Source organism: Dromiciops gliroides, chromosome 6 (assembly GCF_019393635.1).
Source record: "Dromiciops gliroides isolate mDroGli1 chromosome 6, mDroGli1.pri, whole genome shotgun sequence".
NCBI classification, from domain to species: Eukaryota; Metazoa; Chordata; class Mammalia; order Microbiotheria; family Microbiotheriidae; genus Dromiciops; species Dromiciops gliroides.
This window is the reverse complement of record NC_057866.1, coordinates 18,121,216-18,193,304: the sequence shown is the minus strand read 5'-3', so window position 1 is coordinate 18,193,304 and position 72,089 is coordinate 18,121,216. Positions and strand designations below refer to the sequence as shown.

The 72,089-nt window shown below is 37.8% G+C and overlaps 2 protein-coding genes across 2 annotated transcripts; one reads left to right on the top strand and one right to left on the bottom strand.

Annotated features, from left to right (window-relative positions):
* The first annotated feature begins 22,321 nt into the window (after positions 1–22,321).
* On the top strand, positions 22,322–23,257 carry LOC122731850 (putative olfactory receptor 2W6). Its single transcript, XM_043972112.1, has one exon. The coding sequence runs from the start codon at positions 22,322–22,324 to the stop codon at positions 23,255–23,257; it is 936 nt and encodes a 311-aa protein (XP_043828047.1).
* A 23,002-nt stretch (positions 23,258–46,259) lies between these two features.
* Positions 46,260–47,201, bottom strand: LOC122731849 (olfactory receptor 998-like). Its single transcript, XM_043972111.1, has one exon. It carries the CDS (start codon positions 47,199–47,201, stop codon positions 46,260–46,262), a length of 942 nt encoding a protein of 313 aa, XP_043828046.1.
* Positions 47,202–72,089: the final 24,888 nt, after the last annotated feature.

Here is a 72,089-nt window from a genome sequence, read left to right as displayed (position 1 = left end):
AGTTGGAATCTTTTCATCTTGAAATATTTATTTTTATTTTCTTTATTTTTAATCAGAAAGAATGTCACAAAAATTTGTGTGTTGATTTTTTAATCATCATTGGCTGACTACCTTGGAGCAATGGTGCCATCCTGTGACAAAACTGATTATCAGAATTATTTTACCCATCCAGTGTAGCAAAACATGTACAATATGTGATGTTGCATAAATCTAATAATTAATTAATTAATTAATTAAGCCTTTATTAAGCATCTACAAGGTGCCTGGCTAAACACTGGAGATTCAAACAGATAAGTAACATGGCCCTTTTCTCAAGGATTTTCCATTCTAATGTAAGAGACAACACATATGGAAGGTTTCAGCTACAAGTCAGATGGAAAGGTCCCAGGATCCACAGGGTATAGCACCAAAGCAGAAGGTACATTCTCTTCTTTAGTGTCATCTCTACTGCTACCTTACCTTATAATTTTTTTAATAAAATCATTTCTTCTTTCTATCATTTGTTCTTTGACATAGACATCCTTTAAGATTATTTAGTTTCCAGTTAAGTTGGAATCCTTGATTTTAAATCCTTTATTGGTAATTATTTTTAAATGTGATATCATTTATATTTTATTATATTCTTAATTATTTTGTTAAGTATTTCTCAATTTTATTGGGTGGGGCAATGAGGGCTAAGTGACTTGCTCACAGTCAGTCACACAGCTAGTAAGTGTCAATTGTCTGAGTCTGGATTTGAACCCAGGGCCTCCTGAATCCAAGGTCAGTGTTTTATCTACTGTACCACCTAGCTGTCATTATTTTTGTAAGAATGCTTAATATTTCTGCTTTGGACATTTATTTGTGAATTTTTGTGGCCAACCATATGCCATTTTATAATAAATGTGCAATATTAAGCTCATTTAAATGTATATTCTTTCTGACTCCCATTTATCAAATATCAGAGATATATTATATTTAAGTTCCATTTCAGTTTCTTAATTACTTTATCTCTTAGGGAGATTGGTCAACATCTGAAATTGGTATACTGAGCCCCCAACTATGGTAATAATTTTCTCTATTTCCCCATCTCTCTGCATTAGTTTTCACTCAATAATAATAACTTGTATATAGCAACATTCTATGCCAGGCACTGTGCTATTTTACAATTATCATCTCATTCGATCTTCACAGCAACCTAGGAAATAGGTGCTACCATTATATCCATTTTATATTTGAGGAAACAAAGTCAAACAGACATTAAGCGAGTTGCCCAGGATCACACAGCTGATAAGAATCTGAGGTCGAATTTGAGCTCAGTTCCAGGCCCAGTGCTTTATCCACTGTGTGCCACTAAGTGAACAGTTTCCCTGTTTGTCCCTTTTCCTCGGTTATTTTTACTGTTGTGTTCTCTGAGACTAGATGTCATCACTGTTTTGTTTTGTTTTTGCCGTTGCTGCTGTTGTATTTTTGCTCTCCTGACATGTGCTCCAGCCCTTCACTCTAACTACATGAATCATTATTTTTCAAGTGTTTTTCTGGTAAACAATGTAATGTTGGATTTTGATATTTTCAGGTACTTTCTGCAAATTGAGTAATAAGCTTATTCCATTCACATTCGTGGTAGTTATTGTTATGTTTATTTTTTTTTACATAATATGCTATGTATATTTTTCCTCTCTTCCTCTCCCAGCCCTTTACAATGATGGTGGTGGGGAAAGAAAGGGAATTGGCTCAGTACTAGTGATTTATAATTGGAAGGGTCTAATCTTTCTCTTCTGCCCTTCCCTACTTCACCCTGTTCAGAACCAGATCTCTGGTTCCTACTTCCTATTTCCTTTTTCTCTTGTTAATCCTTCCTTTATGATCCATCTGTATCCAAGTTTTGTTTGGTTTTTTGTTTGTAACTAATCTCCCCACCTCTATTGTCCCTCTTAAATCCCATGTCCCTTCTCCCTATTCCCAACTATTTTTCTGTTGAATTTAATGTTTCTAAACCAAACTTTCTCCTTGTGTGTTCTTTGCCTGGCTCATCAGACATCCTGTTGGGCACAGTGGTACAAACCTATAATGTGTGTTCCTGGGGAGGCTGACACTGATGGAACACTGCTCTCAGTAGGGCTAAATACTATCACTAAGTGACTGAGCATCCGTTCAGTGTCAAGACCAAGTGAGGTACCAATATAGTTTGTTTCAGGGTTGGGGAGGGAGGGGTATAGTGGCTTAAGGAGAGGAAAACGAGTTCAAATTAAACGCAGAACAGGTGTGAGTTTCCAATTGTTCAAATACACTTTTTTTAGTGAGGCAATTGGGGTTAAGTGACTTGCCCAGCGTCACACAGCTGGTGGCTGAGGTCGGAGTTGAACTCAGGTACTCCTGACTCCAGGGCCAGTGCTCTATCCACTGCGCCACTGAGCTGCCCCAGTTCAAATACATTTTAATCCTGTTTCCAGTATTTAGGAGCTGGAGCTGGAATTAGGAAACTTTGTATCCATCAAGCTCTGTGACCTTGGTTAAATCACTTAACAGTTTCCTCATCTCTAATATAGGGATATACTAGCACTCGTGTCATAGGAGTATTTTGAAGAACAAATGAGATGAAATGTTTCCAATGCATTTCAAAACTTGCAAAGGTATAGTCATGTATCTAGCTTTTATTGTCACCATCATTCTTCATTCTGCATTTTATCCTTTTTTATATCATTATTCTTAGAGCCTGTGTGCTAAGCTCAGTTGTTTCTGCTCTCCTGAAGGGGTCTAAGTAATGCCAGTTCCATCAAAATTTTATTGTTCTTGAACAAAGTCCTGTTCATCCTTTCATGGTTACAGATCTAACCAATAAGATCATCAGAGTCTTTATTAAAGTCACAATACAAAAGTGTTAAAATGAATGAGAAAGAGAAAAAGTGATCTCGGAGATGAGTAATGCTGATATGATATGACTATAGATTAGCACACAAACAGCAAAAGAGAGGGATATGGACCAAGAGTGGCACATATGGACAAAGAAAATGAAGAAAGCAAGAGGAAATAGATTCAATGAACAAACACTATCAAAGGAGAGGAAGAATACTGAATATGAATCATTTTGTTATTGGAAAGGAATGGTTAGAACAAACCAACCCCTACATGCTAACTAGAAAACTGATATAAAGTGTGCACATATCTAGTTATTTTTTTAAAATTCTGAGTAGTTAATGATCAATTAGAATCAGCAATTGTTTCAGTTGATAGATAAAAACAAGTTTGATTGTTAGAGTACAATTAAGATGAACAGGAATCTTGAAAGAAACTATTTAAAATGTTTATATACAAACAGTAAAAATATACAAGGTAAGAATTATATATGGACTTTTAAAGTCTGTCCTTCCTGAATCAAAATAACTAATATTTTTGAATAATCTTAAATAATGAAGATTTGCTTTACCACTAGATTATTAAAAAGCCTTCTAGTCTGTATTCCTGAAAATGCTGGGTTTTTATAGATAATAATTACAATAGTATAAGAAGATTCCCTTTCCCATTATTTTCAGTTGTTTTAGCACAAATGGATTTATATTTTGTCAAAAGATTTTCTACATCGATTGAAATAATTACATCTGTAAAATTAATTTAATCCATGATAAGTTTCCCTAATATTGAATTAAACATCCATTTCTCATGTGTAAATCTAACCAGGTCTTGTTAACATTTTCTTGTAGCATATTCATTAATATCTTATTTAATCTATTTGCATCAGTATCCAATATCAATATCTATAATTGTTATACCATTAAATATATTGAACTACATTTATGATTCTATTATCTGCTTTAAGTGTTTCCTATTGTAGGGCTATATTTTCCTCCTAAAAGTAGTTGGGCAGAATGTGCTGTTTCTGAATTTTTTTATGTACTTTTTTTGTTGTTTTTGAGGGGCAACAGGGGTTAAGTGACTTGCCCAGGGTCACACAGCTAGTAAGTGTCAAGCGTCTGAGGCTGGATTCGAACTCAGGTACTCCTGAATCCAGATCCAGTGCTTTATCCACTGCGCCGCCTAGCTGCCCCTTTAAATGTACTTTGAATATCTGATAGAAGTCACTTTTAAATTCAATAACACTGACACCTATGTCATAGGAGTGCTCTGAGGTTATTTTCTATGAGCTTTGCTTATTTAAGTGGTCTATTTATTATTCCATAGTATAAATATTTTATTTGTGAAAATATTCATGTATTGCATATTAATTTCCAGTTGGGGGGGGGCCTATAATTAGGCAAAATTAGGCAAAAAATAGTTTGTAAATATTTCTTGACTATCCTTTTCACATTATAAATTCTTTTTTATTTTGTTAGTTTTATTTGTTAGTTTTATTTTGTTAGTTTTCTTCCTTTTATAAAATTTGTTGTTGTTTTTTTAATTTGTTTTTGCAAGTTTTTAGACACCTCCTGGTTTTACTAATCAATTCATTTGAAAGGATGTTTCAATTTGTTTGTCTCATTTTTTTATTATCTAAATGTATATTTTTCAATTTAGTTGGGAATTTTCATTTTTTAAGTTGATTGACCAATATATTTATTTTTGCTTCCTCTATTCTCCTACTGAAAATACTGAAATATAAAATTTAAGAATTTTGCTGGCTATGTCTGAAAATAGTTGGTAGGCTTTCCATGATTTTCTTTGATGACATTATTTCTTATTTGTATAAATTGTCCTTTGACTCATATATTGCTTAAGATTATATTATTTAATCTCCATTCAAGTTTGAGTCCTTTGTTCAATACCCCTTTTTTAATTGTAAGGAAGTGTTTAATATTTTTATATTCTGATTATATATTATGTGCTTATATTATAGTTATCCCTTCCATATCATAGGGGCTAGGGGAGCAGTGCCCCCGCAATCTGGAAAATTTATGTAGAATGCTTAGGCCCTCCCTTCACACCAGAGAAAAGGTCTGAATTATTATGGTATTGAAAGATAAAATATGTTGATATTATGCAATACTCTCTGTATATTTTGTTAATTTCTGAGTTCCTAAAATTTCTATATCATCTACTGACCTTTACATATCATCTTTCACTTGAACAAACCTCCCCAAAAGTGCCCATTTAATTTCTTATGCCAACCCACAATATATTGAAACTGTAATAGGGAAAGTTGCAATGTGGAAGGGATAACTGTATAGTATATCTTATATTCTTTGGCTTATCATAGTCTTATCAGGTTATTAATTATTTAGTTTATGTTTTGGGGAGATTTGTCGAGGTCTGAAATGGGTATGCTGAGATTCCAAGTACTGAATTATTGTTGGCTAATCTCTATTTACTTGTATGAGCTTTCACATTAAATGACATTAATCACATTTACGTTAAGAAATTATAATATTTCATTATGGATGGTGCTTTTAAGCATACTATAATTTCCCTACTTATCTTTTAACCATGTCTTTTTTATTGTTGTGCTATCTGAGACTTTGAATATTCTTCCTAAAATGTACTGTCCAGAACTAAACACAGGTGCTAGGATTTCCATTTTCTAGGTAATGAAACTGAATGTCCATAAGGTAGAGTTATCTTAGCCAAGTTTAGCCTGTTAGTGTCCAAGCAGAGATAAACTGGGATCTCCAACACCCAATTCAGGGCTCTGTCTGCTATTTCACACACGCATGTATATACATACATGCAAGTACACACAGTGTTTCTTCTAGTTTCACAGGCTTAGCATATTTAATCAAAGCAATGCATTTCCCATGGTAAAATTCCGGAAAGAAGTCCCTCATGGATGGAGGGGACTTGGAAGAAACTTTTTTCTTTGTATGTCAGAGATTTGGTTCTTTTGTTTGTTTTAGACTAGATCTATGATTTCAAAGACATGGAGAAATGCTGCTGAGGGAAACGTTTTACTATTGGTGATGAGGACAGTTTTTTGTTTTGTTTTTTTCAGGGCAATGAGGGTTAAGCGACTTGCCCAGAGTCACATAGCTAGTAAGTGTCAAGTGTCTGAGGCCGGCTTTGAACTCAGGTCCTCCTGAATCCAGGGCAAGTGCTTTATCCACTGTGCCACCTAGCTGCCCCAATGAGGACAGTTTTAGAGCATTTCCTGGGCCTCTAAGGAGTGAATTGCCTTGTCCAGGGTCATAGAGAAGACAGGTATCAGAAGTCCGGCTTGCAATCTGGCTTTCCTGCATCAATGACCAGGGCTCTCTCTAGACAATGTTGTTTTTCTCTTAAGAGTCCAAGTATCAGGGGCAGCTAGGTGGTGCAGTGGATAAAGCACCTGCCCTGGATACAGGAGGACCTGAGTTCAAATCTGGCATCAGACACTTGACACTTACTAGCTGTGTGACCCTGGGCAAGTCACTTAACCCCATCGCCCTGCAAAAACAAAAACAAACAAAAAAAGAGTCCTAGTATCTTAATTGTTTTGGGCATTTCACAGCATGTTTTGTAAATATTCAAACCTCCCTGAAAACAACAACAACAATTCAAACTATTGATATATTTAAATAATAAAATACTAGTCCTCTTATAGTTTCACAGCCACAAATTTTGAGAAAAGCTTACTTAACTCATTAGTTAAAGAAAACAGCCCACTTGGGGCAGCTAGGTGGCGCAATGGATAGAGCACTGGCCCTGGATTCAGGAGGTCTTGCGTTCAAATCCGACCCTTGACACTAGCCATGTGACCCTGGGCAAGTCACTTAACCCCAATTGCCTCAGCAAAAACAAAAAACAAAGTAAACAGCCCACTTGAAATAGAGGCAGGGGCAGAGGGAGACTTTAAGTGACCTGAAAGTGAAACACAGGGGTCACAGAACCACAAAATCTGAAAGTTAGAAGGGACCTTGGTGGCCACCTAGTCTCCCCCAACCCATAAATGAATGAGGTCCCTAGAATGTTTTCCATGGAAAAGAAAAGGTGCTGTAGGCCTTGTAAACAAAGACCAAGGTGGGCAAGATAGTAACTGATAAAAGAAAGTAGATTCTTTTTGTCCCTAAATTCAATATTGTACAAGTGACTTTGCTTTAAAATGCCTAATAAAAAGTGTTTCATGTAATAAAATATGTTTTAGTAGTATATATAGTAAAACATGTTCAGTTATTAACCATGTTCAAATGGACATGAACACAAACTACTGCTCTCAGAATCCCTTTAAACAATGGGTACATCTTTAAGGTGATTCTTACATAGTTTGCATACATTTCTATATATGTTATAAATCCAGATTAAATAATATTCACCAAGCACAAGTACCAATTTAGCTATTGCTTAGGCCATGAACTGATAATAAATTCAGATCAAAATGAAAGATATTTCTCAAATATAACTTATTATAGTAATTCAGATGTTTTAGAATTAATCGAGTAATTAATAAATTCAGTATAGCAACTGCAAACTTCCCTTTTGTCTATCCTGATAATAGAAATAAACTATGAGAGTTATAGGCAAGAACATGGTTATAACAACATCTCAGGTGTCATTTCCATTAAGTTGCTGACTGCTGAAGTTTCTCTTAAAGAGCCTATTTAAGGATAATCTAAGTACACAAATAACCAAAGAATGAAACTCAAAAATATTTTTAGAGTCCCAGAAAAGCTTTCCCTTCATATAATAAAGTCTCACTAATCACAGTAGGTATGGACATAATTGTCATCAATATCAAACTGTTGCAACAAATTAGCTTTCAAATAAAATTTAGTAGGCCTTCCAAAAATCACACAGAAGAACTCTTACTTAAACAGACACACAATTTTTTATACAAATGTGTTTTTGTTTTGGTTTGGTTTTTTGTGGGGCAGTGAGGGTTAAGTGACTTGCCCAGGGTCACACAGCTAGTAAGAGTCAAGTGCCTGAGGCCAGATTGGAATTCAGGTCTTCCTGAATCCAGGGCCTGTGCTTTATCTACTGTGCCACCGAGCTGCCCCCTACAAATGTTTTTTTTTTTTTAACATAAATGTTTCTTCCTTAAAGTATTTTTCTTTCTTAAGAACAGCTTAAAATTTATCCTGATGTTAAAAGGAGAAATCACTAAAATTTCATGAAGTGAATTCATTGGAAACCAGAATGGCACATATCTCTTATTCAACCTTAAAGCAAAAGTAAATCTTTAAAACCAGAATTTATCATAATTAAGTTGGTGTGAAACGTTTTTAAGTAACATAAATAAATCCCAAACACACTATCATAAAACAAATTCCTATTCATCACAAAATTCCTAAGTACCATTAGCCACCCTCTCATCAAAAGATTTTTGCAATGGGAAGAAGATTTCATAAATCTTTAAAAAAATTACATTCTGGGATCCCACATAGATATTGAATTAAACCCCTAGAAAACTACACTGACCAGTTGTTGCAAACCCCCATATTAACATACATATAAATATATCCTTTGATGAAGCAAGTTTGAAAATTACACCCCCATTTTGTTCAAGTATTTCCATTTACTCAATAGGAATTCTATAACACAGAAAACTCTTGCACAGGGTTGATAAGAATTTATGACTAGATGGAACTAAGAATCCTTGTAAATTTAAAAAGGGATATTTTACAAGGTCTTTTCTTTTTATAATTACCAATTTTCCTTTTAAAAATATCTATGCAAATATTTTTAAAATAACTCCAAATAATTTAAACAATCTCATAATTTTCACACATAATAGTCAAATAATTTTAGATGAACTTCCTTTAAATATAGACAAAAACTTCCTAAGTCCTTAAATTATAGTACTTTAGGACATTACCAACACATGGTCAGCAAGGCTGATAAAATGACCTACCAGCTTCCAAACCCATTCCCGCCATTTCTCTTTTTTTAACAGTACAACGCTTAATCTAATAACATCTAAATTCTAAGAGAAATTGCATTTCTAACAACATAACTGATACAATTGTTTACCAAATTATATAACCATAAAAAATTTAGAAACATAACAACACCATAAACAATATTACATATTTAAAATTTGAAATAAAACCAATTAATTACCAATCAGGTGACCTTGATTTGGTTGAATGTGCTTCCAATTTGCCTTACAAAAAATTATTCATATCATCAACATTCTCATCTAAAAACTCATATAAAGTCATAAGTATGAAGAAATTGCATCTAATTAAAGAAATAATTTTCAAAAAACAGTTAACATTCTTATGTAATGTTTGGCCTGTGGTAAGCACTTTACAATCATGTGATCCTCACAACAACCTTGGGAAGTAGGTTCTATTATAATCCTCTTACAGGACGGTAAACTGTAGTACATAGAACTTTCCTGGAGTCATATAGCTAATAAGTTTCTTAATGTCAAATAGCAAATGTCTTTTATGTTCCATTCTAATTTACCATAATTATCCTGATAGGAGAACACACTCAGACCACCATCTGATTTCTTTTAGAACAGATCTTGGTTTAAATAAAATCCAATCCAGATTTATAATTGCTAATGATAACATCTTAATATCTGAGGCCCAATAGTCTTGGCACTCTAAAAGAAAAATATTATTATCCATAAAATCACATTTCCCTTTTTTAGACATGTGGTAATAATTCCCAATATAAACTTTTGCTCTGCTTCCTTAAAGAATTGGAATCCCCTGTCTCCTTTACTTTTGAGACTTATCTGATAACAAGCTCCCTTAAGCATTCAGCTTCCAATTCCAATTCCCCCAGAAATTCCAGCTGGCCCACACTAAGAAATGCATATAAAGTTATACAAAACAGTTTGAAATCACACCTGTCAATTAACTGAAAATATACCCCAAGATTCTAAATTGACCTGATGTTGTTGTTTGTGTGTGTGTGTGTGTGTGTGTGTGTGTGTTATCTACCTAGTTGTTATTTATATATTGTCTTTCTCTTTAGAAACTTCTTGAGGACCAGGACTATATTCTTCTTTATCTGCTCCTCCTCTTCCTCCTTCTCCTCCTCCTTCTCCTCTTCAAGTAGTCTACCAGAGAAAATTCATGTAATTTTCAAATGAAGTAAAATTTTTCATCTTGTTCCTTCCTTTCTCTACAATTTAGATTTTTTCCCCTTTCTGTTACTCATGAAAATAAATATAGACCCCTAAAATAACGTGAGAAGCTATGTCCCTTGCATTTGAATAGAAGTCTCCCCTATCTTAACCCCAATCTACTGATTCTAATGGGCTTTGGTGCAATGGGAGCTCATTGTTACTATTACTTTCCTGTAATCTCTAAGTCTCATTAAAGAAGAAAGTCATGGATGCATTAACTTTGGAGAACATAATTCCCTGCTGCAACCCCATCTTCCTGTGGAATCAAACAAAACCAAAGCAACCAGCAGGAAGTTTGGACTGGATTTGGTTTTCTTGCTAAATATAGAACATGCACACATTTTCTCTCTCTGCTATCAATCCAAAAACTGTAACTGTGGAACATGGTTTTGGCCATGGTGACTAACGTTACACTTTGTGATGATGAATAGTCTTCAATGATTTCAGAGATGAATGAGTTTTATCACCAGAATCGTGCATAAAAACATGTTGGCAGATGAGTTCTCATTCTCTTCCTTGGTGACTTTTGAAAAGGAGGTAACAAAACAGCAGTTCTCTCATTTCCCATCATGCCTCTCTTTCTTTTGTGTTTATTTTTTCCAGATTTCAAATGTATGAATATTCTTAGATGAAAGTGCTCAAAATACTGTACATGGGGGACCTATCAGAGAGGTATAACTGGCAACCAGAGTTTATAGTAGTGGCAACCAACACACATTAAAAACTGGTATGGTGCCAAGTAACCTATTAACTCAAACAACTAATGGATTGTCCTCCCCAGCAGATACTACATCCTGAAAGGATCCACTCTATCTGAGAAAGCAATTCATCAATCTCTAATGTTTTGTTTTTTGTTTTGTTTGTTTTTTTCCCTAGAAGTAAACTAGGTAGAAATTGTGCGAAGGGAACACAGGAGTTCTAGGACAAGGAGTTGGTTCTATGGGTTCTCTCCAGGTTTGCCTCCATAAATTTGTGCTAAACATTTGGCCCCATTCTCCCCAGGGACCTTGTGTAAAGTGTGTGTGTACCTCCTCAATTAGAAAAATTGCTTGATTAGAGGCAGGTGTATTGTATAGACACTAGTGAACAATAGTATTAGAAGCCCCATATTCTTAGTGTTATTCCTGGAAACCTGAGAAGATAGGTGCCATTTTCTTCTATGGGAATCTTGCCTCCCAGTATGTAGTGTGAGTTGAGACAGTGAGCTCGGAAGGAGTGCTACATTTACCAAAAAAAGAGGAAGAAGGAAAATCCTACTCCATCTATATGTCTTACATATGACCATCCTTTTCTATTCAGAGATTTTTTTAGAGTTTACCCTTAATAACTCTTTCTCCCTTTTCATTCCTTATTAGTAGTGGAAAATTAATTAATCAATGAATCACTTAACAAGCATTTCATAAGCACTTACTAAACATTTGGGACTGTGCTAACCAGTGGGGGATACCGTGACAAAATCAAATCATTAACTGCTCTCAAGAAGCTTGTATTCTGATAGTAATAAAGATCAGGATTTATATAGCATTTTAATATTTGCAACTATCATGGGAATAGGTGGTATTATTACTATGATCGTACAGATGAAAATAACAGAACTTTACAGAGGTTAAATGGCTTGCCTAAAGTCACATAACTAATAAATGTCTGAGGCCAAGTTTTAATTTTGATCTTCCTGACTTCAGACCCAACAGACCAACCATTATGTTACCTAGTTGCTTTGCCATGCCTTCGAAAAGAGTAATATTAATGGTGAAAGAAAAAGATTGAATTAAAGAAACTAAGAGTTGTATTCTCCCAGACTGTAACAAAGGGGTTTGTGTAGCTCAATGGAACTATCATCTAAGCTATGAAGGTTTGCCCAAGACTAAGAGATCATAATGGAGAGTTCAAAAAAGAAAAGGTGATCCACTGGAAAAATAAATGGCAAACCACTCCAATATCTTTGCCAAAAATAAAAGCCTCATGAACAGTACTAAAATGATAAAAGAGATGACATTGGAAGATAAGCCCATCATATTGAAAGCTGACCAACACTACCAGGAAAGAGTAGAGGACAACTACAAGTCGTGCCAGAAATTATGAAGGAATTGGACCAAAGCTGAAGGGAAGCTCAACAGCAAATGTGTCTGGTGACTAAAGAAAAGTTTGATGCTATAAAGATCAATATTGCATAGGAACCTATAATGTAAGATCTATGCATGAAGGCAAGCTGGATGGGGTCAAGAGGGAGATAAAAAGATCAACATCTTGGGTATCTGTGAACTTTAATGGACAGGAATGGGTGAGTTTAATAAATGATATTATTACATATACTACCTTAGGCAAGAATCCCTTAGAAGAAATGGAGTAGCCCTCATAGTCAGTAAAAAGGGATTGGAATGCTAAAGTAGGAAATTAAAAGATAATGGTGATAACAGGCAAGTTTGACCTTGGACTACAAAATGAAGAAGGGCATAGAATAATAGTTTTTTTCAAGACAACTCACTGGTCATTGCAAATATTCTTTTCCACAACCCAAAAGTTTACTCTACACATGAACTTCAATAGATGGTCAATATTAAAATCAGACTGATTATGTTCTTTGTGGCCAAAGGTGAAGAAACTCTATACAGTCAGTTCAAATAAGGCCTGAGAATGACTATGGCTCAGATCATGAGCTTCTTATTACATAATTCGTTCTTAAATGAAAAAAAAAATAGAAAAAGACATTAGACAATATAGGTATGATCTAAATAACATCCCTTATCAATATGAAGTGGAAGTGAGAAAATATATTAAAGGTATTAAATCTGGTAGATAGAGTATTTAAAGAACTATGGACAGAGATTGGCAATATTGTACAGGAAGCAACAACAACAAAAAAAATCCCAAAGAAAAAAGAGCAAGAAATCAAAATGGCTGTCTAATGAGACTTTACAAACAGCTGAGGAAAGAGGGAAAGGGAAAGAAGAAATGCAAAGATATACCTAACTGAATGCAGAATTCCAAAGAATAGCTAAAGGAGCATAGAAAGTTTTCTCAAAGGAGTGATTCAAAGAAATAGAAGAAAATCATAGAATGGGAAAGACAAAAGATCTCTTAAAGAAAACCAGACATGTCAAGGGAATGGATCATGTTAAAACAGGCATGATAAAATACTGAACAAAAATAAAAAAAGATTAAGAGGTGGCAAGAATATACAGAACTACAGAAGAAAGAGCTTAACATTCCCAATAATCAAGGTGTTGTAGTTATTTATCTAGAGCTATTCATCCTGGAGAATAAAGTTGTGGGCCTTAGAAAGCATTGCTAACAATAAAGCTAGTAGGGGGCAGCTAGGTGGCACAGTGGATAAAGCACTGGCCCTGGATTCAGAAGGACCTGAGTTCAAATCCAGCCTCAGACACTTGACACTTACTAGCTGTGTGACCCTGGGCAAGTCACTTAACCCTCATTTCCCCACAAAACAAAATCCTAAAAAACAACAACAACAACAAAAAACCAAAAACAATAAAGCTAGTGGAGTTGATGGAATTCCAGCTAAGCTATTTAAAATATAATAGTCCAGAAAACTTGGAAAACTCAATAGTGGCTACTGGATTAGAAAAGATGAGGTTACATTCTAGTCCTTAAGAATGGAAATATCAAAGATGTTCAAAGCACTGAACAACTGTGGTCATTTCACATCCCAACAAGGTCATGCTTAAGATGCTCCAAGATACGCTTCAGCAATACGTGAGCTGAGAATTATCAGAAATGCAGGCTAGTTTTCAGAGGCAAAGAAACTATGAACCAAATTACCGATATTCTCTGAAATATGGGGGGAAAAAAACAAGGGAGTTCCAGAAGAAAAAAGAACTACTCCTTCATTGACTTCCAGTCTTAAAGAAAGGTAATGTCAAAGAATGTTCAAGTTACTGTACAATTCTACTCATCTCCCACTCCAGCAAGGCTATGCTTAAGATTCCGCAATCTAGGCTTCAGCAATATGAGAACTAAGAATTACCAGAAGTGTGTGTGTTAGTTTTCAGAGGCAGAGGAACTATAAACCAAATTTCCAGCATTCTCTGAATTAAGGAGAAAACAAGGGGGTTACAGAAAAAACAACAACAATAACTACTACTACTACTACTACTACTTTTACTTCATTCAATACACTAAAGCCTTTGAATGTGTGGGTCACAACAAAATGTGGCAAGTCTTCAAGGTAGTATCAGATCATCTTGCTTATCTGCTGAGAAATCTGCTTGTGGGTCAAGAAGTAACAGTTAGAATAGAACATGGAAGAACTGATTGATTGGTTTACGATCAAAAAAGGAGTATGACAAGGCTGCATTTATTTAACTTATATACAGAGAATGTAACATGAAATGACAGGCTGGATGAATTAAAAAGCCAGAATTAAGGTTGCCAAGAGAAATAGCAACAATTTTAGGCAATATCATTCTAATGGCATAAAGTGAAGATTTAAGAAGCCTCTTGATGAGGGTGAAAAGGAGTGTGTAGAAGTGGCTCGGGGCGGCTAGATGGCATAATGGATAAAGCACTGGTCCTGGAGTCAGGAGGACCTGAGTTCAAACCTGGCTTCAGACACTTGACACGTACTAGCTGTGTGACCCTGGACAAGTCACTTAATCCCCATTGCCCTGCAAAAAAAGGGGGAGGGAAACAAGGTGGTTCAGAGGATAAAGCACTGGCCCTGGATTCAGGAGGACCTGAGTTTAAATCCGGCCTGAGACACTTGACATTTACTAGCTGTGTGATCCTGGGCAAATCACTTAACCCTCATTGCCCCACCCCTCCCAAAAAAAAGAGTAGAGTCAGGAGTGTAGGAATGAGCATAGCTTCCCTAGGCTCTTTCTCCAAATAGATGCTCCAGGGAGTGACCAGTGAAGGGAGGGGGTTATGGAGGCAAATGTATCTTTCAAGTCGAGAAGAGCCCAGGTAAAGTGTAAGAAATTAGGAGAATTAGGAGTGAAACTGGGAGAAGAGTGAAGTGAGAAAAAGAAAAGTATAAACAAATATCTAATGAACATTGACGCCAAAATTTCAAATAAAATGTTAGGGGGCAGCTAGGTGGTGTAGTGGATAAACCACCAGCCCTGGATTCAGGAGTACCTGAGTTGAAATCCGGCCTCAGACATTTGACACTTACTAGCTGTGTGACCCTGGGCAAGTCACTTAACCCCCATTGCCCTGCAAAAAAAAAAAAAAATGTTATGAAAGAGGATATAGATTCCCATCACAAAGATTATACAATATGACCAAGCTGAACTTATGCCAGGAGTGTAAAGTTGGTTTATTAGAAAACTATAAAATAATTGACCACATTAATATAAAGAACAGCAAAAATACATGATTACATAAAGAGACCCATTTATATATTTTTAAAAGCCCACTAGAAAGTAAGAATAAACAAAATGTCCTTAGCATCTTAGATAGTATGTAACTCAAGCAAAGAGTCAACATCATCTATAATGAAAATTAACTACAGTTTTCTCCAATAAGATCAAAGGTGAATCAAGGATGTCCACTCTCAACAGTTCTCTTTGATATAAATGTATAGCTGTTAGCTACAGCAATAAACCAAGAAGAAAAAAATGAAGGGAAAAAAGCATAGGCAAAGGAAAAAACAGAACCATATCTTTTTTCATATTATTTGATTATTTACTTAGATAATTCTAGAGAATCAAATAAAATTAATAAAAATAATTTAGTAAACTTTTAGTATTTAAAAATAATAAGCAAAAATCATCCTCATTCCAACATATTACCAACAAAATCCAGTGAAAATTATAGAGAAATTCCATTAAAAACAATGACCAAATGTATAAAATACTTAGGTGTCTATATGAAAGTAAAAATACAAGAACTATCTGAAGAAAACTACAGTGCTTACAGAAAAAGAGAAAGATAAATAAGTGGAGAATTATTATTTATTCGTAGATATAGTCAGACAATACAATAAAATGGCAATACCACCTAAATTAATTTTCTTATTAAGTGCTACACCAATCATATTATCTTAAAATGACTTTATAGAACTAGAAAAATAATAAATAATACTTATTGGAAACCACAACTAGACTTATGCCTCAAAGAGAATGAAGAAAAAGAAAATGTCCTAAATCTCTTTTTTATCTAGTAGAAAACATCTGGAAAGTAAGGGTGTAACCATCAATTGGGAAATAGCTAAACAAAATATAGCACATGATTATAATGGGATATTGTCTTGCGAGAAATGAAGAGGCGGTTTCTGAGAAACCTGGGAAGACTTATATGAATGAAAGTAGATTCAACAGAAGAAGGAAAACAATTTGTACTGGAATATCAATACTGGAAAATCAACAATTTGGACAGACTACAGAACTGATCAATACAATGACCAACCATGATTTCAGAGGACTAAGGTTAAAGAATTCTGCCCATCTTCTATGAGAGAGTTGATGGACTTATAAGACACACTTTTTGGATATGAACATTGTGGGTATTTGTTTTGTTTGATAATGCTTATTCTTAGCAAGTGTTTAAGAGACTATGTCATTTTGACTGTGATAAATACCCAAAATAACTACAAAGAACATATGATGGAAGATGTATTGAATATATATTGAATGGTTTTACACACACACACACACACACATACACACACACACACACTTATTTGTATCTAATGATAGCTATCTCTGGGGTGGGGGAGAGGGAAGAAAAAAGGGAAAAAAGAAATTTGCGTGATAACTTTATTTTATATTTGAAAGGAATATCAAGTTTTACATAGCAGATTTGCAATTTCATGTGCAATCATCTTTTTTCTACTATGTTATGGAAATTCTTGTTTTATTTCATAAATTGAAAAATAAAATTTAAAAACAAGTTTGATCTTTTAGTGGTGGAAAAAGGTGGAAGGGAGAAAAAATATGTTTGACGATTGAAAAATTATTCCAGCTAGAGTATTCGTACCTGGAAGTAATACAGAATCATTATTTATTGAGAAAGGAAATAACATTGTCAGGCCTATACTTAGGAAAATATTCTTGACAACTGGGTAGGTGAACTGGAGTTGGAGCATGAGGCAGGGAGATAAAATTATCATCTAACTTTTAGTTTCCTTTAAACTACTCTGAGGGGCAGCTAGGTGATGCAGTGGATAGAGCACTAGCCCTGGAGTCAGGAGTACCTGAGTTCAAATCCGGCCTCAGACACTTAACACTTACTAGCTGTGTGACCCTAGGCAAGTCACTTAACCGAAATTGCCTCACTAAAAAAGAAAGAGAGAAGGAAATATATTTTAATGAATCTTTAGAAACAATTGATTTTCTTTGTAATCCTATGTATTTTATCATATTATTCTGAGAAGGGACCCATAGGCTTCATCAAACTGTCAAAGGGAACCACACACAAAAAGTTATGAAGAACTCCAGCCTATCAAGAGGAAAGCAACCAGTTTGGAGAGATGACTGGAAAGCATGCCACATAAGAATTGATGAAAGAACTAGGGACTTTTGATATGGAGAAAACTAAAAGGAAGCCATGCTGAGTTCTGGTTTCAAAAGTTTGGGGGATTAATTTAAGGAAAAGGCATTAAACATCCCATTAGGCCTTAAGAGGTAGTACCAGGAATAATTTGAAGTTAAAAAGAAAGCCTATTTTAAACTAAACTAAGTCTGTACCTACCCTCTCCCTGCCGTTCCTTTTAATATCTGTACTCCATTCTGTATTTGAACTTTTGTATCATAAGGGAATGTTTCTGGCTAACTGGATCTCTATTATCTTCAATTTTGAGCCAGAGAAAACTTAAGATACTATGTAATTTCATCCAGTTATTTTAAGGAAGAGTAAACAAAGAACCAGAGAATGACTTTTCTGAGGTTACACAGCTATTAGTTAAAGAGCTGAATCGTCAGCCCAGGACAAGGAACTATAAATCTCTTACTCTTTCATTAATCTATGTTTAATAATTTGATTGACTGAGCCATTTGATTTGTCCTGGGATATCTTCAATTTCTTCTTCTCTTATATTCTTCTCTCCCAACTATATTAGATTCAATTTAATGCCTTCATTTAGAATAGCAAACATTTGATAATACTCTTAGCATGTACAAGGTACTATACTAGGTTCTGGCAATAGAAAAAAAAAAGATTAAAAAAGCAAGCTACATATCCCATCACCCTATTCCATATATATGTGTCTTAATATTTGCCCTCAGGGAGCTTAGGAAAAAATAGTTCAGCAACAGATAGGATGGGATAAGGACAAAGAAGAGGTCCAGACCCAGTTCTATAAAAAAAAGGAAGAGAGATTACTTTCAGCTAATAGTAATAAGAGAACAACCAGGAAGGGTTTTGAGGAGGAGGTCATAGCTGAAATGACCCTAGGGGTTCAAAAAGAAATATTTCCAAAGTTGGAAATGAAGAAAAAATATGATTTGGCCTTCAAATACAGCTTGTACAAGCACATAGAGGAAGGAGAGAGATTAGAAGAGGTTAAGGATCACTCAGCATTTCTAATTTGGCTGGAATTTATGGTGGATGAAGAGAAGGAATGTGTAACTAGTCTGAAAAGGTAAGTTGCAAGGTGAATGCAGAAGGTCTTGAAGTCTTAGTTGAGTAGTTTTCACTTTATCCTAGAGGTGATAAGGAATCACCAAAGAGTTTTGAGTGGAGTAGTGATATGGCCAGATGTGAAACCTTATGAAGATTATTTTTGCAACTGTAATACAAAGAATGGATTGAATGGACAGGAAAAAATGAAGCAGAAATATGAGTTAGGAACTAGGAAGGAAACATATACATATATAACTTAATTTATATTTTAAGTAGACTATAGTAATAGACTCCATGTTAGGGAGTGGAGGTAAGTTATATATCTGTGGGATGGTAGCAGACAACATAACGTAAAATTCCACCATACCTCTGAGCTTCTGACATTTAAAGAACCATATTACTGAGGCATCTCAATTATTTGGATTAAATGGTTATAAGTTATGGAGAATTAACAATGCTGGTGAATATGAGAGAGTTAAATGAATTTTCACTATTTAACAAAATATACACTATTTGTAGACCTTGGTTTAGAAATTGAACTGTGAAAAATATATGTATGTATATATATATGTGTGTGTGTGTGTGTGTGTGTGTATATATATATATTTATATATGGGAATATAACATAATGGGGATGTATGTAGATGGATTATAAATCTATGAAATAGCTTTCTTCTATCATTCAGGGAACTTTCTGTCATGACATTATAGTAGATAAATATAAGACTCACCTGGAAAGATAAGGCATGGATGTATTATGAGCTGAGTTGGAGTGAAAAGAGTATTTGTACTGAGGAGATGACAGATCCATGGAAGTATCCAAGCACGGATATAGATAGATAGATAGATAGATAGATAGATAGATAGATAGATAGATAGATAGATAGATAGATAGATAGATAGATATAGATATAGATATAGATATAGATATAGATATAGATATAGATATAGATATAGATATAGATATAGATATAGATATAGATATAGATATAGATATGTACACATCAATGGTTATAAAAATTTGTGATCTTGTGAGTTGGGGCATTCCTGCTAATGATTAACATTGAAATCCTTCTTTGCCTTGTCATTTGGGATGATTCTTTTCATACTTTTCCATATAGCTTACATATCAGATAATTCATTAGTATGTGATTTTTTTACAAATGTGTTTTGCTATATTCACATTTCTATCTATATCTATATATCATTGGTATTTCTTTATATATCCACCCATCTCACAGTGTATCTCTATCTGACTATTCCACCTATCCATTTATCTTTTTGTCTCCTTGGTGACAGGAATAAAAATTTTATTCATCTTCATTCCTCTTCCAGCACCTAAAAAAGGTCATTTCACAGAGGAGTACATTTCCCTGAGTCTAAGATGTAGTTGGTGTGGGAGCTTTGTCTATTGATAAGGATCACAGAGCTGTCCTCACCCCCATCTCCAACCTAACCTCCTGTGACTGGGGAGCTGATCTTTAGGGAATTTCCATGGCTGAATAATCTATCACCCTGCATCAAACCTAATTATGAGCCTCTCTGAATTTAGCTAGGGTGATCCAAAGATTGCCAAACAGTCTATGAACAAACCTTTGCAGCTTGCCAGGATCTGCTATCATATCTGTTCTATGGTCACAGCTTTCAACATGCCGGGGTATCCTTCCCATTAAGATGAAATTTCAGAGGATGACTTAAGTGGGGCATAGTTATCATTCATATAACTCACATTTCTACAACAATTAAGATTTAGAAAGCACCTAAAAAAAGAAAAAGCACTGAATATGTGTTAGGAAAGGAGTGAAGTGAAGTGAATGAGGGGAGGAAGGAAGGAAATCGGAAGGATGGAATGGAGGGAGAAAGGGAAGGGAAAAAGGAAGGGAGAGAAAGAGGAAGGAATGAAATTGAATATAATTTAGCTTTTGCTTAGTGACATTGGGGTCATTATGAATATCAGTTATCCATATTGTGGCATCATCTTTGTTGGATATTTACTCCTACATTATATCTTCTCTTTTTAGGTTGCCATTAGACCATCAGCAACCACTTCTCAGTGCTTTTGTTCTCACCCTCCTACTTCTCCATATTATCCTTTATAAATTCCTGCTTCTATTCTGTTGACAGATGGGAAACAAGAGAACCAAGCTTGTAAGGTCCTAAATGTTTCCAGAATTAGTAAATTGCATGTGTTTTAATGTGTAGGCTGATTAATAATAATAACACCTATCATTTGTATAGTGCTTTAATGTATGTCCAATATTTCACATGTGATTTCATTTGTTCCTCACAATAAGCTTATGAGGTAGGTGCTATTTTTAACTTGATTCTTCAGATGAGAAAACTGAGGCTGTGGGAGGTTAAATTATTTGCCTAAGGTCACACAGTTGGTAAATGTCTAAGGCAGAATTTGAGCTAAAGTATTCCTGACTCCAAGTCCAACACCCCGGCAAATGCTTATTTTGGCTTACCTAAAAAGAAAGCCTTTTTCTTTTTTCCTTTTTGACTATCTCACTTAAAAGTAACTATAAACAAAACAGAAAAAAAACTCGCAACCACATAAAATATATTAAGTTTTGCAAACTGTTTTTTCTTAGATCAATCCCTGTAAGGCTACATACTTTACATAGTAATTGTGTGACTCTTGCCAGATCACTGCATTTTCCTCATCTGTTTCTCATGTGTTACATAGGGATAAGAAGAACTGTTAATATGCATCTTACTGGGGTTTTGTGTAAGGTGAGCGACTTAATATACGAAACTCTTTGGCAACCTGAAAGCCCCCTATTTGTGTCACCTGTTTTTATTATTGTTGCTTGCATTATTGGTGGTGGTGATGTTAGAGCCAAGTGTCACATAATGACTAAAGCTCTGGACATAGAGTTAATGAGAAGAGGATCTGAATCCAACCTCTGATATTTACCAGCTGTAGGACCATGGACAAGTCCACCTCTCGGAACCTCAGGAAATTCTTTAGGTCTTACCTATTAAATTAATCAGTGGAGGAAGATTCCAGAGCAATGAGGTCATAAAACCTCATGTGTTTTCATTTGGCAAATGACCTCATTTATCTCTTTATTTGTATGGCAGTCCCCAAGATTCAAAACGCTGCTTACAGTTTGACAGAATTACAACATACACTACATATGTATATAGATGGTTTGCTAAATTACTTCATTGGCTGTACTCAGGAATTTTGCTTGTTTTTTCTTCAGGGTTCCTGGAGACTAAAAATGGAGCCACCAACCAAAGTATGATGCCAGGTGCTGTGAGATACAAAAGAATGATAAGAATCCCTGTCCTTAAAGAGCTTGTCACCTGGTAGGGGACATAAGCTTATTTTATTCTATATCCTCTTATATTGTTCATTTGGTTTAGACTATATGAGACTTATTACAAATAATTTAATAATTCAGAGAAGGGAAAGTTGGATGTGAGTAGATAAAGTTTTGTAAGGCTTCATGGAAGGGAGGAGACTTAAGAAGGATTTTGAAGGATAGGCAAAAAGATGTGTAAGACATTCCTATCATCTTTCTTATTATGTGTTATTTTTTGAATGTTAAGTATATTTAGTTTAGCATTCATGTTTACAGTTTGATAGGAAAATAATTTCCTAACTCTAACATGGAAAAGAAAACCTTAAAAATCATTGCAAACTTCAAACTCTTTGCAGAATGCTAAAGCAAAAGTCCACCCATGGTTCTTATTTGTAATCTCTTTGTCTACAATGTGTTGTGTGGGGTGTTTCCTTTTCAGACTAGGTAAGGTTGATTGATCCTTTGAAGGGAAGCTGCCTCTTCCTCTGGGAGAAATTTAGTTGACTGAATAACCAATATGGTAGAGGCAAATATAACCTTTGTGACTGAATTAATTTTCTTGGGGCTCTCTTCTCAACCAAGGAATCAACTCATCCTTTTCATCATGTTTTTATTGTTCTACTTATTAACAGTGCTTGGCAATCTCATTATCATCACAGTAATCCAGATTGAACCCCGCCTCCAGACTCCCATGTACTTTTTCCTGACTAACTTGGCCTTCTTAGATATCTGTTATACCACCACCAGTGTCCCACAAATGCTTTCCAATATGGTAGGGAAGAAAAAGACAATCTCTTTTACTGGCTGTGGGATCCAGATGTACTTCTCCCTCTCCTTTGGGATGATTGAATGCATCCTCTTGGGGGTCATGGCATATGACAGATATGCTGCTATTTGTGCCCCCTTACACTACACCGTCATTATGAACAAGTGCACTTGTACTCACATGGTCATCATTTCCTGGACTAGCAGTTTCCTGAGTTCTATGGTGATCACTGTCCTTACTATGAGTTTGCCTTACTGTGGGCCTAATGTGCTGAACCACTTCTTCTGTGAAGTGCCCACAGTACTGAGGTTGGCCTGTATAGACACCTCTGTCATAGAGCTGGTAGTGTTCATCTTTAGCATCATAATTATCTTTATCCCATTCCTTTTCATTGTCATCTCCTATGCTCACATCCTCCTGTCAGTCCTCAGGATGTGCTCTGCAGCAGGAAGGCACAAAGCATTGTCCACCTGTGCCTCCCATCTGACTGTGTTGGCTCTGTACTATGGGACAGCCATCTTCATGTACATGCAACCTCAGTCCAAGTCGTCCAGGTCTGGGGGGAAGATCATTGCTCTTTTCTACACTGTTATTGCACCGTTGCTCAACCCCCTGATATACAGCTTAAGGAACCAGGATGTGAAAAAGGCCTTGAGAAAAGCCTTGAGCAAACATAGCCTGGCATAGTGGATAGAGACTGGCTCAAAAGACCTTGCCTTGAATGTTGGCTCAGACACTTATTGTGTGAACTTGGAAAACTATTTCCTCTCTTGTAGGGGAGTGGTACAGTGGCCTTTGGAGTGGTACTCTAAGGGAAAAGCTTATAACTTTCCATTCCTTCCTAATAAAGAGAAATTGAACTCTCATACTAAAAGGGGCCTATAGCTTAACCCTGGACTGAATGGCTTTTTAAAATGTGCTATTTACAACTTTGTGAAGTAGGCAGTGCCGATATTAATTGAGAGGAGACTGAAGCAGAGAGAAATTGGGTGACTTGCCTAGAACTGCAAAATGAGTGATGGGCAAAGTGAAGTGTCCTTATGGATGAGGTGTCTTGGGCTCAGGGAAATGTTCAGGGCCACAAAGCCAGAAAGCGTCAGCATCAAACTCAGATTTCCTGATGCTTAGCCCAGTACACTTTCCACTAAAGGACAACAGCCTCTTGTATCACTTAATTGATAGTATCTTCATTTGGTACATAGAGAATTACCATGAGATAATATAAAGATATGCTATGACAAGAGATAGGAGACTTGGTTTTGACCAATCTCTCTCTCTCTCTCTCTCTCTCTCTCTCTCTCTCTCTCTCTCTCTCACACACACACACACACACACACACACACACACACACCTTTACTTGTTGTCTGAAACAGTAAAACTGTTCACTGTTCTGTGTCTCAATTTCTCCATCTTCAGAATAAGGATCACAGTGTTTTATTAAATATTCCACAGCGATGTCAAGAGTAAAGCTTTATAGGGGCAGCTAGGTGGCGCAGTGGATAAAGCACCAGCCCTGGATTCAGGAGGACCTGAGTTCAAATCTGGCCTCAGACACTTGACACTTACTAGCTGTGTGACCCCGGGCAAGTCACTTAACCCCCATTGCCTCACCAAAAAAAAATAAAAAAAGAAATCTTTATAAACATCAAACCACCATGTAAATATAAATGTGAACTTACTTTGTCTTATAGACAGAAATCTTTTTGAGGACAAGGATTATTTTGTTTATATCTTTGTATCCCTAGGGAAATATATAGTAGAGGAATTAATTGTTCTTTAAATGTTTAGTAGAATTCACTTCTGATTCCATCTTGTTCTGGGTTTTTTTTTTCTTTAGGGAGGTCATTGAGGTCTTGTTTCATTCCCCCTGCCCCCAACCAAGATAGGGTTATTTAAGTATTCTGTTTCATCTTCTGTTAATCTTCTGTTAGAAGATACATATTGAAAACTCATAATTTTCTTCTGAAACTGTTTTCAAAGCAGTTTCTCCTTGTAGGTTGGAGGCTATGGCTATTTTGTGAATACGTGGTAAGGCAAAAAATGTTTCTTATTTATTCACATGGTCATTCTTTCTTTATCACTGACCCTTGACCCTATCAAGTTAAAACAATATTTGGAATTATGGTACAGAGGAATAAATGGGAAAGAACAATACGAGGAAGCAAGAAATTTGTTGGTGACACTTAAAAGTAATGGAACAGTTAAAGCTCTATAAAGAAGACCCTGAAACATTAGGCAGTACCAGAATATGAGCGAGTCTGGTCGCTAATGGATAAGTAAGAGACTTGCCTCTGGAAACAGTGCAAAGACCATTGGATTTCAAAACAAAGGGCCTAGATTCGAATTGTGGCTCTCTGGTGATTATATGATGTTGAGAAAGTCAAATCATTTTCCATGTCTTCTGTAATTGAAGAGGGTTAGGGGGCTTACTTGGATTGGTTTCTTAAGATCCTTACTAGTCTTCAATCCACAATGAAAAATATAAGCTACAATAGCAATATTTATGTTTGAGAATTGCTGAGGTCATTCCCTACACCAGGGGGTTCTTAAACTTTTCTTTTTTAATGACATGGACCCTTTCAGCTATTGGCTGAAGCCTAATGATCCCTTCACAGAATAATGCTTTTAAAAGCATAAAACTATATTTGATATACAATACATAGGAAACCGATTATATTGAAATAGTCATAAGAATGTATTTTTATTTTTAAAAAACAAGTTCATGGACCCCATATTAACAAGTGTTTTTATCTCAATGAAAAAGCATTTACTTAGCTCTTACTAAGTGCAAAAAAACCCAAACCTTACTAAGATCTGGGGATACAATAGAAAAGTAAGATAGTTCCTACTCTTGAAGAGTTGCTATTTAAATGGGGAGGGGATGGGCAGAGAAGATAACAAATGCAGAAGGTTACATCTGCAAGTGAGGTGGAATGGGATCACGAACCTTACTTAGAATGAAGCAGCTAAGCATATGGTGATATATTTTCTTTAATTTAATTTCATTAAGAGATCTTACCAACTTCTAGTGTTGGACAATTTGACATTTCCAAGGACTTAGGGTGCATGAACTTTATTTTTGATGTCCTGAGTAGCTGTGACTGGAAAAGCCACAGAAGCAGTTGTCAGGCTATATGAGGTAGCACTTCCCTGGATGATGGCTGAGACCTGGCCTGGAAACACTAATGATCTGTGGTCAACTGTGCTCAGGCTAATCTGCTCATCAGAGGCATCTGCTGATTGGTTGTTTTGGGAGATGGTGAGGAAGGTGAGCCTCCTTTCCACAATGATTTCTCTACTTAATAGCTGTGAGGACTGTTCTAGAAGCAAGACAAGTGGTCTTGGAAGCCCTGAAATGGAGTCAGGAAGACCTGACTTCATATCTGACCTCAGACACTCAATAACCATAAGACCCTATACAAGTCACTTAACCTCTGTCTGCCTCAGTTTCTCCATTTGGAAATGGGCATAATAATAACCACCTCAAAAAGTTGTAAAGATAAAAGAAAATATCTATAAAAACCCTTTGCTAACTTTAAAGTAGCATGTAAGTGCTAGATTGTATTTTTTTCAAGAATTCTCTTCAAGTTTCCTCACAAAATAAAGCTTAAATCAGTTCTCTCACGAAATGAGTTCTTTTATTTTTTCCTCTGCAGTCTTTCAACAAGTATCACAGTTCACAGGATCTTCAGAATCTCAGTTTAACTCTCTCTCTCCTCACAGATTCATCAAAATACAGTTAAGCCAAAATTACTCAATCCTAAAGCTAGTATAAGAGGAGCATCAGTGCCTGTGGGAAAGTCTGATGAAACTGGAGTCACATTTGGTATGTAAACTCATCAAGGGCCTTAAGTCTTTCTTGCCTTTGTACAGAGCAGAGGGTTTTGTGGTAGGCACTAGGCGCTTCACTATGTTTCTCAAACACAGAGTGAATGAAATCAATTACCAACAAAATTCCTCTATGGTCATTAAGTGGAATGTGAGTGCTTCGGTTTTTTTTTTTCTTCATTTCTCACCTACTCTTTGGGATAGACTTCTCAGGTGAAGTGGGGATAAAACATGAGTTGTAGATATAATTGGGAAGGGCTGTGACTCTCTGTGTATGTGTAATTAGTTCTCTCTTTCTCAGTCTCCAAGTTACTGCTTCCCTGCACTGGGGTGATTGGAAGTTCCCAGAAATAGGAACATACCAGAGCCCTAACTTTATGCCAAAGTAAGAGCAAGATCTTCCTGGAATGCAAAAGGAATGAGGTGAACAATAAACAGGGCAGTGTTGTGGATAGAACACACATTCTAAAGTGACCTACAAGTCCCAAGGCTTATTTCCCTATTGAGTCCGATGTTTATGAGTTTGAGTGATTTTTGTTGAAGTTGCTTCACTAATTTCTCTCTGGTTGATCTTCTTCAATTAACCTCCAAAGATGAATGAAATTCTCTGTTGTAACTGACTATACCCTAATGTCTGGGAATAGTATATCAGTAGAAAAGGAAAGTCAATAACTCAATACTGTGGCTTGAGGAGGAACCTGCTCCCATTCAGTCATTTCTGTTGTGTCTGACCCCATTTGTGGGGTGACCCCATTTTGGAGTTTTCTTGGCAAAGATGCTGGAATAGTTTGATTCTCTAGCTAAGATGAGGAAAGTAATACATCCTCTAGGTAAGGAAACTGAGGAATACAGGGTTAAGTGACTTGTCCAGGGTCACATAGTCTGAGGCAAGATTTGAATTTAAGAAGATGAGTCTTCCTGACTTTAGGCCCAGCACTCTCCACTGCTCTACCTAGCTACCCAGAACATCAGGCCCCAACTACCCAAATTATCTCCCCCTTCTAGATGTCTAGAATACAAATCTTAGAAGTGAAATGTTTTCTTAGGAGGTCTCTTCCTCCTCAAGTAAATTCTTAACACCACAGCCACGTAAATCTTCCTAATGCACAGCTCTGATCAGATCACACCAGCACTCCAAAAAGGACTGCAAAATAAAATTGCAGGGACAGCTAGGTGGCACAGTAGATAGAGAACCTGCCCTGGAATCAGGAGGACCTGAGTTCAAATCCAGCCTCAGACACTTGACACTTACTAGCTGTGTGACCCTGGGCAAGTCACTTAACCCCAATTGCCTCACCAAAAAAATAATATAATAAAATAAAACAAAAAAATAAAATTGCAATGCCTTAGCCTCACATTCAAGGCCCTTCACAATACACCCCTGACCTACCTTTTCAGACTGATCTCAGATCATTCTGCACCCCCACCCCCAATGACATCACTGTGCTGGGAAATTGGGACTATATTCTATCCTCTGCACTAATGGTAGGATTTCCTTCCTCTGTGACTTCATTCATTCACTTCTTCACCCTCGAATGCCTTCTCCACAATCTCTGTAATCTTCTATTTTCAATAATCAGTTTAAACAGCATCTCCTCCTGAAAGGCCTCCCTGATTCCCCCAGCCAAAAAAAAATGACATCTCTCCCATTTGAGCTCCTAGCAGTTGGACCCTTCTTATTTACTGCATGTTCCTTTAATTTTTTTTAATGTTCTGTGTCCACCTATCTTATCACCCCTAATAGACTCAATATCCTTTTAAGGGAGAAAACCTGTCCTGGTCATCTTTATTTTTCCTCTGTTGCCTAGAACAGTACTCGACATGTCATTGAAGGCTTTCAATAAATATTTCATCGAGTAAATATTGTGGGAATGTTTACTGAACAGAGTTCTCAACCAGTCTCTTTTACAAGGCAAATACTGCCCAGATGTCTAAAGTACTCAGCAAGGCATTGCGAAGTAGAAAAAAGATCCCTGGTTCTGGAGTTAGGAGACCTGGGGTGGAGTGTCTGGTCTGATATTTACTAGCTATAGGGCCATGGGAAAATCACTGAACATCCCAACTGTTTGGAGACTGGCTGAACACACTGCTGTGTGACTGAAATAAAATGTAACTGTGACATAAGAAACAAAAATCACTCTGGGATGTCTTGTATAAATTGAAGCAAAGTAAAGAAAGCAGGATCAGGAAAACAACTGATGCTATATCTCCAATAAGATACATAAAAACAGCAGTAAAATTCCATAGAACTTACTGACTGGTGAGTCCAGCTCCAGAGAATAGACCATGCAATGAATCGACAGGCCTTTATTAAGCACCCATTGTGTTTCAGACACTGTGCTCGACTCTGAGGCTACAAAGACAATTTAAAAAATTTCCAGTCCCCCAAGGAATATATATTTCAAAGGGGAGGTAATTTGTAAAAAATAATTACAACTCTAATATGTTTTATATTGTTCATATATCTATTTTATTTATAGTTCCTTATTTTGCATTTCTTCATTTATATTTTATTCATATAATAATAATAATACATATACACAAATATAAAGTAATTAGGCCAAAAGTATATATATATATATATATATATATATATATATACTATAAGGGATCAGGGAAGCCCTCAGGAACTGTTGTTTGAGCTAAGTTCAACCCAGATGATGAAGCTCGATAGAGGTGGGGCACTATGGGTAGAATAGAATTTTCTGGCACAATGAGCTGGGATAGCGTAGAGGAGAGACATAATAAATGGTTATGGCTTAAAAACAAAAGGCATCAACAGGTTAATTTTTTTTAACCTCATTCAGCCTCAGTTGCCTCATCTATAAAAAGGTAATAAAGGTATCCTGTGATCTGTCCTGCAGGGCTGTCATGAGAAGGGGCTTTGTAAACATCATAGCCCTATAAAAAGAGACATACTTAAGTAGGGAAACATCTCAGTGTAAATTGCTTTATTGGAGTCTTGTTTTCTATGCTATATGTGGAGTGGGGGGATGGGGAGACACATAGAAAGGAAACTGGATCCCTTAAAGCTGAATTGGACTTTTTTTTTTTTTTTACATTTTGGCCAGGATTACATTATGATGGTGACAATTCCATCCAGGAAGGAAATTTAGACAATTGCAGCCCCTAGCTCTTACGGCTTATCTCTGAAGAGTCGTTACTATTCATCTAACACATCAGCCAATGCATTTATCATCTCATGCATGTATGACCCAATGATACCACTCCACAAAAGAAAATAAAATTTCCCCTTGAACTATCTTAACTAGGTAAATCCAGCCCTGCCCTTAGGAAGAAGAATGCCCAAATTTTTATAGGAAAAGAGCTTTCTTCACAACAGGGTGAATCTCAGGACACAGAACTTCAGAGAAGGAAGGAACCTCACTTTGTCTTCTATTCCAATCCATCCCTGATCAAGAATTCCCTCTATCGCATACCTGCCAAGTGGTCATCTAGGCTTCACCTGAAGGTATCTACTGAAGGGGGATGTGCCACTGCTGGAAATAGCCCATTTTTCTTTGGAATAGCTTTGATCAATAGGAAAAACAGCAACAGTAAAATCGCATTTACATAGCCCTTTACATTTTACATAGCACTGTACAAATACTTCATCTAATCTCCACAACAATCACAGGTGCTATTATTATTTCCATTTTACAGATGAGGAAACTGAGTCAGAGAATTTTAGTGACTTGCATAGCTAGTAAATGTCTGAGACCACATTTGAACACAGGATTTCCTAACTTTAAGACACTATCCACCGCACCACCCGGCTGTCTATAAGGCAAGTTTTTTTTCAAGTAGAAACCGGGGGGGGGGGCAGCTAGGTAGGGCAGTGGATAAAGCGCTGGCCCTGGATTCAGGAGGACCTGAGTTCAAATCTGGCTATAGACAATTGATACTTACTAGCTGTGTGACCTTGGGCAAGGCACTTCACCCTCATTGCCCCCACAAGAAAAAAGTGGAAATCTGGCTCTCCACACTTTCCACCCACTTTTGTTAATTCTCCTCTTTGAGGCCAAACAGAACAAATTTAATCTCTCTTCTGCAAAACAGTCCTTCAAACACATGACAAGCACTGCCATGTCCACACCTCCCAAAACCTTCTCTTCTCCAAACCGAACATGGCCCATTCCTTTAATTTAGCAGTGTATGTGTTAGTCTCAACTCTCACCACCCTTATCATCCTCCATTCGGGTGTCCTCCAGATTATCAATTCCTTTCCTAAAATGCGTGGCCCAGAACTAAATATAAGCACTGTACAATCCATTTTATTATTTTTGACGAGGCGATGAAGGTTTAAGTGACTTTTCCAGGGTCACATAGCTAGAAAGTGTCAAGTGTCTGAGGCAGGATTTGAACTCAGGTCTTCTTGACTCCAGGGCTCATGCTCTAACCACTGTACCACCTAGCTGCCCCCAATACTATCCACTCTGTAAATGAAAAAACTGAGGGTCAGAAAGATAGAAGTAAAATAACTAGCCCTACATTAGACTGCTACTGTCTGAGCTGAGACAAACCCTGGGACCTCCAAGGTCCAATTGAGTGTCCTTTTCACTATTCCCTACTATAATGCATCTCACACACACACACACACACACACACACACAAAAGAGTTTTTCCTCTGGAAAAGCACTTTACACTGTTCAACCAAAGCTAATAGTAGAATTTCATAGATATACAGAGCTAAGAAGAAACCTTTTCTGTGTATAATCAGAGATTTGGTTTGTTTGATTTGTTTTAGACTAGAACTAAGATGTAATGGACAGGGGCAGCTAGGTGGCGCAGTGGATAGAGCAGCGGCCCTGGAATCAGGAGTACCTGAGTTCAAATCCGGCCTCAGACACTTAACACTTACTAGCTGTGTGACCCTGGGCAAGTCGCTTAACCCCAATTGCCTCACTAAAAAAATTTAAAAATAAAAAAATAAAAAATAAATAAAAAATAAAAAGATGTAATGGACATAAGGAAATGCTGTTGAAGGAAATCCCTCCACCCCCAGGTAACAAAACAGTTTTAGAGTGTTCCCTGGGGCACCGAGAGTTGAAATGACTCACCTTGGGTCCTACAACTGGTAGATTTCAGAGGAGGGACTTGAACCCTTATTTTTTTTCTGACTCAGAGGCCAGGGATAGCTTCTCTATGCAACGTTGCTTCTCTCTTAAGGGTCAGAGTGTCATAATTGACTTAACCATTTTATTCCATGTCTATTAACTAAACTCAAGGCCCCCCCCCAAAATCCCAGATGTTAACTTAATGAGACATTTAAATAATAAAATAGCAATTTCATCAACTATTTTCAAAGCCACAAATTTCACGGAAATGTTAGTCTTCTGACTCAATGGGTGAAGAAGAAAAGAGCTTACTTAGAAATACAAGTTGTGGGGGAAACGACTTTAAATGACCTGAGAGTGAAACACAGGATCACAGAAACACTTTATCTGGGAGTGGGAAAGGGCCTTAGCAGCCATCTGCTCTGCTCCAACTCATAAATGAACAAGGTTCATAGAATGCTTTCTGAATGCTGTAGGCATCCTAAACAAAGCTCCAGTGGGGCAAGATAGAAACTGCTGAAAGAAATGGAGTCCCCCAACGTGTGCCCAACAGTATTTAGACAACGTAGCCTTTCAAACTATGTTAGCTACAAACTGTATTAAGTATTAAATCTTTCTCAGTTAATGCTCTGAGGAGATTCTTGACCACAATAGTCCTGAATCAGATCCTTTGTAAAGCCTACAAAGGAACAGCTAGATGGCACCATCGTGCACAGAGCCTTGGGCCCAAAATCAAGAACATTCATCTTCCTGAGTTCTAATCTAGAGTCAGACATTTACTAGCTGTGTGACCCTGGTCAAGCCACTTATCCCTGTTTAACTCAGTTTCCTCATCTGGAAAATGAACTGGAGAAGGAAATGGCAAACCATCCCAGTATCTTTGCCAAGAAAACTGTAGATAAGATCACAAAGAGTCGGACATGACTGAAATGACTAAACAACAACAAAGGTCTATAATGCCTTTTCTTCACACATACAATCTATATTATATCTATTGCAAGGATCATCACTCCCATTTAATGTATCTGAAAATGAATGAAAATGAAGGTCAGAAAGGTCATACAAGTTGCCCAATAACACAAAGCAAGTATGGAACAGAGCTGGTACACAAACATTGATCATATGTCCCTTAGCCCAGTGTTCATATACACTTCATCAACACTCACCTGTTTGTTGTATTACCTTAAGCAAATTCAAGAAGGATGTGTGATGTGCCCAGTATGGGCTACTTCCCAGCATAAGAAGTCTCTCTATCAACACAGAGTATTGAACGTTCTATCATTTAAAGAAAGAAGGGACCTTAGCGGCCACCTGGACAAACCCCTTCATCTTACATCCAAGCAAAGTGAAGCTCAGGAACTTGCTGTGACTTGGCCAAGGTCACAGGCAGTGACAGAGGCATAATTTTAACCAAGGTCCCCAATTCCAAAGCGAGCACCATTTCCACACTTATATGTGTCGGTTTTATATCTGCTTAGCTAGACTTGGCGCTGAAAAGGATCTTAGAGAACATCGAGTCAAACATCTTAATGTCATTCTTTGTTTTACAGGTAAAGTCAATGAGGTCCAGCTACGGTTTGCCTAAAATCATACATACTAAGGGACAAAACTTTCATTTTAATCCAGGTCATTCCTGTCCAACCTAAACCCTCTTTTTAATATACCAGACTGTCTGAGACCTACCGAGGTTTCTGAGACACATAGAGATGAAGTCACTTGTCAAAGTTCCCAGAACTAGCAAAAATAAAGGAATTTGAACAAAGGGCTTCCTGAATCCACACCCACAACTCTCTCACTTCTCTATGTAGCATGGCAAATATATACTATATGTATATATACATGCATGTATGTATGTATATGGGGTTTCAATGGTAATGTAGCTAAATGTCATTTACCAAAAATACGGTGGCTTGCATTATTCTAAAATTCTCTTGGCATCAGTCTACAATACATAGGGAATGTTTTTCTCTACATACTAAGACAGGAATTAATGCATTTTCTCCACAGAGCTATTTATATCTCCATGATACTAAAACCACTTAGCCATTCTGTTTCATCATCTAGGCTTGTATTAGATGAGAACTAAAATTCCTTCCAACTCTAAGTATTTGTAAGAAAAGATATAGTGAGAGGCAGCCTGATATGGGACATAATGCCCTAGATTTGAGGTCAGGAAAAGCTGGTTTTAAATGCTGCCTCAAACAATTATGGTGTTATTTAAGCAAGACACTTAATTTCTCTTAGTCTCTATCTATAAAATGAGGATAAGTATGCCCTGACACTTACCTTAGAGGGTTAACATTAGGGGGGAAATGTAAGGCACTAAATGAAGTTTAAATCACTATATAATATCAATTATCAGTCAAGTCTTCATGCCATAAAGGTACAAGCTGAATTCCATTAGTTGAATAGAAGTTACTTTTGAGAATATTGAATATTTTCCCCTAAATCTTAGCATCCCTTTTAAAGAGTCCCAGAATAATTTGTAAACTGCAGTTTATCCCAAATGTGTAGAATCTACCTCTTTGAAGGAATTCTTCATTACTCTCCTTTGACTCTTTCAATTGACTCACAAGGTACATTGAAACTTTTTTGTGGGATGGTGGAGGACAATTTTGAAATTTGCTTTGCCTGATCTGTATGTTTCTAATGAGTTTTGTCTTTCTTGTTTTCTCAAAGGTTGGGAAAGTGAGGATATGGGAGGGAGAGAATGCAGAACTGAAAATTAAATAAAATTGAATTTTTTTAAAAAAGAGACAGCCTTGCTAAAGGACTTCTCAATGTCACTTTCGTGGCATCATGAAAAAAAAAATGAGGCAGCCAGCTCCATGCCTCAAAGTACAGACATTATAAAACACAAAAATTTTAAAGGTATACTCCTTCACTAGAATAGAAGAAGGTGGAGAGAGTATAAGCTTAAGGAGGGGATTTTAGTCTACACAGGGTTTCCTCTTTGAGAAATTCCCTACCTTACATGCTGGTTGAGATGTGTGGGGAGACTTTGGGGGCAAGTACTTACTTGCCAGTTCAAGACCTCATCTTTTCTCTTGGTTTCTTAATGTAAATCATCAACCTGTGATCCTCCATAGGGCTACCTCTTTCATTTGTCCTTTCCGGATGGGCCAATCAATCCCTCACCTGATTTCCCTCTGCAAATAAGGACACTTCCAAAAGGGAGGGCAAGGAATCCCAGTGCTTCCTTAACTCTCATGTCCTGAATGGGAGGGCTCAGCACTACTGGAGAAGAAATAGCCCAGGACTCCAGATCCAGTGTGTTGGACCATTGAAGCTACTCCAAGGATTATTTTTCACACCATGGGTTACAAAGTTGACCTAATGAAGGGTTGTATTCTGTTTGCCATGAACATCAAAGACATTCACCAAGGTTCTGCCCTAGAGTGTAGAATTCTACTGTCATCCAGGAAGAAGCAGAGATAAAGGGCATCAGAGGACTAGAAGGCAAAATCAATAAATGTTCCCCAACCCTGTTTACCTGTTTATCCCACTCCTCTCGGAGTCAGTCATTTTTACCTAATATCCTCTCTCTAATTACTCAAACTCCCTTTCCAGGTACTATGGGGCCTCAATCTCCACATTAAAAGTGGAAAGACTTATAAAGAGATTGGCTTGTGAAGGGCTTTAAATGCCAAACAGAGGGTTTTATATTTAATCCTAGAGGAAATAGGGAACCATTGAAGTTTATTAAGCAGGAGTATTACATCGTTGGACCTGTGCTTTAGGAAAATCACTTTAGTAGCTGAAGGGAAGATAGATTGGAATTCAGAGAGTTTTAAGGAGGCAGAGCCACTAGCAGGCAACTGCAATAGTCCAGACATGAAGTGATAAGGGCATGTATCAGTGTGGTAGCAATATCAAAGGGTAGAAGGTATATTCAGGAGTTATTGCAAAGGTGAAATAGCATCAGATAGCATGGCGGGGTAAGAGATGGCAAGGAGTGGAGGATGACACCTCGGTTACCAGCCCAGGGAGGATAGTGGTGCCTACAACATTCATCAGGACATTTTGAAGGGGGGGGGAGTTTGAAGGGAAAGATAACAAGTTCACTTTGGAATATATCGACTTTAAGATAGCTACAGGACATTTAGCTCAGGATATCTAATAGGTGGTTAGAGATAAAAGCCCAGAAGTCAGAAAAGAGGTTAGGTCTAGATAAGCAGATCTGTGAATCATAAGCACAGAGATGATAAATGAAACCAGAAGAGGTGATGTGTTCACCAAGTGATATAATGTAGAGGGAGATGAGGAGAAGGCCCAGAACAAATGCTGGACAAATCAGTGCATGGGGATCAAGTGGGATATTACTGAACCATAAAAAAAAATGAACATGAAGAATTCAAATCAACATAAGGACGGTTGTATGAATAGATGTTGAACAAGGGAAGTATAACTATGATATGGCTATCCAAAATGATTTCAGTAAAATAATGAAAACAGTCCTAAAAGGAGCAGAATTCAGGTGAAATGCAATGACTAGCCAGGATTCCAGAGATCAAGTGAATAAACATGCTTCCCTGCTCTCAGTAGAGAAGTGGGGCGCTATCACTGCAGAGTACCACCTACACTGTTAGATAGAGTCACTTTGTCTATGGATGTTACCAAACAGTTTTGTTTTTCTTTCAGCAATAAAGGTTTCTGTGGAAGTGGAGATAGACATATTTGTAGTGTATAATACCAAAGGCATCAATAAAACTATTTTTAGAACCCACGTTCTTTTACACTCAGCCTCCTTATCTACAAAAGAGGGATTGTGATACTTCTACTCTCTATTGCATAAGGTTATTATTAGGAAGGGGATTTGTAAGCTTTGTGGCCTTATAAAAAGGAGAACTGCTTTCGTCAGTTCCTAACACCTTGATGTGAATTGTTTTATTGGCTTCTCTTCTCAGATACCAGAGGAGGCACTCAAGACAAAATTGGTCTATTTCTCATTTTGGTCCTGGGTCATCTATGAAAGAAATCCACAGATCCAGTCCGTCCCCACCACTACCTCATGGTCTTTCCCTAGAGTTTCTGTTCCTCATACACTATATCAGCCAATGGATCTATCTTCCAATGTCTTTCTGTTCACAATGATGCTACCTACCCATGGAGACAGAATCTCTGGCTAAAGTATCTTTGCAAAGAATGTCCAGTTCTGCTAGCAAAAAGAATAGCTCACATTTCTACAACAAAAGGACTTTCTTCACAACAGGGCAATCTCATGACAGAATCTTAAAACCAGAAGGGACCTCAATGGTCATCTAGTCCAGTGGTATCAAACTCAAATTGAAATGGGGCTTCTAAACCATACATAAGGATTCCTATGGGCCATATAGTGACTTAGAAAACCACATATTATCACCTATGATTTATTCCATTTTTATTTTTTTTGTTAAATATTTCCCAATTACATTTTAATCTGGTTTACACTTGGGAGTGTTGAAGACATCATAGAGTCTGCAGGATGTGTTTCTGATGACATACATCCCTGAACAAAAATTTCATCCATCACAAAATAGATAAGTAGTCATCTAGCCTTCACCTAATGGCATCCAGTGATGCAGAAATTGTTACCCCTTGAAGAAGCCCATTCCCTTTGTGACAGTTTTGAATATTCTGTTTAATAAATGCTAGTAAATATGTAGTAAAAAACCTAGTGTTTAATCCTTTTAAAAGTTCATTCATCCATTCAAATTACAAATGAATTCCCAGTGATGTATGCAAAGAACTTTGCAACAACAAGCTGTATAAAAATTAAGTTGGAGAAAATAAATACACAGAATCCATTGGCATAAAAAAAGATTAACAGGACAGCTAGGTGACGCAGTGGATAAAGCACTAGCCTTGAATTCAGGAGGACCTAAGTTCAAATCCAGCCTCAGAAACTTGACACTTACTAGCTGTGTGACCTTGAGCAAGTCACTTAACCCTCATTGCCCCGCAAAAAAAAAAAAAAGATTAATAAAGGATTCTTTCAGAATGTGGGACTTTGTTGAGACTTGAAGAAAACTAGGGAAGGTAGAATTTTGAGATGAGGAGAGAGAAAATTCCAAGCATAGGGTTCAGCAAATTAAATTGCACACAGGAACTACTATAGGCAGCTAGGTGGTGCAATGGATATAGTTACAAGACTAGAACCAGGAAGATATCTTCCTGAGTTCAAATCTGACCTCACAGTTACTAGCTGTGTGACTGTGGGGAAGTCACTTAACCCTGTTTGCCTCAGTTTCCTCATCTGTAAAATGAGCTGGAGAAGAAAATGGCAAACCACACCATTACTTTGCCCATAAAAGCCCAAATGGAGTCATACAGAGTTGGACCCAACTTAAATGACTGAACAATGACTAGCATATAGAATACTAGAGTGAGGAAAATCATGGGGACTAGAGTCAGAATCTAAGAGTAAGTGAAGGGGTAAAAAGCATAAGGGTTCTAGAATGATAGACAACGGCTAGGTTCTAGATGACTTTAAAAGGTAAACAGAGAATTTTATGTTTGATGTTGGAGGTTATAAGGCCGTAAGCATATCTCTATCTCCTCCAGCCTTAAACAGAGTTATTTGCAAGAACTTTAAAAGTAGATTATTGTATCCATGTCATAATGTACTAGGGACCAACTATCCAAAAGCAGAGCAGTTCATTTTTCCCCTTATAAGAAATCACCGAGACATCAAACCAAGCAGTAATTAGGGTGGTACTATGTTCAAGACAGTCTGTTAGGTACTGAAGACACAACAAACTGAGATATTCCCTCTCCTCCAAGAACTTATATTATCCTGGAGGAATACAACATGTAAACATATCTGTATTGCTCTCAATAATTTTAAGTGCAAGGAAATACTCCAAAGTAGAGAGATGAGCAAAAATTTCCTACAGCAGGTGGCATCTCAATTGAGTCTCTTTTTGCAGGGCAATAAGGGATAAGTGACTTGCCCAGGTTCACACACCTAGTACATGTAAAGTGTCTGAGGCCAGATTTGAACTAAGGTCCTCCTGAATCCAGGGCTGGCATTTTATCTACTGCACCACCTAGCTGCTCCTCAACTGAGTGTTTTGTTTTTTTGTTTTTTTTTTTTTTTGTGGGGCAATGGGGGTTAAGTGACTTGCCCAGGGTCACACAGCTAGTAAGTGTCAAGTGTCTGAGGCCGGATTTGAACTCAGGTACTCCTGAATCCAGGGCCGGTGCTTTATCCACTGCGCCACCTAGCCGCCCCTCCTCAACTGAGTGTTAAAGGAAGTTTGAGATTCTAAGAGAAAAAAGCAAGGAAGATATTTCTTGACCTGAAGACAGCTTGTGCACAGGCTGTTGTTGATGCTGCTGTTGTTGCTTGTCCTTCATTCTCTAAGAGAAGTACGATATCAGGAAGGATATGTTATGACATTCGATGAATTGGATTTAAGTGAGTCAGAGCTGTGCAAAGTCACCAGCCTTACTCTCTCCTCCAAAACCATCTGGGTCCAGAGACAAATGGAAGACTGAGGTCAGCAAGAAACAAGTATCCATTATGGGTCTAGGTTGTGGGAAAGGGAAGAATGAAATTTAAATTTTCAAATGTAAGCTGGAAGCAGATTGTGAAAGACTTTGAATGTCAAGCAAAGGGTTTTACATTTAATATTATAGTAAGAAGAAGCCTCTGCTAATTCTTGAACTGGAGGTGGCATGGCCAGAATAATAATTTAGAGGAAGGTTGTTTTAACAGCTCTATGGATTAAGCATTTGAAAGATATGAGCAGGGAAGTATGGTGTCCAAATAGGGGGATGTTGCGATAGTCTGGGTGAAAGATGAAGATCTAAATTGTAGTAATGGTAAAAGAAAACAAGAGGTAACTGATGAGAAAGAGATTTTAGAGGTATAATCTATAAGGCTTGATAAATAATTGAATTTGTGAGGTGAAGCATCAGCCCACAACTGAGTTATTAAAAGAAATATGGGGGCAGCTAGGTGGCACAGTGGATAAAGCACAGGCCCTGGATTCAGGAAGACCTGAGTTCAAATCCGACCTCAGACACTTGACATTTACTAGCTGTGTGACCCTGGGCAAGTCACTTAACCCTCATTGCCCTGAAAAAAAAAAGGAATATGGTGGACATGAAATAGAAATAGGGAAGTTTAAAAGTTTAAAGGAAGGTAAGGTTGAAAGTGGGAAGTCTTGACCTTTATTTTGGCTATGTTGAATCTAAGATAGAATCCTCAGATAAATATATACAGCAGGGAGTTAAATGATGTGAGACTGGAGCTCAGTAGGGGTTAATAAACAGAATTAGAAGTCATCCCCATAAAGGTGATAATTGAACCCATGAGAGTCAGTGCTCATGGTGAGCGTGTTACATACAATAATTGAGTGTTGAGAGGAAAGAGAAGAGGTCCTAGGATAGAGCCTTGAGGAACACATAACACATATAGAAGATTCCTCTGTGTGTTCTGAGGGTAGCCATACTCGTAAGAGAAAGAAGAAAGCTTTCAGCCTTTTCACATACCACCTGGGGAACACCATCAACATCATCTGCCATTGGTGGGTGGGTAAGCAGGAACAACAGCCCTTCAAGGGAACAGCAGTCAATGGAAGCAACCCTTATGGTAATGCCACCTGGAAACTGCCTTTGCAGATGTTACAGCTCCAGTTCCTGAAAACCTAGAAAAGAATGTCCTCACAAGCACAGGCCTTAGCATTTTGAAGTGACTCAATATCAGAAATTGATAAGGTTTTATCATTGGAAATGAGTCAAGAAGATGGACTACCATTTGTTTTGCTGCCACACTCTCAAGACCCAATGGCCGACGTGCAATTGAAACCTCATATGTGTTATCTTCCTCTTGTCAGAATGTGAGTGTCTCCAGAGCAGGTTCTGTCTTGCTTTTTATTTGTATCCTGAACTCAGTGCAGTGTTTTGCACATAGTTATTGCTCAGTAAGGTGCTTTTTCATTCATTCCTTCCTTCACAGCAGTGTATACTTTTAATGCCAATGTTCATCTGATGCTCTATGACCGAGAGTCCCACAACATTATAGACTTTAAGTAATTAAAATTGAGAGTCATTCAAAGAGCATTGGAGAAGCAACCATGTCTTGGGTTGAGCAAGCTGCCAGCACCTTACAAATGCTCTTCTGAAGAAGTGATGGAAAGGATGTCATCAGTGAGATGCATGATCAAAAAAATAGAAAGGGCTGGAAATGTGATAGGGAGAGGAATAATGCATGGACTGTCTGTCTGTACCACTGTTATACTTGGATTATCAAAAGAACTTGAGAAAGGCTGCCAACATATTGGGCGGACCCCCTGTAGTAAACCCATGGGAAAACATGGACAAATTCTGAGCAGGATAGAGAGGCATGGATAGTCTGCAATCTAGCGATGGAGGGAATTTCATTGAGATCACAGATTGACTTGAATATTCATACACTGAGCAAAGGAGCAGGTGTTCTAAGGCAGAGGTGTTAAAGTGTGAGGGCCCAGGCCCACATGAACCAGATTAAAATGTAATTGGGAAATTTTTAACAATGTAAATTAAAATATAATACATTTTTAAAAAAGGAAATGCTTTCTCTACTCCAAATACCATCTCTACCTCCTCCCCACCATAACGCTGAACATGCTTCTAAACTCTCTAATGTTTATAAAGCATATAAAGGCAGTGAGGTGGTGTGGTAGCTAGAGCACTGGGCTTGGAACTAGGAAGACCTGAGTTCAAATCCAGATTCAGACACTTATGGGCTATGATGCTGAGCAAGTTACTTAGCTTCTGTCTGCCTCAGTTTCCTCAGCTATAAAATGGGGATAAAAATTGTATCAATCTCCTAGAATTATTGTGAGGATCAAGTGAAATAATATTGTAAAGCACTTAACAAAGTGTTTGGCACATAGTAAGCACTTAATAAATACTATTTCCTTCCATCTAAAATTTATACAGAACCTTTCTCACAGCAATCTCAGAATGTGGATAATACTGTACTGGTAATAGCCCTTGTTGGAACCACAACACAGACCTCCATCTTCTGATTCTGAGATGATTTCTCTGACCATCTCATTCTGCTTCTTCTTGATGACACATGAAAAGGATATAAGTCTCTCTTCTCTAAGATCAAATACTAGATTCTTCCTTTTGGCATTTAAAGCCTTTTACAACTTGGCTTTCTCTGACGTGCCCAGATTTGTTAGATAATAAATAGCACCTTTTGTGAACTTTATGGTTGAGCCAGATGGGTTTCCTTGCTGTTACTGTCATAGGACATCCCATCCCCCTCTTCCATGCCTTTATGTAGGTTATTTCCCATGTCTGGAATTCACTCCTTCACCATCATCCTATGCATTCTCTAGCTTCCTTCAAAGCTCAGCTCAACAGCCACTTTATTCATGCAGGAGGTCTTCCTGACCCCTTTCCCGGTCTGCTTGATCTTAGTGCTTTCCCTCTGATATCATTCCCAATTTATCCTGTATGTATCTTGCTTGTGTGTTGCTTACATGTTGTCTCTCTAAGATAGCCAGATCCTGGGAGATCGGGATCTGCTTTGTTTTTTTTGTTTTGGTTTGTTTTTTGCTTTTCTTTGTGTGCCCATTAATTAGCACAGTGCCTGGTACATAGAAGGCACTTAATGCCTCCTAGACTTGACTCAATTCTCTCATCCTCCCAGTACTCACATCCATTTCTTATATTTCTCTGAGACAATATAAGATCCTTGAGTTTTCCATTTTTGTCTTTATGTTCCACTTCCGGCAAAGTGCCTGGTAGCCACCTAATAAGGGCTTGTTATTCACTTGATCTCTTAAGGGGTGATGTACTATAGTGTAGTAAATACTTCATTGGATGTGGAGTACAAAGGTTTGGCTTCTAATGCTGCCTCTGCTCTTTCCTACTTGTGTGACTTGAGCAAATCACTTTCACTTGAGGCCTCAGATTCCTCAATGCCAAATAAGGGGATGGAGCGACATGGTCGCTAAAGTACTTCCCAGCTCTGAAATCCTCCCATCTAAATAAATAACTCAATTGTCCAGAGGCAACAAGAAAGAAACTGAAGAGGCAACACACCAAGCCCTTCATTACTCCAAGTGCATTAGCCAGAGTGAAACAAGCTCTTATTAGCATTCAAACTGGCAGACAGGGCTATAGACAGCAAAAAGATAATGCTGAAATGATGAATTGCATTTGTGCCAAAATCAAAGTCAATGACATGCGGCCAAGGTCTCTTATGATGCTGAGAGTACACATCCCACCCAGAATATGGGCATTAAACCTACAGCTCAGGATACAAGAGTAAGGGATGATGATTACTAGAGCCTAGCTATATATCTGGAGAACGAGTCAGTCCCGCGCCCCCCCCCCCCCCCCACATGACAAAGAATGATGCATGGGGAACATGGAATCTACATTGGCGGGGGGGGGGGGGGGGAATGTTGCTATCTCTTTTATTAAAGAAGTGAGTCAATATCTTTATACTCAGCAAAGAATTGAAACAGATAACAACACGCTAATCAAGAACATGACTAAAATAGCTAACCATGTGGTCAAGCTTAGGTAGGAGCAAAAAAAAAAAAAAAAAGTGGATGCAGAAGGAGAGAAATGGGATAAGCTAGGAGAGAGGACTTTGGGGACTAGAGGGCATGAGAAGGGCAAAAAATAGGATTAGAAAGAGAGGTGGAGGATGAGAAATGGGTGTGAGGTAAAGAGATTGTCATCTAAAAGAGGAATTTCAGAGTTTAAGATCTTAAAAAAAGGAGCAAGTCTAAGGAACGACAAGGAACCGGGTGTAAAGGGTATCTGGAGTGGAGAGAGATGAAAATCATTGGATTTGAGGAAGCCAAAGATCTTTGAAGGCAATGGATCTTGATGAATTTATTAAAGTGGATTTTATCATCCTTACACATGATAGCAAGGAAAAGAATGGAGAACACATGATTAGGAAGTAGGGGTGGAGAATGTAGGTGAGTGGCAGAGATTTCAAACAGAGAGACAGATGAATGACATTAGAAACAAAAGAGTTTCCTGATTTCACCTCTTCACTCCAAAGAGTGGGAGGAGGGACTCCCCTAGGGAAGATTACCAGATGGTGGTGGTATCAGGGCTTGGGGAAGTCTCCAATAAGATAAGAAGCAGAAAAAATACTTATGGTAAAGATGGAGGATGTTGCAAAGTGTGCTCATAATAGCCAACATATAAATACTGCTGCCATGTTTGAAATGCATTGTATTTCATCTCATTTGGTCCTCACATTTCCCCTATGATGTAAGTTATCCTCATTTAATAGAGGAGGAAACAGGCTTAGGAAACACTGATGGATACTGCCTATAAACAAGAGAAAACTTTTCAGCTATCTGTGTTCCTCTATCCAGGGAAACTTGACCAGAGGTCACCCATTCTAACTTCCTTTGAACGCGGAATCAGAAAGAAGAAGCATAATGATTGGCTATCTGCACAGCTCTGTCTCCACTGATAAAGAGAAGATCTTATCTTTTGGCTGCTCTGTGAAGGAGAGAATGTCAGTGATCTGCAGGCACCCTCATCAACACAGCCTGTTATCGCACAATGAACCAACATCCAAGTTTTCAGTCATCTGGTGAAACAACAATACAACAGGCCTACCCAGGTTGCTTAAAGCCCTCTCCTACAATTTCCACACATTTTCCAGCTATTTTAGATTTGGAGCAATTAAACAAATAGAGCTATGCAGCCACATTGACTTTTTGGTTCAATTCAAAGTGTCATTGCTTATGGGCAGTATTGATCAGTGTTTCCAAGTCTTTTCTAGTCAACAAATGATTGTGAATATTCCAGAGCACCCCAGATACTATGAAGCCAAAATTTCATTACTTGGGGGAGCTAGGAGGCGCAGTGGATAAAGTACCAGTCCTGGATTCAGGAGTACCTGAGTTCAAATCCAGCCTCAGGCACTTGACACTTACTAGCTGTGTGACCCTGGGCAAGTCACTTGACCCTCATTGCCCTGCAAAAAATAAAAAATAAACATTTTTTAAAATAAATTTTTAAAAAGCCACAAGCCCCAACATCACCTGGTTCTGATGATGAAGTCTTCCCTTTCTCAGGAACCTAAGGCTAATCTTATCACTCTTGAATATTCAATCTTCACCCTGTCCCATCTTGATGACAAAGGGAATGAAAACCAATCATTCACACTGCCTGGAAAACTTTAGCACCTTTGTTATAAACAGCCAATGATTTATCAGTTGTATGTAGAAACTCCATTTTCAAAGGAGTTTATCTTTGTGGGTTGGAGACTGTGGCTGGTTTGGGAATATGTGGTGGATTATTCAAATGATCATCCTCTCCTCATCACTGACCTCTGACACCACCAAATTTTTTTAAATGCTTTTAATGAAAGAAGTAGGGTAATAAATGGAAAATAAAACTACAGAAGAAAATAACAGATATTTTGGAAATACTCAAAAGCAATGGAACAAAGGACACAAAGTCCAAAAAGAACAAAGTCTAAAGAAGGCCCTGAAATATTAGGTAGGGCCAGGTGTGTCTGAGTTCGGGCCCCTGGTTGTCAATTAAAAGGCTTACCTCTTGAAATAGTGCAAAGAGCACTGAATCGGATGATAGAGGGCCTTAGCACCAACCTTGATTCAATCATGACCACATGCTGCTAAGTAAGTCACTAATTTCAGTTTTCTAAACCTTGGCTTATTCCCATATAAAAAGTGGAAAAGGGAAAAGCATCTTGATTTCCTAAGGTCCTTTCTAGTTGAGTCCAAAATGAACAATATCAGTTGCAATATCCACTGGTGCCTGAAAATTACTAAATCCACTTTTTAGACCAAGGGTTCTTAGATTTTTTTAACTTTTGGAACTTTTGGCAGTCTGATGAAATTTATGGCTTCCTTTGCAGTGTGCTTTTGAAAACATAATAAAATATATAGAATCACAAAAGAAACTAATTCTATTCAAATAGTTATCAAAATGTCTTTTTAAAAGAAAAACACAAGTACAAGGGCCCCAGGTTACAAACACTTTAATGCTTTTAGCTGAACAACAACAACAAAAAACATTTATTAAGCATATACAATGTGTAAAGCATCTTGCTAAAGAGCTGGGGGTACAAATAGAGAAATAAGATATCTCTTCTCACAAAGAGCTCACATTCTAATAGTAGAGGATGGAAGGAGGAAGGAAGGCAACAACCAATATAGAAGGTTTCATCTGAAGTCAAATGGAAAAGTCCCATAGTCCTTAGCTTAAGCAGCAAATTAGAAGGCAATGTAACTTCTTTTTGTCACTTCCATTAATAAGATGATATAAGTTTCTAGTGTTGAACTAATTTGATATTCCTAAGGAATTTCATGGCAAGTAGAGGTTTTTCTAGGTCTTTGGCTATCCCCAGAGGACCGAGGGAAGCAGCTGACAGTCTGTCTTTGTGGGGTTTGTTTCCCAGGATGATGGCTACAACAGCTGGCCTGAAAGATAAGCCAACAATGACCTGGGATAAAATAGGCTTTTGGGCTTATCTAACCATCAAATCATCAGCTGATATTGTTGGTGGTCAGGAATACAGGCTTCTTCTCCACAGTGATTTTTATTCTCAGTGATGGCTCCAGAGCCAGGGATGAAGGATGGCTTTTAAGCTTAAAGGCCCTGCTATTCAGAAGGTCTGGTATATATAGTGCGTATGTATGTGTATATGTATATGTGTGTACATATGTGTGTATGTATTTATGTATGTGTGCAGCTGAGACACCTTGGGGCATACCTGCCAAGACTTCTCCATCCTAATTACCACTTGATAAGATCCCTCATTCCCTAGTCACAGAATGTATCCTCCACTGAATGACACAAGTGGACCTCATTCTTATTTACCCATAGGAAACTTTTTTTCTTTCTAAATTCCTTCTGACTGCATTTTTCACCTCCTTGTTCCTCAAGCTATAGATAAGTGGATTCAACATGGGGATCACCGCTGTGTAGAACACAGACACCACCTTGTTGAGGTCCAGGGAGAAGCTTGCACTGGGCCTCACATAGATGAAGAAGAGGGTCCCATACATGATGCTGACAGTAGTCAGGTGTGAGGAACAGGTGGAGAAGGCCTTGGACCTCCCATCAACAGAGCGGATCTTCAGGATGGCCACGAAGATGTAGATGTAGGAAATAAGAATGGTCATGCCACTGAAGATTCCCACAGCTCCAGCCATGATGAAAAGGATTAACTTATTGAGGTGGGTGTCAGAACACGCAAGAGAGAGCAAGGGTGAGATATCACAGAAGAAATGATTGATGACATTCTGGCCACAGAAGGGCAAGTGGAAAGTTAAGACTGTATGTGTCATAGAACTTAGAAGGCCCATGGCATAAGGCCCAACCACCAGATGTACACAGACACTCTGGGACATGACAACTGTATAGAGTAATGGGTTGCAGATTGCCATATACCGATCATATGCCATTGCAGCTAAAAGGAAACACTCAGTGGCCACAAAGAGTCCAAAGAACCACATCTGGGCTGAACAACCCAGGAAAGAGATGGTTTTCCTCTCCACAAAGAAATCAGCCAACATCTTTGGGGCAATAGTAGAAGAAGAGCAAAAATCGACCAAGGACAAGTGACTGAGAAAAAAGTACATGGGGGTATGAAGCTGGGAGTCTAACCATATCAGGATGATCATACCCAAATTCCCAAAGACAGTGACAAGATAGAAAAGCAGAAACATGAGAAAGAGGAGAACCTGCTCTTGGAGGTGCTCTGTAAATCCCACGAAAACAAATTCAGTCACCATGGTTTTGTTGCTAGCTTCCATTATCTGCTATAATCTGAGAAAAGAAAAAGACTATGTTCGTTACTAGTTTTTCTAGAATACTCTATTTCCTCTCTTCCACCTCTCAGAATCCTTAGTCCCCATCCAAGTACAGCTGCTTCAGGAAATTCCCTTTTTAAAGATTTTTTTCCTGTTTTTGATGGCGAATAGTAATAATGATGGGAGTAGTAATAGTAATTTTGATGAGATTAGTAATAACGTTGATGTCCAAAAAAAGAAGAAAACAAAACAAATGGAACAAAAACAGACTATTTTTAAAGTATACATGGAAGGGTGGAAGGAAATTCAGGTGGAAGCCCAGATGAAGAGGAGACTTAAGAAATTATAGGTTGGATTTTTTTAGTATAAAGTTGGATATGCTTTAAGAAAGCAGGATGGGATAGAGATTCATAGTTTCATAAATCATCTACTTTTTATCTTTTACTTTGTTCATAGAATGTTCATTTCAAAATTCTTAAAATAGTTTAAAACAATAAAAGAAATTTCCTCAGAGTTTACAATATTCTCTTTAGGTTGTACAGTTCATTTGTAGCCTATGTGGAAGTCTTCTGTCACTGGGACTAACTAATTTTCTTTATTCATTCTTTTCCCAGGGTACAAAGCAATCTATGAGTATGTTTAGCTATTTCCTCATTAATTATTCAAACTGAAACCTCTCTCATTAATCAATTATTTTTATTTAAGTAAGCTGAATTTATCAAATAGTATTTCTGAAATACACTGGATAAGTCTCTTTTTCCATAAGTTTTTCTCACTTCTCTCTCTGTGTCAGTTTCTCTATGAGTATAGAAATATATTTTATATATAAAACATATATATACATACAAATAGGTATGTGTATATGAACATATATGTATAAATATGTACAAAACACCCTGATTTTCATGACTTGATTCAAAATCATAATCCATACAATTTATATAGAAGGCATCAAATAATAAAACAATGATATAAGTAATTTTTTATAATGAATCTGCTGTGAGAAAGATCACAGCCAAAGTCATGCTATTGCTAACTCCTTAATTTCATAAATGGAGAGCTCTCACCATTCAATTTTCTCAAGATACCAATAAATCTCTTTTGGCCTTTAGGTGACCTTGCAGATAGTTTACTGGAACTGGAGTCAGGAAAATCTAAATTTGAAACTAGCCTCAGACACTCACTAGCTACATGACCTTAGACAAGTCACTTAACCTCAATCTGCATCAATTTCCTCATCTATAAAATGGAGCTGATAGTAGCTTCCCTGAAAGTTTGTAGTGAGGATAAAATGAGATAATATTTATGAAGCACTTTGGAAACTTTAAAGCATTATGTAAATGCTAGCTCTTAGCAGTATTAGCATCAGGAATTTTCTTCATGCTTAATAAGAGAAAGGTTAAAATCAGGTCTCTCAAGGAATATTCTATCAAGCATTATGTTCTACCGTCTTGTTGTATATCTGTAGACATTACAATGAAATACTCCAGAATCTTGGTTAAACCATCTGTCTCTTCACAGACTCCTCAAAAAAAGGAAAGTTAAACCATAATTGTTCATTAGCTAACAGGAGTTTTATTCTCTGTAGGAACAGCTAGTGGAAAACTGGATTCCCATTACAACAGACAACTTCTCCAGTAGATTGACAACCTTTGAGAACCCCGATTCATTTTTTCTTTGTATCCCCAGGACTAAGCAAAATGTTTTGTATATCCTGGCACTTAGTCAATATTTATTGAACACCAACTGAATAAATCAGTTACTAATGTAAGTTGTCTTAGTTCATAAAGTGACCTTAAGTGTTTTGATTTTTCTTCTTTTCTCCAATTTCTCACTTAACTTTTTTGACAGCAATTTCAGGTGAAAAGTGAAAAAAAATGTATGTTTTTATCAATTGGATTGGGAAGGGGCATAACAGTGTCGCTGTATATCTGTGGAACAGTTTTCTCTTTTTCACAGTTATCCATGTTACTACTTCCTTCCACTAGGGTGCCCAGTAATGGAAATATCCTAGAATTTTAACTTTATCCCAAATTAAGAGCAAGATCTTCCTAGAATGTAAAAGGAATGAGGTAAGCAATGGGCACTGTGGGATAGGGGAAAGAACACAGATTCTAAAATGAGTTGGGAGTCCCATAGCCCTGTGTCCCTTTTTATTACTCTCTTTTGAGATTCTGTTATTTTTGCAGAATTCCTTTCTATTATTTCTTTCCATTTTCCCTTCTTTACTTAAACCTCAAAAACGATGGAAATTTGCTGTCAAAATTGAAATTGCCCTCAGTTTTAGGATGGACTGCATTATTAGGAAGAGAAAGACATCACCTTGATGGTGTGGATTGGAGAGTAGCATAAACTCTCACTACCCCAAACCCTCTCTCCCATTTGGATGCCTGGAATATAATTATTAGATTTGAAAAGGGTGGCATAGTGGATAAAGTACCAGCCCTAGATTCAGGAGGACCTGAGTTCAAATCTGGCCTCAAACACTTGACACTTACTAGCTGTGTGACCCTGGCCAAGTCACTTAACCTTCATTGCCTACAAAAAAAAAAGAAATGAAAAGACTCCTGGGGGGGGGGGGTTAGTCTCTCTCCCCTTCAATTAATTTTAAGCGCCACTGCCACATAAATCTTCCTTAATATACAGTTCTAATCCAGTTACTCTAGTGCTCAAAACCTTTCAGTGATTCCCCAAGGGCCTGCAGAAAAAAATTAAAACTAGTCAGCATGGCATCCAAGTCCTTCCACAGAATGGCTCCATCTACCTTTTCACCTTGATCTCACATTCCTTCCCCTCACATAGCTGATGCCAGCCAAATTGACCTACTTGTCATTCATGGTTACAAGACCAAGACTTGCCTTCTTCCACATTTGTTAATTCACATGCCTTCTCTACCTATCTCTGTCTGTTGACACGCTCTATCTTCAATTATCAGTTTAAATAGCATTTTGTCCATCAAAACTTCCCTCACTCAAGCTCCTTACAACAGGGTCCTTTATATTCCATATCATTTTTTATTAACTTCTTCTGTGTGTACCTGTCTCATATCTCCTAATAGACTGTACGTTCTTGGAGGGTGAGGATGTTGGTCATAATTATGTATCCTCAATTGCCTAGAACAATGCCCTCAACATATAAAGCTCTCAATAAATATTTTGTTGGGTAAACATTGTGGGAATCTTGACTGAACAGAGATCTCAACCCTTCTTATTTTGTGACAAACACTCCTCAGATGTCTAGTGTGCCCAGAACTTGCATTAGGAAGTAGAAGAAAGATCCCTGGTTTGAGAGTCAAAAGACCTGGGTTTGAGTCTCTGGACTAGTACTTAGTGGCTATGGGGCCATGGGAAAGTCAATCAATGACCCAGTTGTTTGGAGACTGGCTGAACAAACTGTGCTGTTTAAATGAAAAGGAATGTAATGGTGGTATAAGAAACAATCATCACCCTAGATGGCCTTGTATGAATCGAGGCAAAGGAAAGAAACCATAATCAGGAAAAAGATAGATACAATGTCTACCATAACATACATGAAAAGTTCACTAAAAGGCCAGAGAACTCAATGCAATGTTGAATTTTGGCTTTAGAGGACTGATCAATCAATCAAGAAACCTTAATTAATAGCTGACATTGTACTTGATCCCGAGGCTAAAAAGCCATCAAAGAAACAAAGAGAGGCCAGGTCTTCAATGAATTTATATTCCAAAGAGGAAAATATTCGATACATTTAAAAGTACGGACCAAAAATCCCAACAAGGTTAAGTCAAGGGTAACACTAACATCTGTCAGGATCAGGAAAGGCCTCTTCCTATAAGAGGCAATGTTTGAGCTGAGATCAATGTAGATAATGAAACTCATTAGAGGTGGGGGAATGATAGTTAAGACCTATAGCATAGAACCTTCTGGCACAGTGGGATGGGGGAAGGGGTAGGGGAACAATATAGGGAAATGCCTGTGCCTTTAAAAACAAAAGAAATCAATAAGTTGGTTTTGGAAGCTCATTAAGCCTCAGTTCCCTTATCTATAGAAAAGGAACAAAGATATTTCTATTATCTGTCCTACTGGGTTGTTGTGTGGAGGGGATTTGTAAACATTTTAGCACTATAGAAAGAGGAGACATAAAGATCAACTGGTGGCATTTCAGTCTAAATTGCTTTGTGGGTTTGTGCTATTCTACTGTAGGAAATGGGTGGGGGTGAAAAGACTCAGAAAGGGGGGTGGGAGCTGTCAAAATCCACATGGATTATTTAATATTTTGGCCAGAGTTCAGTCCTGATGGTCACAGGCAGTTTCTTTCTTCAGGATGGAAAATAACAATTGATAACCTCTCCCTAGCCCCATCTCTAAAGAGTCTCTACTTTTCAGAAGAAATGAAATAATATGCCCCTGTCTGTTTGGCCCAGTAGTACCACCCTTACCAAAGCAAACAGGGCCTTCCTCTGAAATCCTTTTACTAGGAAAAGACAATCCTGTAATTTGGAAGAAAAATGCTTAAATTTCTACAATACCTTTCTTCATAACAAGGCAAATCTCTAGACACAGACCTTCAGAAATGGAACCTCAGCAGCTATCTACTCTAAATCCACCCCTGAACAAGAATTTCCTTTATCTCATCTCCATTTTATAAGTAAGGAAACTGAGTCAGAAAGGTTAATGATTTGTCCAGGGTCATGCAACTAGTGTCCGATACTACATTTGATCTCTAAACTTCCTGAATCCAAGTCCAACCCTCTATCCAGTGTGATATCTATGTGCCTATAAGGCAAGCTAATATTTTACCTTCTGTCCCTTCTACCCATTTTTACTAATTCTCCCTCTCTGGGGCCAAACAGAACAAATATAGCCCTTCAAACACATGAAGAGTATCATCATACCCACCCCCTCTCAAAATCTTCTCTTCTCCAGATTGGACACCCCCAATTTCTTCAATTTACCAATGTATGTCATGGTCTCAAGTATTCTCACTATCCTGATCATTTTCCATTAGTACATTATCCAAATTATCAACAGTCTTCCTAAAATTTGTTGCCCAGAACTAAACATAAACACTGCAATTTTCATTTTATAGATGATGAAAGTGGGTCAGCCAGGTCAAGAAATCAAGTGACTTGCAAAGGTTACAATTATAATGTCCAAGCTGAGATAAACCCTGAATTTCTGAGGTCCATCCAAGGCTCTTTCCACTATGCCACACTATGCTACATGTACAAACACACACACACAAACACACATGTCATGGTTTTCCCTGTGGAAAAGACCCTTCATATATTTAACCAAAGCAATGACTACCCAATGGTAGCCATCTAGAGATAAGTTCCCAGGGGTAGAGAGAAACATTTTGTGTATGTGTCAGAGATAGAGATTGTTCATTTGTTTTAGATTAGACCTTTGATTTCATAGTAAATTGGAGATACCATTGGGGAAAATTACTTTATCAACAGATATTGGGCAATTTTGGCTTTACCTGGAATATTGAATGGTATAATAACTTGCCTGGTGCCATACAGCTGATAGGTATGAAAGTTGGGAGTTGAACCCTGTTTGTCTGTTCTGGCTCAAAGATCTTTCTCTTCTACACAACATTAATTCTTTCTTAAGAGTCAGAGTATCATAATTACTTTGTAGAGTTCACTCCATGTTCTTCAAAATAAACTCAACTTAAAAATAAGAGGGCAGAATTCAGAAAAGTAAATTTAAGTAAGAAAATGCCAAATTCATGCATTTTCTCAATAGAAGTTCCAACATCACCATGATACTGAACCTATTCAACAATTCTGTTTTCTCATCTAGAATATAGCAGACTTTCATTAGTTGAAAGCTAAGGTTCCTTCCAACTCTTAAGTATTTATTTTTTCAAATAAAAGATAAAGTTAGAAGCAGATTGAAATATCACCTAGAGTCCCTGCATTTGGACGAAGAGGAATTTAAATTCTGCCACAGATAAGTTTGTTGTGATCCTGAACAAGTCGATTAAACTCTCTCAGCCTCACTTTCCTTATCTGTAAAATGGAAATAAGTATGACTGTAGCTCTTATCTTAAGGGGTGGACAACAGGAAAAAATGTAAAATACTTAACAAAGTTTAAAGCACCATTTAAAAATCAATTATAAATCTTATCAGTCAAGTCTATTCTTTGGTGTCATGAAGGCACAGACTTTCTTCCATTAGCTGGATAGAACCAGTTATTTTTAAGAATATTGGGTACCAGATTAAAGCATGCTAATTTTCTCTTTCCTTTTTTTTGTGGTTTGAGGTTTGTACAAAATGAACAATACAGAAATGTTTTACATGGTTGCACTTTTATAACCTATATTGGATTGTTTACCATCTCAGGGAGGGAGGAGGGAAGGAGAAAGGGAGGGATAGAATTCAAAACCCAAATCTTTAAAAAACTTTGTTTAAAAATTGTTTTAACATGTACTTGGGGAGAAAATAAAATATTTTTTTAAAAAGTGGGTATTGTTTTACCCAGATTTTAGCATCTGCTTTATTGAGCCCTAGAATAATATACAAAATGTAATTTATCCAAAATGTATGGAACCCACCTCTTTGTAGGAACTCTTTCTTCATTACTCTCCTTTGACTCTTTCAAAGGGAATAAAAGAACTCAAGGGTGCCTACTCAAAACCTAGAAGACAAGAAGGAAGATCATCTTCCTCTCCAAGCATCATAGCTTTCTACTTGTTACATGGAGAAATTGGACTCAGTCTTTTCCTAAGAATACCTCCAGTTCTGCAAGCCCTCTAAAAAAGAGAATTGACATCCTTGCACTCATCTTAAAGATGGGCAGCAAAAGGGAGATTAACTTCTTAAGGCATTGTGGTTTCCTTGGTTGGAAGGCAGCTCCCTGGTGAAATCCTAACCTCAGGAGCTTTATCCAATGGAGAAGGAATTAAAATAATCTTGGCAGAGTTTGAGTCCAAAATCAACACACAAAGGGGTGCTCCCTACAGTGCAATACCTTGGCTAGGTAACATGGGATTTGATGCTAAGTTCTAAGTAACTTAGAAATCATTTAGGTTTCCAGAAGAAGAAAATGAAGCCCAGAGAGAGAAAATTACACTCAATATTAACTGACATTGGAAAAAGCAGATTTCAAAAACTAACATACACTATGATTATGACATAATATATAGAGTCAACATAGAGTTAGAACAGTCATTGCCAATGCAGTACTGCCAGCATCCAAAGCCACATCTCTCCCTTCTGTGAACCACTGATTAACTTTGGGGGGGAAGGAATGATAGGACCATGGATTTAGAGCTAGAAGGGGACTGAGGCCATCTCCTCCAACACTTTCAGAGATTCTGGGATTTTGATAAATCACCTAGGTGATGACAGAGGCAGTGTGTGATGCCAAGTCATGTCACGTCAAAGCCCGGGTCCCTGCCCATGTACCAAACTGCTGTCTAGTCCAAATGTTAAATAGCATACTACTCATCCAAATTCCTTCTCATTTTATTGTGATTGACAAGGTTAGGGGTGAAGGTGGGTGGAGCAGGAAGAAGCACCCACTAAAATGCCAGGCACTATGCTAAACACTTTGCAAATATTTCATTTGATCTTCACAACTACCCTGTGAATTGGGTGCTATTATCATTCCCTTTTTACAATTGGAGAAACTGAGGCAGACAGAGGCTAAATGACTAGTCCAGGGTCACACAGCTGGTAAACATCTGACTCCAGACCCAGAGTCCTTTCCACTGTTCCAGGAAGGCATATAATTCCCTTTAGTTTTTCTTGCCATGGGAATATATATTTGAAGCTAGAAAGGACCTCAGAGGCAATCTAGTCTGACACCTCAGATAAGATCATTGAGACTTAGGTTAAATTACTTGTCCAGAGTGACACAAGTAGTAAGCATCCTATTAAGGACTGAATTTGAATCTAGGTCTCCCAACTCCAACATTCTGTATACTGTGCCACAAAGCCTTCACATGACAGATATATGGGAATCCATCTTGGAAGCTCTCCTTCATTTCCTACAGAACTAGAAGCCACTTACTCCTGTTTGTGCTGTTACTTTGAAAAATACCTCCTTCCATTCTTGAATTCCATGCTAGGCTAATCAAACTGGCAATGCTCTTGGTAGGCCAGACAGTGTTAAATTCTATAACAAGGCTGAAATGCAGAAAAATCCACTTTCAAAGCTGAAACAAATAGAAAGTAGCTACTGTTCTTGGGGGATACAAAAGATTTCTTCAAGACCTGTAAGGTGCTTAGGAGGTGGCTCTCTTAAAGGAGTCTCCCTGACATTGCTATCCTCTTCTGAGGATGCACCTCAATCTTCTTTGTAACTAAAGAAACTTTCTATGGTTCTCAACTTTCTCTGCCTACTCATCTTTCCTGTCGTTTATTGACTTTTAACTCCTTCTTAACATGGGGCCCTGCTTCCAAGCTGTACTGTCCCAAGCTTCAGGGGGCCCCAGGTGATACAATTTAAGGAGGAGAAGGTTCTTCACTCACTTGGCCTATGCTCTGGTCAGTAAAAATAACCCCAGATGAACTTGCTAATTAAAGTGGAAACAAAATTTTGGTTTCTGTGGTTGTTCACTTCTATGAGCCTGTGCTCCTCCACCATCTGAGCTTTCTGCCACTCAAGATTTCTTCCTGGTTAAGCACCGGGGTAGGACAGCCAATTCCTCCTCAGCTCCCACAGACACCCCTGTATTTCTCCCCCATGGTCAGCTGCTCAGCCCTCTCACCAGACTGTGAGCTTAGTTCCAGAAGACACCAGCACTGCAGCTGATTCGGAGGCTCAGGGGTAAGTTTCTCTGGCACAGCCTGCCTGGGGCTGGATCTGTGTCAGCGACCTCACAGCATCAGACTCCACTTCCAGCCCAACACAGCAGCTTCCACCTGTTGATCTTCTAAGCTGTCTTTGGCTGGGAAATAATTTCATCTCATATTTTTGTGGGTTCTGCTACTCCAGGAGTTGTCTTATGGCTGTGTTTGGAGTTTTTTGGAATAATTGTATCAGGAGCTCTGAGTGCTGAATGCCTTTCCTCCACCATCTTGGCTCTGCCCTCCAGAATCCAAGGCGTCTTCCTATGATTCATGTGCATCTTCCGTGTCACAAAATAAAAAGCTGACCTCAAGTGTGGGAGCTTCATTCATGTCCCAATCATTCAGATGAGGAAATTGAGACAGAGGAAGTTAAATGACTTGCCCATTGTCACACAATGGAGGAGTTATGGGGAACTAATTTTTTTTTGCAGGGCAATGAGGGTTAAGTGACTTGCCCGGGGTCACACAGCTAGTAAGTGTAAAATGTCTGAGGCTGGATTTAAACTCAGGTCCTCCTAAATCCAGAGCCAGCTCTTTATTCACTGTACTACTAGCTGCCCCATAACTATTCTTTGTGAGAGAATATATTGTTGGGATATTCCTCATTGAATGGAGTTCTGGCCCTAGAGTTAGGAAGACTCATCTTCTTGAGTTCAAATCCAACCTCAGACACTTGTATGACTCTGGGCAAGTCACTTAACCCTGTTTGCCCCTGTTTCCTCATCTGTAACTGAACTAAAGAAGAAAATGGCAAAGAACTCCAGTATATTTGCCAAGAAAACCCCAAGTGGAATCACAAAGAGTCAGATACAACTGAAAACAACTCAATGACAACAACATTCCTTGGAAAGTTACTTTTGTGTCAAAAGAGAAAGTATCAATACATTTACTGTATCAATAAGTTATTAAAAATAATAATTATGAATGCCCTTTCATGAAGGAGAGAGAAAGAACTTTGAGGTTGTCTATACTTATTTGTCCAGGTATTCACCTTTGTTCTTCCCCCATGGTATGTTCCACCATTTTATATCAATGGTTCACTAAGATGGCAATGAAAATTAGCTTCTCTTTGTTTGGAAAAATACATTATAAATGTACAAATAACAAATAAGCAATATTTAAAGGTAAATGATGCTATCTCACCAGACAGGTGATAGGAAGGGAGCATAGGGAGGTATATTTGCAACTCCCAGAGAAGCAATAAATTCTTCCCAGGCTTCTCCTCACTCCTTAAGTAGATCAGTGAACTAGAAAAATATTCACCTGTTCATGGTTATATTCAGTTTGGAGTAGCAGAAGTCTTCCCTTGCAATTGACAATTGACCTCTGCATATCTGTCCCTAAGTTCAAAGTTTCCTAGCTAACTTCTTTCCATGCAGCTTTCACCTCCTCTTTCAGCTAAGAAAAACTATACTTCCCTTCAGTCTCCTTGCCAATAAGGATCTACATTCCTCCCTAGGGCTTGGAATTTTGCACTCTCTTGCAAAATCTGCCAAAGCACACCTGATATCGGGAATTATACAGCACAGCATTAAATTGCATATAAGCACTTAAAAGAGCAAGGATGAATTGTGCAATTTTTCAGGTAATTGTCTTCAAGTTAGATTGACAGAAAATATACTTGAATAATATATGCAATAGATAGGAAAAATGAAAGAAAGAGAGTGAAGGAGGCAAGAAGGGAGGAAGGGTGGAAGGAAGGAAGGAAGGAAGGCAGGAAGGAAGGAAAATGACATACCTATCAGGTTGCTTAAGTGAATGCAAGCCTAAATTACTTGCCAGTTATAATAAATGTATATATCACATAGTTCATTCATATCCATATATCAAAAACAAATATGCATAACAGAAAAACTAGGCATAGTTAACTGACAAATATAGCTATAGTGAAGACATAACAACACAATGCAAACAACAAGAAAATTATGAGTAGAGACAGAATTAATCATGTTTACATGCAATTACCACATGCAACAACCACATGAAAACCCCATCCTTCAGCATGCTACTTGACATGTGACTTTATTAATTCTTACTCCAGGTTCAAGGGCAGTCAAGTTGTAGGAGATTAAATTTATTTTTTTTTCTTTTGGCAGGGCAATGAGGGTTAAGGGACTTACCCAGGGTCACACAGCTAGTAAGTGTCAAATGTCTGAGGTCAGATTTGAACTCAGGTCCTCCTGAATCCAGGACTGGTGCTTTATCCACTGTGCCACCTAGCTGCCCCCAAATTTGTTTTTAAATTAATAGAAATATACAATCTGTATCATAGTCATCAATTAATTCTGTCTCCATCCCAGTTTATTAGCTAAGCTATTAGAGAACCCTTTTTCCATAACATTAACTTATAACCTTTTTTAAAGGTTAGACAGTACAATTATGTTAAACATATTTACACATTATTCATGTTGTGAAAGAAGAATCAGAACTAAAGGGGAAAAGCACAAGAAAGAAAAAAAAAGTGAAAATAGTATGCTTCAATCTGCATTAAGACTCCATAATCCTGAATGTGGAGAACATTTTCCATCATGATTCTTTCAGAATTGTCTTGGATCATTGCATTGCTGAGAAGAGCTAAATCCATCATAGTTGAACATCATACAATGTTGTTGTTATTGTGTACAATGTTCTACTGGTTCTTCTCACTTCACATAGCATCAGTTCATGTAAGTCTTTCCAGGTTTTTCTGAAATCTGCCTCCTCATCATTTCTTATGGCACAATAGTATCCCATTACATTCCTATACTACAACTTGTTCAGCCATTTCCCGATTGATTGGCATCCTGATTGATTGGCATCCCATCAATTTCCAATTTTTTGCTACCACAAAAAGATCTGGTATAAATATTTTTGTACATGCGGGTCCTTTTCCCTTTTCTGAACTTTTTAGGATACAGATCTAGTAGTGGTATTGCTGGATCAAAGGATTTTATAGCCCTTTGGGCATAGTTCCAAATTACTCTCCAGAATGTTTGGATTAGTTCACAACTCCACCAACAATACAGTATTGTTCCGATTTTCTCACACCTTCTCCAACATTTACCATTTTCCTTTTTGGTCCTATTAGTCAATCTGATAATTGTCAGCTGATACTTCAGAGTGGCTTTGATTTACATTTCTCTAATTAGTAGTGATTTAGAGAATTTTTATATGACTATGGATAGCTTTAAATTCTTCATCTGAAAACTGCCTGTTCATATTCTTTGACCATTTCTCAATTGGGAAATGATTTGTATTCTTATACATTTGACTCCATTCTCTATATATTTGAGAAATGGGGCCTTTATCAGAAACACTGGCTGTAAAAGAATTTTCCCCAGTTTTCTGCTTTCCTTCTCATTTTGTTTGCGTTGGTTTTGTTTGGGCAAACCCTCTTTAATGTAATCAAAATTATCTATTTTCCATTTCATAATGTTCTCTATCTCTTCTCTGGTCATAAATTCTTCTCTTTTTCATAGATCTGACAGGTAAACTATTCCTTCTTCTCCTAATTTGTTTATGGTATCATCCTTTATATTTAAATCAGGTACCCATTTTGACCTTATTTTAGTATACTGCGTGATATGTTGGTCTATTCCTAGTTTCTGTCATGCTATTTTCCAGTTTTCCCAGCAGTTTTTGTCAAATAGTGAGTTCTTATGCCAGAATCTGGAGTCTTTCAGATTATCAAATAGTAGATTAGTATAGTCATTTATGACTGTGCCTACTGTACCTAATCTATTCCACTGACCTACCACTTTATTTCTTAGCCAGTACCAAATAATTTTGATGATCACTGCTTGATAAGATAGTTTTAGATCTGGCCACCTTCATTTGCATTTTTTCATTAAATCCCGCGATAGGGCGGCTAGGTGGCATTGTGGATAGAGCACCGGCCGTGGAGTCAGGAGTACCTGAGTTCAAATCCAGCCTCAGATACTTAACACTTACTAGCTGTGTGACCCTGGGTAAGTAACTTAACCCCAATTGCCTCACTAAAAAAAAAAAAAATCCCGCGATATTCTTGACCTTTTTGTTCTTCCAGATGATTTTTTTCTTTGGTGGGGCAATAAGGGTTAAGTTACTTGCCCAGGGTCACACAGCTAGTATAGATGGATTTTGTTGTTAATTTTTTCCAACTCTATAAAATATTCTTGTTAGTTTGATTGGCATGGCACTGAATAAGTAAATTAATTTAGATATAATTGTCGTTTTTATTATATTTGCTCAGCTTACCCATGAGCAATTGATATTTTTCAAGTTGTTTAGATTTGACTTTTTGTGTGAAAAAGCATTTTGTAATTGTGTTCATATAATACCTGTGTTTGTTTTGGCAGGTAGATTCTCAAATATTTTATATTATCTACCATTATTTAAAATGGAATTTTTCTTTCTTTCTATCTTTTTCTTTCTTTGTATCAAAGATGTTGGGCTTTGTTGGAAATATATGGAAATGCTGATGATTTTATCTTATATCCAGCAACTTTGCTAAAGTTGTTAATTATTTCAAGTAGTTATTAGTTGATACTCTAGGTTTCTCTAAGTATACCATCTTATCATCAGGAATGAGTGATAGTTTGGTTTCTTCATTGCCTATTCTAATTCCTTCGATTTATTTTTATTCTCTTATTGCTAAAGCTAACATTTCTAGTATAATATTAACTTAAAATTCTCAATGTATCAAATCTACTTTTCTCATAGGTTTACCATCAGTGAAACAAAAATATTTAAGTACTTTGACAGTGAACAAGCATTACTTTGACCATGTAATTCAGAGAGAATTATCACAGCTGGAGTCACCCATATCCATCAACTGCAACTGTTGCCTTGTCTTCAACTCTGGAAACACAGCTCCACCATGCAACTCTCTTAGGATATTGATTTAAAGTTCTTCACAATTATTTTCTTCATAATGTTACTTCACATGAAAAAGATGACTCTGTTTCTTAAGGAAGCTTGGCTCTTTTCTCTATACATCATGCATTTTTCTCTAAGGAAATTTCTTGGTATGTTTCACCAGTCTTTGTCTCTCTTCAGCCATAACAATTAACAGGCTTCCCAGGATGACAGTTAAGCTACTGATATTCTCATGGATTCATCACAGATGACTAAAAATGATCAAACTTTTTTCCTCAGGAAAAGTACAGGCAAAAACTTAGTGTTCTCATCATAGATCACACAGCCTCCTTTCCCCATGAAAGAAACTTTCCTAGAATGAGAGTTAAATTTTAATTCTCTCCCAGATGTTATATCCCTTTTAGAGTTACAGGAACAATATCCATAATTTCTGTAATAGAGGCAATTGAAGCTGGTATTGCATTTGTTTCCAGGGTTGCCATGGGCAAAGAATTATTCATAAAGTAACCAAGCTAAAAATCATAAGGCTTACCAAAGTTAACAATAATGTCTTTTTGAGATTGCCTAGAAAAAAAACTCTGTTACATGATCTTGACTGATCTCCCTATTACCCAGATTGGGAAAATAAGGGATCACTCAGGACTATTGCTAGGGACAGGATCTGGCTCAAAGCATCACCTTCCTTTATACCTTCTTACCTCCTCCAATCCTAGCACCCTCTCTAGAGCATACACCTGTAGTACAGACTCATCTTTATTACAATGAACTCACCATGGAGCCTAAAATTCTTATTTCTTTGAGATCCCTAGAATGATAGAATCTTAGATCTAGAAAAGACCTCAGAGATCATCTACTTCAGCCCCTTTATGTCACATAGAAAGAAACAACCAACAAACAGAAAAGTTCTTTTAATGTAGCTATGTGTAGAATAATAGAATTTATTATAAGGAGTTTTCATATTGTAGAGAGGATTCCTGTTCCATTATGACTTAGTTTAAATGACTTCTGAGGTTATTTCCCACCTTGAATTTCTGTGATTCTTTGTTCTCAAAGCTAGAAGGGAATTTTTATATTTATATATGTTAATGAATATGCCTAATGGTCAAGAGATAATATATTAGTTAAAGGACTTGAGGAAACTAATAAAAAAATAATTTGGCAATAGTAAGTTAAGGTTATTACCAAAGAGATATGACCAAGATTAGATGTGCTAATCATGTTTTGAGAGTAAGAGATATGTAAAAAATAGACCATGTGCTTCATCAGTATCCACACAATGTCCAGAGGTCTAGACTCCTAGCATATGGGGTGGACCCCCATCCTGGGAAGATATATAAATGGCCAGAGATAAGAGCCACATGAAACTGGAGATGAAGATGAAGAGATTCGGGGAAGCTAGATGGCGCAGTGGATGGAGCACCGGCCCTGGAGTCAGGAGGACCTGAGTTCAAATCCGGCCTCAGACACTTAACACTTATTGGCTGTATGACCCTGGGCAAGTCACTTAACTCCAATTGCCTCACAAAAAAAAAAAAAAAAAAGATGAAGAGATTCCAAAGATTCACCACTTGAGGGATAAACCTAGAACAGTGAACACATAGATCAGAGTGTGTTGATTCACCAAGAGGGAGTTTTCTGAGATTTACAAAAATACCCAATGTCTTTAGATCCCACCTTTTACCTAACAGTGCTGAAAATATTTAAATACTGAAACTTATTTTCCCCGAATCTTCTCTTCCCTAGGATAAGCAATCCTAGGTTTTCCACACATATATTCATTTATGTGCTTAGATAGATAGAAGAACATAAAAATACAAAGAGAAAGGGAGGGAGATGGAAGAACAGAAGGAGAGAGGAGAGACAGAGAGAGAGAGAGAGAGAGAGAGAGACAGAGACAGAGACAGAGACAGAGACAGAGACAGAGAACAAGGTATAAAAGCATGGATATAACAAGATATTGTGGAAAGAAACCTGAATCTGGAACAGGGGCTATGGCTAAAATCCTGGCTGTACCTTGGTCAAGGTGCTTCCACTCTTTAGGCCTCAGTTTCTTCCTCTGTAAAATGAGAGGGGTGGACAAGATGATTTTAAAGTTCTCTTCCAGCTCCAAGTACTGTGAGGTCCAGAGCCAATAGTCTTTCACTCTAGTTAGTGGAAGAAAAAGTCCTGAGGGTGGCAGCATGCTCACACAAAAAGCAAACCAACAGACATCTCCGTTCTCTTGCCTTTCTGTTCAAGCTTTGTCAATGCATTTCAAGCCTTCCCTTCATGGCCTCAGACAGCTGCAGGACTCAGCCTGATGCCTTATTCAAAGTTAGCTCAGGCTAGGGTCAGATCATTGTCACTATATAATGAAACAACTGACAGATAATACAATGTTAACACCAGAAGGGGAGCAACCTACAATGGTGGAAGGAAAGCAAGTTTTGAAATTAGGGAACTTGAGTTCAAATATGACTCTGATGACTATGAATTGTGTGACCTTGGGCAAGTTACTGATCTTCTCTGAGCCTTGATTTCCTCATTAGTAAAATGAGAAGGGATAATTAGAGCTTCTTCCATCTCTAAATCTAAAATCTTAGAGAGTTTAGCCCAATCTCCTCATTTTACATGTGAAGAAGTTGAAATACAGAGAAAAAAAGGTGACTTGCCCAAGGTCATAAAGCTTGTTCACCCCAGATGTGGGACTCCAATCTAGGTTTTCTGGCTTCTGGAGCTCTATCCATTTGGCCATCCCATCTCTGCTCCACCAATGTAAATATAGATGCATACAAATACAGAAACCATTGGCCCACTTCTGGACTTCTAGATTCACCTATGCAAGCCCAAATAGATGATCTAAGCAGAAACCCACCCATTCCAGACTGAGCATAGAAGCAGTCAGATTAGAAAAAGAATTCTTATTTCTCAGAGCACAGAATAGAGAAAGGTCTGGCATGAAAGAAACAGTTTGTATTTTTCTAAATTTCTGGCAGATTTTCTGGAATATTGCAACATGACTCATTCCAGATTATAAGAGATTAGAACAATGAACATGGAGTCATGGGACCCCTTGATCCTGGTATGACCTTGGGTAAGTCACCTAACCTCTGGGTTTTTGTGTTCTCTTCTGTCATTGTTGTCCTTCATGCTTGAAGATGAGCAAATGGCATATGTTAGGGTCAATGTACAGTGTGCCCAACTGTGGGTGAGCAGATTAATATGAGCTCAGAAGGCTCTACCACAGGTCAGGCTCGCATGGTCCATGTGAATATTTGGAGTGAAGATGTCTCTAAATTTGGACGTCTCATGTTTCTTTTGAACCATTGCAATTCTGTTTTGCTCATAGTGCACAGTGCTTTCTTTGATGAAAGTATGCCATATTGGGTGATCCTGTGCCAGTGTCTCCTATTTCTCATAACTGATTCCAAAGTTCTTCAGAGATACCTTGACAGTGTCCTTGTACTGCTTCTTCTAACCTCCATGTATTTGTCCTCTGTGTTTTTTTTTAAACAACATGGCTGGCCCATTAAAGATGCACTCTCTGCAATAGTGTTAGAATGTTTTGTAGTTCAGCTTGAGAAAGGATCTCAGTGTCCAGTATGTTATCTTGCTAAAACAATTTAGAATCTTCCTAAGACAATTCAAATGGAAGAAATTCAGTTTCCATGCATGGCAGTGATATACTATCCAGATTTTACAAGAATACAACAATGAGATCAGCACAACAATTCTGTAGACCTTCAGTTTAATAGGCATCCTAATACTACTTCTTCTCTCCAACACTGTCTTTCAGAGCCTCCCAAACACTAAACTCTGTCTATGTGTGTGTCAATCTCATCATATGTGTGTGTACATACATGAATACACATCCCTGGAAAGTATACTGCCAAGGTAAATGAACTTATTGACAGCATTCAAATTTTTTTCCATTTGCTATAACTGATAGTTCCATGTGTGGATAATGTGGTACCGGCTGGTGGAGAACCTCTTTTTTACAGGATTCCACTGTGTTTATTTTTCATGGATATTTGAGCCTGTAGAGCAAACTCTGTCTTTTTTATCATAAAAGTATTTTATCATTTTCTAGTTACATATATAGTTTTCAACATTTGTTTTCCTAAGATTTCTAGTTTCAAGTTTTTCTCCTTTCCTTCACTCCCTTCCCACTCCCCAAAACAGCAAGCAACCTTCTGGCCCAGATGAGTAAATGTGGTGTGTAACGACTGGAATGACGCCACCTGCTGGAGACTTACTGTAGAAGAGTTCTGCCATGAAGCGAAGGTCTTTGAGGGCAAGACCAGGAGTCTTTTCTTTGGCGTCAGGAAGTGACGCGGGCTAGTGGGAGGAGGAAGGAAGAGACTGGCGCTCAGTCTCGCTCTCTTTTCCTCTGGACTCTGGTGGAGAGTGGAGCTAGAAATGCGCTCTCCCTTTAATAGATAGGCCTTTCTCTCTCTCTTTACTAAATTCTTGTTCTCCTTAATAAATGCTTAAAAGTCTAACTCTTGCTAAAGCTTATAATTTATTGGCGACCACTCATTGGATATTTTAGACAGTTTAGCTAGAATTTTAGCCCCTGAACAGGTGCTATACACCACATCTCTGAAAGCTACCCATTCCTTTTCTGCTCCATTGTTGCCACCTGTATGTTGGCTCAACTTTCCCTCCAAGTTAACAACAAACTATTCCCTCTCAGGGGAGTGCTCTAATCTGGTGACATTAAGTCGTCTGGTAGTTGGCATTAAGTCGCCTTGTTGAATACGATTTTCTTGAGTATGGATGTTTAGCTTGGAAAGGATGTCTGTGATTGGTCCATCACTCTGCACCACATATCACCTTCATCACTCTCACATCCTGTCTGTCTCTTCTCCTTATAATGACATGGTCTATTAAATGTTTTCTGTGAGGGTGCATCCACAAAGTTTTATTGTGTTTAGGTAATGGAAGACAGGGTTAATGATGAAAAGGCCATGGGATGCCCAAGTCTTCATTAGTAAGTGACCATTTCTGTTTCTGTTTCTTACTCCATTCCTCCCAGGTACTCCCTGCCATGTGTAATAGTCTGTGCCTACCCTGGCATTATAGTCACCCAGAATTATAAGCTTGTCCTCTTTTGGCACATTGATAATGAAGGTCTCTAGGTCTTCATAAAATTTTTCCTTGACCTCCTCTAGGTTCATCATGGTGGGAGCATATGCTCTGATGAAAGTGGTGTGGATCTTTCCCACAAGATGGAATAGAATCCATCTGATGGCCCTTCCAGCTTTAGATCTAAAATCATATGAACCAGTAAATGTTTCCTTAGGGCAATAGCATGAATCTTCCTTGCTACAATCTTAAAAGACCTTATTTTTTCTGTCCTCTCATTGGTCAAATTAGAGATAAGGTCACAGGATCATAGATTTAAAGCTGGCACAAGTTTTAAGTTATATAGTCCAGCCTTCTTATTTTACAGAGGAGGAAGCCGACCCCCAAAGACATTAAGTTTTTTTGTCCAAGGTCACACAGGTAGATGCTAGAATTCAAACCTAGCATCTTGTATAATAATTAAACCTGGAAAGATACTAAAATGTATTAAATTTGCAGTGAAAGAAGTCTTGGGGAATATCTGATTCCCTTATTTTAGATATGAGGAAAGTGAGACCCCAGATGAAAGGAAATGACTTGTCTAAGGTCAAACATCTGAGACTATTTACTAAAAAGGACATTTGCTAAGTACTCCTTGGTTGATTAACTCAACCTAGTATCACCTCCAGTGCCTGGCACCATAGTTTATGAGACTGGATTTGTACTCAGGCCTTTCTGATTCTAGGGTCAGGGCTCTTTCCACTGTGCCATTGAACTGCCTATATAATTTTGCTCATTAATCTCTCCTGAAGTCTCTGGAACCAATTTAGGAGTCATCATTCAGAAGTCATATCTCCTTCCATTCCCACTGTGCAGCACAGGGCCTTCTTTCCCCCAGCCTGTGGGGAGGGAGCTGGGTTGTATTCAGGAGAGTTTTCCTAGCAGCCCGAACTGTCCCCAGATGGAATGGGTTGCCTCGGAAGATAGTGTTTTCTTCCTTCTTGGAACTCCAAGCAGAGGCTAGATCAACATTTATTTAGTAGGGAAAAAGGAAGGGAACAAGTATTCCTTTAGCACTTAGTATGTGCCAGGAATTATGCTAAATGCTTTACAAATATTACCTTCTTTGATCCTTACAACAACCCTGGGAGGTAGTGCTGTTATTATTTACAGTTGAAGAAACTGAGGTAGACAGGGAAATAAATATTAAGTGAATTCTCCAATGTCACACAGCCACTTAGTGTCTGAAACTGGATTAGAACACAAGTCCTCCTGACTATAGGAGCAATGCTTTATGTACTACACTTCCTGGCTGTGCCAAGTATATTATATGTCATCTATTACATCATAAAGGAGAGATTCCTGCTCAAGAAAAGGTTGGATTGGGTGTCCTCTAATTGAGGTCCATCTGAATATAAACTTCTTGAGAACAGGAGTTCTGTTTCTTTCTCTTGCTCTCTGTCTCTGCCTCTGTCTTTCTCTGTCTCTCTCTGTCCCTGTCTGCTTCTGTCTCTGTTTATGTCTCTGTCTCTCTGTCTCTCTCTCTGTCTCTTTCTCTCTCTGTCTCTCTGTCTCTCTCCCAACTCTCCCAACATAGTACTTGACACAGTAGATGTTCATGTACCCCATTTTCAAGCAAACCTGAAACATTTTGCATGTTGCTGGGTTGAAGAAGGAGACATGATTCCAAACTGATAGGATATGACACTGCATAAATGAATAAGGAACTTAGAGCTGTCACCAGAACCTCTTGAGAGAGAGAGAGGGAGAGAGAGAGAGAGAGAGAGAGAGAGAGAGAGAGAGAGAGAGAGAGAGAGAGAGTTAGTTAGTTCCTGCCCTCAAGAAGCTTATATTCCTGATGGGAATCTCTGAAAGGGGACCTCAGTGGAGACAGCAGTCTGAGAATAGATGCCAGCTATTCCAGATGTCCTTGATCTCCAGCTTGCCTCCCCAAAGAATATTAGAATGGACTTTTGGAGTGAGATTTGGCCCTCTCCCTTTGGTTTAAGCTGCAATCTCCCTCATTTCACACACTCCCATAGAGAATGTATCCATTCTTGCATCTTCTATGATATCATCTGATCTGCATGGCTTCTGTGATTTCTGTTTGGTGTTTTGCTTCGATAAATATTTGCTGTTGGTGATGACTTTTTTTTGTACTGAGCTTTTGGTGGGAAGGAGATAAACTAAGTGCTCTCCTTTCTAAACTGTGCTTCTTTTCTATCCTAAATTCCCCCTGAGTGCCCAAAGAAGCAGTTTGTTCTGGACCAGACATATCCCTAGACCAAACCAACAATATTCGAGGGGGACAGATCAATAAAATTCTATCCTTATGCCTATCTTGAGATAGGTGAGGGAAGGAGCAAGAACCCCCAAATCACCCTCCTCCTGCTCTCTTCACAGTGAAAACTGAAGTCTCTCTTGCAGGGAATCATGACCAGATGCCAGAGACATCTATCCATGCAACCTATGATCCGTCACTATACATTTAGACAACCTTGTGGAAAAACTGTTGATATCTTAAATGGGGACATGCATATCTTACACTCGATTCATAGTTGTTGATTTGAGTTGTTTTTGTATTCAATTGGACCCTGAACTTAGCTGGTAACAGAACAGAAATTAAACCTCAATTGAGTTCCTCTTGAGTCATTTGCTGCCTTTCCACCTGCCCTATAATCTCCGGAAAAAGCACTCCCTTTATCGGCTATGTGTGTGGCAAGGAGGAGCAAAACCGTTTTAATATTATCTTAAGGGAAAAATAATAATTAACAATAATAGTTCATATCCATATAGTGTGTTACAGTTTGTAAAGTGCTTTACATATATTACTTTATTAGATCCTCATAACAAGTTTGTAACTATTATTATTTCCATTTTGTAGATGAAGAAACTAAGGCTTAGGTTAAGAAACTTGCCCAAGTACTAAATTTCTGAGGAAGGATTAGAACCTACAGATTCCTTATTCTCTCCAATACACTCACACACATAAACACAATCACACAATACCTTCTCCAAAGCCTATCAATTGTCATTGCCTCAGGCCTCTTCCCAAGGTACACAGTCCCTTGACTGAACTCTATCAAAAAGTCTATTACTAGAGTTGGCACCCATGGTGTCTCTTTAAATTGCAGTATGCCTTACTGGGCAGAGGGGCTTCCTTTCTCCTTACAATTCCCCCTAGGAGTTTGCTACAAGCTGGTAGGGGGTAGTCTCTGTCCTACTAGCTAAAGCTTTAGAGCTGCCACTTTTTAAGAGCCAATATTCCTCTGCAAACTCCCCTGTCTGCCCCACTGATTGGTGTGGGTGGCCCTAATGAAGAAAAGGATGTAGAGAAAATTGCTAATTAAGATTAGATTGGGCTGATGAAAGTACATCAACTAAATTATAAGTTCTTTGGGGAAGGGGAAGGAGGGACAGGCAATCAGGGTTAAGTGACTTGCCTAGGGTCACAGGGCTAATAAATGTCTGAGGCCTCATTTGAATTCAGGTTCTCCTGACTCTAAGACGAGGAAGTGCTCTATTCACTGTACCACCTAGCTGCCCCCTAGATCACAGGTTCTTAGCCTGGGATCCATGAGCATGTTTTGAAAAGTATTCTGATAACTGTCTTTCAATATTATCAGTTTGCTTTGCAATCCTAGTATTTTATGCATTTAAAAACATTATTATGAGGAGGGGTCCAGAAGGGCCTGTGATTCTAAAAAGGTTAGGAAGCCCTGGGATGGATTGTATTGATGGACGACTTATAGGTAGGAGATATACATCAATAGTTGGAAAATTTATATTATTGTTATTCTAATTCTCAATTTCTGCCTGAAATGCCCTCTTCCCTTGTCAGATTACTACTTATTTCTCAAATAATGCCTTACCTTAGCACCACTACTGCCCTCTTCTTTCAGCAATTATTGTCTCCTTTGGAATACACAGTTTGGGCTACTTTGTATATTGTTTTGTTATAGTTACTTGTGTCTCAGCCCATTTCTAGACTGTAAGCTCTTTGAGGGCAGGGACTGTGCCTTATCTAAACTGTTTGGAATGTAGTAGCTTAGTGCTATTACACAGGTGACTAATAAATGTTTGAATTTGAAAAAAAAAAGTCTATTACTCATTAGTGCCACAAGATGGCAGACAAGATCATCTTTAGGAAGCCCATAGAACTGTAAACAGATTTTCCAGCATTAACTGAAATCCTTCAATAATTCCATTCCCCAGATTTTATTCAGGATTTGTGAGGCATTTGTGAGTCATGGAGTTCCCTAATTTAATCTTGAGTAATGCTCAAGGTGGCATAATAAATAGAGCACTGGGCCTAGGGTCAGGAAGACTCATGAGTTCAAATGTGGCCTCATACATGTATAAGCTATTACCCTGGGTAAGTGACTTAATCCTGTTTGCCTCAATGTGCTTGTTTTCCCTCAGTTCCTCCAACATTGGTTATTTTCCCTTTTTATCAAGTTTCCCTGTCCAATAAGTCTGAGGTAGAACCTCAGAGTTGATTTAATTTGCATTTCTCTAATCATTAGTGACTTGGATCATTTTGTATATGCCTACAGACAACTTGGATTTCTTCCTCTGAAAACTGTAATTATAAAAGTCCCCAGAGTTACTAAATTCTGAATCCCTATATGTGAAAAACTATTCATAGCAGTTCTTTTACTGACAAGGGAAGAAGTGGGGATTGGGGGGGAGGGTAGACAGAGAAAGGCATCCTACAGAAGGTAGGATTTGAGCTGAGTCTTCAAGGAAGCCAAGGGAGCCAGCAATCAGGGTGGATGAAGAGGAGCATTCTAGATCCCTTAGGGGATAGTTAGGGAGAATATGGATAGAATGTTGTGTATGAGGAATAGAAAATAGCTAATGTAGCTAGATCATAAAGTGTGTTGAGGGAAGAAGTCATGTACAGAAAGACTGCAAAAGAAGAGGCTGGGCTTTGAGAGGCCTTAAATGCCAAAGAGTTTTATGTTTGATCTTGGATGTAACAGGGCAGTAGTAGAATTTCTTTGAGGGAGGGGTGACCATGGTCAGCCTAGCATTTTAGGAAAATCATTTTGGAAGCTGATGATAGATTGGAGTAGGAGTCTTAAGGCAAGGAGACCCTGCCTCTCTCATTTCATTTTCTGTACACAAGCTGTTCCTTTTGTTTGGAATTCTCTTCCCCCTCACATCTACTTTTTGGAGGCCCTAACTCCAAGATTCAACTCAAGTACTGACTCCACTTATTCTCCTATACCCAGTGATTATGGCTCTCCATTGCTCCTCCTGCCCAGATTTCTTTATTTTTACTTGACTTATTTTGAACTTACTTATGTTCTACATATTGTCCTTCCCATCCACCAGTGGAATGTAAACTTATTGAAGACATTTTGTATTTAGATTCTTAGTGCCTCTCACAGGGGCTGGAACATTATGCTTAATGAAGACTTTCATAATCTAAAGGCAGCCTCCATTCCCAAGTCTCTGGGCTCACCCAAGCTAGATTCAATCCTGGAGTTATACCCAGAAAGGGTTACAATCTCTCTTTGGCTCACTATGACTCCACAAGAGTTTGCTCTAGGACAATTTCCAAATATAACTAAGATATAGCTTGTCCACAAACATGTGCAAAAGGGTACCCAAACCCATATTACATTCTAGGTAATGAATATAAGCTGAGTATGGGGCAACTTTTATTTTATCCTGAAGAAAATGCAGAAGACTCAAAGGAGTCACAAGAAGTCATAAACATTAACCACTCCACCATCCCATGGAAGAAAGGAAGGAAGGAAGGAAGGAAGGAAGGAAGGAAGGAAGGAAGGAAGGAAGGAAGGAAGGAAGGAGAAAAGAAAAGAAAATAGCATATAAGGTTATTAAAAGATTTAAAGGATAACCTAAATAGATACAGAAGCACAAAATCACTATATCTGAGAGTTGGAAGGGATCTCATTCAATCCCACCAAGGAGAGGGAGCCAACCTCTCTTAAAGCATTCTATTATACTATGAGCAGCTTAATTTTTAGGGAGTTTTTCTTGACACCAATGCCAAGTTTGCCTCTTTGCAACATCCATCAGTTACTCATCACTCTGTCCTCTGTCAAACAGAACAGTTCGGATCCCTCCTCCACACAGCAGCCTTTAATTATTGGAATACAGAGACAATGGCCTCCCCAAGTCATTACTTCTCTAGGCTAAACATGTCAGAAATTCATTGACATAGACTAAAGTCAACTATCCTGTTTGTCTT

Excerpts from the sequence above, each read along its gene's own strand:
- LOC122731849 (XM_043972111.1), bottom strand. The coding sequence starts at position 47,201 with ATGGAAGCTAGCAACAAAACCATGGTGACTGAATTTGTTTTCGTGGGA.
- LOC122731850 (XM_043972112.1), top strand. The coding sequence starts at position 22,322 with ATGGTAGAGGCAAATATAACCTTTGTGACTGAATTAATTTTCTTGGGG.